Here is a 72,089-nt window from a genome sequence, read left to right as displayed (position 1 = left end):
GAGAGGGACAGAGAAAGACAGAGACTTAGGGACAAAGATAGAGACAGAGAGCTAGAAAGAGAGATAGAGAGTGACAGAGACAGCTAGATAGAGACAGTGAGATGGGGAGAGAGAGAGGATAGGAAGTGAGAGACAGAGAAAGAAAAGACCAGAGAGAGAGAGAGAAGAAAAAGACAAAGGTGAACAGAAACAGAAAAAGATGGAGAAAGAGGGGGAGAGACAGACAGAGCAGGGGAGGTGTGGGTTCTTCCCAACCATCTTTGCCCCTGCACAGCCCTTTTTTTCTCTAAAATGATGATCTCTCCTCATATCCCACAGGCCCGTCAACCTCCTCTTCATTGATGGGACATCCGTTTCTCCCCGGAAAAGAAAGACGGTGCGGCTTTTGCTGGTGGTGAAAAGAAAGACAGTGCGGCTTTTGCTGGTGGTGAAGTTGCACTCAGGACAGGACCAGAAAACAGAACGGCAGTCCTGGCGGGGGATGGTGCCTCTGGCGCGGCAGGGCCCAGGTACTCTAGCCCATGGCCCTGCTGCTGGGCCTTGCAGGGGCTGCACATTTGCCTATGAGGAGGACCCCTGGGGCCACTCACAGAGCAGGCCTCCCCCATCCCCGCCACGGCTCCACACTTCCTCACAGCTCCTACAACCCCACACAGCACGTCGGAGACTGAGACATGGTGACGAGAATTCTCCCGACATGGGGTGATTTAAATGGTCTCATCCTCTTGTCCTTCCTCAGGAGCCTCTGCCACACTGAAAGCCTTGGTGACAAAGGAGCAAGTCAGTCACCCCAGCCACTCCAGCAGTGGCATGACCCCTCTGGAGTCCCTCCCCTGCCGTGGCCCTGCAGGGCCCTTTCAGGCCAGGGTGCCTCTGTGCTGACAGGCAGGAAAGGTGTTAAGACACCTGGGCTAACCCTGTCACTACCCGCATTTTCATTAGCAAAGAATAACTCCAGCGGAGGCTGTCAGGGTTGGCTGAGCAGCTAGGTGAGACCAAGGGGTGCAATTTCATGATGAAGAAAAACTCCCCAAATGTACCAACAGATGAAGGTCACCAGCAGTGCCCTGGCCACCAGCAAAGCTCCTCTGGGTGGGGCCAGGGCCTACTCACCACAGTGTACCCCACTGGGACCCGGGACAGCAGCGAGGTGCAGTTAACACTTTTTGCCTTAATGAGCTGAAGAGGCCTCTGCAGGCACATGGAGCTTTATCCCAGGAGCCATCTCCATCCTCATTCAAACTTTTATGAGAGCACTTAGAGTGTCCAAGGGGCTGGATGCCATGCCAACCTCCATAGGGCACCACCTGCCCCAGGCGATGCAGCACAACCTCAGCATGGCGGGCCCGTCAGCTGGTGTGCTTTATTTAAGAGGTTCATATTCGGGAGGTAATTAATACCGCAGAAAAAAATGCCAGCAAACTCTCAAAGTGACCCCAGGGGTGGGGGATGAGTGTGACCAGTTCAGTATCCCATCTGTTTCTGCATTTGGGGGAGATGGTAATTGGCAGCATCTCTAAAAGTTCAAGTCCATACAAGTGTCTGTCCCTGCTGATTCCAGGAGGCTCGCATTCGCAGGGAATGTTAGTAAGACACTGAATCAGCCTCCGTCAAAGCCCGAAAAACTAGTGTGTTCATTGATTCTCGCATTGCTACAAAGAAATTCCTGAGACTGTGTAACTTGTAAAGAAAAGAGGTATAATTGGCTCATGGACCTGCAGGCTGTACAGGAAGCGTGGAAGCTGCTGCTTCGGGGGAGCCTCAGGGAGCTTCCACCCATGGCAGAAGGCAAAGCAGGAGCAGATGTCTCTCGTGAAGGAACAGGACCAGGAGGGAGTGGGGAGATGCCACACACTTTAAAACAACCCGATCTCACGAGATCTCAGGATTGCAACAACCGCACCATGAAAAACCGCACCCATGATCCGGTCACCTCCCATCAGACCTCACCTCCAGCACTGGGGATTGCATTTCAACATGAGATTTGGGTGGGGACTGTCAACCGGAAGAAGAGTGACAGCAGATACAAACAGCGGAGTGACCCTCTGCAGCTCCCAAGCTTCCTGGGCGCAGGCAGAGAGATGACAGTCAGCCGCACCGCACACGGCGACATTTTAAAACTCTCAATAAAAAGTTTGTTTAAATTTTTAGAAGCCTACTTTTTTACCATAAAATGTGTACATAGGATCTGTGACTAAGTTCTCATCCCTCCATTGGCCGTTCTTTTCTTCAGTTTCTCCTGGTCTCAGTTCTGAGCATGGAGGAGGCTCCTGGCAGAGGCAAAGCCGCTGTTCCCTGGCAGTGACAGCGCGGCCCAGGAAGGTGGCTTCAGGGAGTTCAGGGCAGGAAGCGAGAATTATTTTTGGTGGAACAACAATTAGTAGCTTTCCATTCACATGTTGATCAGGTTTGTCTGCAAATGATGAACGCTCCTGAGACAGAGATTTATTGAGAATCTATGACCTGCAACTGACTCCCTTGCTGTATTCTGGCTTTTAGTTAAGATGCTGGTTAATCATATATGTGTCCGGGGTTGACAGAAGCTTTCTGTAAATAGCCAAATGGGAAATATTGTAGACTTTTGGGGCCATGAGGTCTCCATATCAACTGCCAACCTCTTTCCATGTAGCCCAAAGGCAGCCATGAAAATTATTGAAAAAAAAAAAAAACCAGGCAGTAGGTTAGATTTTCACTCACCCCAATCTATAGAAACATGAGATTGCTCCTTCAGCAGCCCGAGCTATTGAACTACAAAGCTAAAAAGAAGAGGAGGAAGACAATAAGAATCTCTGAGCAACCACAGCAGATACCAACAGGATTGTAAAGCCGAACTTCCACACTTGACACGTAGACTAGCGTAGTCTAAAGGCCGTAGTCCCAACCAACTGACACTTTTTAAATGTTGTTATAGGCTGCATGTTGTAGTTCTACCTCATTTTACAAACAAAGTTTTACTGGCACAGTCATACACCTTGTTTACCTATTGTATTGTCTGTGGCCACTTTCCCGCTGCAGGAAAAGCTGGTAGAGTTGGTTGACTGTAACGAAGACCCCATGGCTTGCAGAGCCTTAAATATTTTCCACTTGGCCTTTTAGAGAAAATGTTTGCCACCTCTGTCTTAGACTGTCATTCTGATGAGCAGATTTAGTAAAACCTGTCCTGGGACACGGTTGTGGGCCCTATCTCTCTGGCAATATATTTAATAAAGGACCCACAGTCTATGTATGTTTATAAACATAAAGTCCCAGAAGAAAAACAAACATGGATCTAATAATTGAAAATGAAGTCAATTAAGACAGCTCAAGCAGGTGCTCATCAAGAGTTCCATCTTAGACAAATAGGTACTTTAGGTAGTTGGCATATTGACACGAACTCTCTCAAAGTACTTACTCCAGCTTTGTCAACTAATTAGGGCAATTATTATATTTGCTTTGGTAATAGCAATTCTTTATCTCTCTCCAAGTAAATTAAAAGCATATGCAAATATTCGTTAAATGCCACAATATATTTTATCTTCTAACCTTTTAAAATGTATCAGATCACTTTTTTAAGGGTGGGGCTCTTTGGAAGAAGCCAATAAAGGTGAGATCATTGTAAGCCCGCACCAAAAAGAGATCTTGATTAGAGATGTTAGTGGTGGTCTAAAACATGAAAATATTAGTTGATGGTGAAATAAAATGCATAGGATATTATTTGGAGTTTGGTGCAATAACAGAATGTAAGGATGAATAGAAACCAGAAGCAAATCTCACCCTTTCTGAGGCTGAGCAAATTGATGACCAGCTTCCCTTAGCAGCTAGCACACAACCCGAACTTGTCAATGTGTTTCTTTCCTGCTTGGGCAGTTCCCATGTCTGTCAATCTCCAAAGAAGTAGACAACAGTAAATTCTCAAAAGGGAGGAATAAATAATTGCTCAAAAAATTTCAAGCAACTTGAATTTGGAAAGCCATGGCACTAATGTGACCCCTGTTTTGACTGCACCCCTCCAGTCCTCGCTGCCTCCAGACACCTCCACTCAGTCTCCCTCTGCCCTCCCCAAGCACTCTCTTCTCCTTCTTTTTTTTTTTCTGATTCCTCTCTTACCTGCCACATCTGTGCTTGCTGTAGACTGTGGATCCCCATCATCTTGGCAGAGCAGGAGCTCAACGGGGTGTCGTGGAGGTGTGAGTGGGATGGGGGAGGATCTCTGCTCTGCCTCCGTGGAGAACACAGGGTGTGACACCACCGTGGCTCTCCAGCTTCCTCAGGGAACACATGCTCAACACGTGCTCTACGGCCCCTAAAACTTGTCCCTGTAGGCAACATAATATGTCCTGCTTTTTCAAAACGTGTATGGATTTATTGTATACATTTAGGGGCGGATGAGTAAAATTGTGTTACATGGACATGTTGTGCAGTGGTGAAGTCTGGGCTTTTAGTGTATCCATCACCAGAATACTGAACACTGCACCCATTAGGTAATCTCTTATCCTTCACTCCCATCCCATCTCCCTCCTTTCCGAGTCTCCAGTGCCTGTTATCCCACTCTCTATATCCATGTGTACACATTGTTTAGCTCGCACTTGGAAGGGAGAACATGTGGTATTTGACTTTGTTTCTGAGTTAATTTACTGAAGATAATGGCTTCCAGTATCATCCATACTGCTGCAGAAGACATGACTGCATTCTTTTCTATGGCTGAGTAGTAATCACGGTGTGTGTGAACCACATTTTCTTTATTGAATCATCCACTGACAGACACTTAGGTTGATTCCATGTCTTTGCTATTGAGAATGATGCTGCCATAACCACACAAGTGCAGGTATATTTTTGATATAATGATTTCATTCCTTTGGGTAGATACCCAGTAGTGGGACTGCTTGATGGAACCGTAGTTCTATTTTTAACATGTCCTGCTGTTTCATCTTAATATGCTCTGACTGATGAATGTTCAGCTACATTGACTGTATCCTGTTTAATCAAAGGAATTTGTATTATCATCTAAGGTCATTGGTCTCTTCTTTTAAGGAACTTAAAATCTAATTGAAGAGGCAAAACTAAGGTGAAACATTTGAGAAAGCAGTGAGTATTTGAAAAGCACCAGGGGATAGGGTAAAATGAAAGATGTGTGCAGCAGTCTACCTCCCTCCAAGGACTGGTGTGATGTTGGTTTATTTTAGCAAGCTCTTAGCCTTTCTGAAGTGCAAACTCCCTCACAGGGGTGGATAATCTGCAGGCCACAGACACTCGGCACCTCTACAAGCCCTCTGAACGTGCATGCATCTGTGTTTCTGTGAGCAATGCTCAGAGAGGAGGGTTGATAGTTTCCATCATTCCCTGGGGCCATGCCCACCCCTACAGGTGCACACAAACACACAAATTACAAATCTGCTCTGAAGTCTAAGTGCGTTTGAGTAAGGAAGACAGGGTGGCCATTTACAGAAGCAAGATTGGTGCCTCAGTCCCTGGCAAAGAAGGAAAGTTGTGTGTGTGAGAATCAGAGGGAGCTCGCTGGCCTGGGTAGAGGTTTTCCAGGGAGTGGTGCTGAGTAAGATCGCTGAGGACCAGCCTGCAGGAGCCGTGGGAGCTCAAGAGGGTCCCATGCAGTGTGAGAGGACAGAGACTCAGTAAAGATTTGGAGCAGAAGAAACATCTGCTGAGGACAGGGCTCACTAGGGAGAAGAACGCTGGCTTGGTGAGAGCCTCTGGGAGACCCTGCTGTCCGATCAGGCTGGGGAACGTTTCTTGCCAATAGCCAAACAAGAAAATAGGAGCGGAACTTTACAGTGTGTCAGAAAACACATAAAAATTTTTAACAAAAAAGCCAAAATGTTTGTTTGATAAATGTGTCCAAAGACAGTTTTTGCTAAGGATATGTTAAAGCTGACATTCATCATGGTGCCACAGGAACTTTTATTTGTAATAGAACATGATACATTTATGTGGACATTCAAAGCAAAATTGACAACAGTACGGGCCTGTGGTGTCTTGTTTCCAGAGCATCCCTTTAACATCTTCCAAATATTTAATTCTAGTGTCAGTGTCCTTAACTGTAATGAAGGAAAAACAATTATACTGGATGATGTCGATGGTTCACATGGTGTCCAAGTGTAAGAACGTTTAGCACCAAAGGAAAATTATTTCAAACAGAGTTGGGTGTTTGAGCTAAAAAAAAAAAAAAAAAAAAAAAAGTCCCAAGTAACCCACTGAAAGATGTTTAAGCACCTATAACCATCAACACTTTATTGAAGTGATGATAATTTTAACCTCGGAAACTTCTTCTACAGCTGTAGAAACATATTCTTCTTTTAAATTAATTATTTAGGTAAAATCGCAAAAAATATTTAGTGGTTTGAAAGACAAGCAAATTTGTCTTTCTTTGCTTTCCTCTTGTCTTTGTCCAAAGACAAAACAGGAGATGAGGAGAAAGGAAAAGGCTGAATTAACTACATAATTCATCATCATATATTTATTTGTTGACCTGGAAGAAAGCCCATTTGAATTTTATTTTAAAGGATTATATTTAACATTTAGAAATGTGAAACAGATTAAAAGTCCATATGCTGTTTTTATAAAAATAAACATGAGGAAACTGTACAGAATATACAAGCTTACTATTTTTTCCTTAAGTAAAATAATTTATATGTGTATTGTTTAAATGTGAGAGTGGCTGTCCTTCTTGTATACTGATAGCACAGTGTGAAAAAATATCCTCTCTAAATTTATGATTAATATGTTTAATTAGAGACATTTCTCCTTGTAATGACTTGACAAGTATGCACTTCAATTAGTAACCATGCACTCATAAACCAAATTAATATTCTGCTTCCTCATTTAAGTGCAAAATTAATCGAAAAATGTAATCAAATAAGCACTATATTTAAATGTATGGTATGCTTTCCTTCTTCATCTTCCTCTTCCTCTTCCTTCTATTCCTCCTTCTTCTTAAATGAAACTTGATTTAACTCAATCAAAAGGCTTTAAATCAAATCTGCCTAAGATCAGTCCTAAGTAAAACTTAAACAAGTTTGTAAACCTTGGCAACAAACCACTTAACACATTTCTGCATCGGTTCCTAGGAAAGTCTGATGGATAAGATAACCATTTGTCTCAGAAGCTTTTTGTGCTTGGAGGCAAAGTTCTGACCTAGATAAAACCTAGGAGTGTCTGGAGCTTTATGGCTCTGTGACTCTACAAGCCAAGAAGAATGTCTTCAGACTCTTGAGCCAACCACATCAAAGTATGAATTCCAGAAAACTTCATTTTGCCATTAAAAAACAAAGTGAAGCCCTGTTAATTGTAATACTCTGTGCAAAGTTCAGAGACTTGAATATTTTCAAAAGACCAATTCTTCTAACTCAAGAAGCAAAATGGGAAGAAAATATCTAGGCTAATTTCAAGCCAAGATTTGTAATGCTGCAACTGTAAGGATATTACAATTGCCTCCAAAAGAAAGTTGTGGGAGCTTCCCTGCTTGAGATATTTCTGAAAGTGAATAAAGACTGAGGAAAAATTGGCATTGTCCTGTGGAGGATGGGTTTGATGAATTCCTAGGTCCTTTTCATGGCCTTACCATGATTATAATAACCAGGTGGCAAAGCCAAAATAGTCCTTGGGCTCCCACAGGCTGGGGGCCCTGTCTTGAGTAGAAACAGGAACACTTTGTCCAGAAGAAAAGCTAGTTGAGTCTAGATGTACCAGTACCATTTGGATGTGACTCCTCTCATTCCGGAAGTCCAGGACTGTGAAGAAAGCTGATACAAAGATGCCTCACCATTGTGTTTCAATTATTGAGGAATTACATGCTCTTGACAAAAACTAACAGATCCTTTCGTACCAAAATAATGATCCTCAAATGTTGGTATACATCAGAATTACCTATGCATCTGCTAAATAGTAACCATAATAACAGTATCTAGCTTTTGCTGAGCACTTAATCTATTGCAAAGTACTGCTTAAAGTTCATTATTTTAATTTCTCTGCAATATAAGACCTAAGCTGTGGTGATGAACTGTTACATACTTAATAATTATTACATACTTAATAATTGGCTCTAAAAACCCCAAGTCCTTTCTTCCTAGCATTTGCCAATTTCTGTGGTGTAAATACTCCTGCTGTAGAATATCTGAAGCTAAGAATGGGACATTACTGAACCAGAGTAGGAAAGAGATGTCCACAACTGGCTCTCTTATCCCCACTTTACTGATGAAGAAAAAGCACTAAGAAGTTCCAGACCTTCTGAGTCAGAATTCTCCAGTGTAAAACCTGGACATGAGCATTTTGACTCCACTGATTCTGCTGGTGGTTCTGATGCTCCCCCACGTAAATAACTCTGGTGGGGTCCACCACATTCGCTCAAGGACAAAGAGAACCAGGGCTCAACGTGTGTGTTTGTGTTCTCGGCTAATTGACGTATCCTGTGGAGACGGTTTGGACCCTATAAACCAAAAATAGAAGTCTAAGCAACTGAATGGTCACCAAGCAACTGAATGGAAACCCCTCTTGGCCAAAGGGACCCCAAAGAAACCTGAAAAACTAGTTCGGGCCATAATGAGAGGTGGGGGAGTCAGACATCCTTTATTGTACATACCCTCCTCCCTCTGGAGTTTAGACAAAACTGATCAGCATTATAATTCAAACAGAGACCTTAAGACACACAGAACAGAGTCTCTGTAGCAATAAGACACCAAATTCCAACCTGACTCTGGTGGAGCATCACATGACAGATAACAGGCACTGAGGAAAATAAAAGTGTTTTACCCCAAAATCTATTTCTTTGGCATTTAGCTCTGCAAACTTGACTCGTGTGAGGGAAATTTACATTCTGTAGGTAATCTCCTTCTCTTACTAAGTCTTTTCTAGAGAGTCTGACCTCTTTTAGCGTTAGAGCAGAGACATTCATAATCTATTCGCTCTTAAGCCTGCTACCTGAAGGCTTCATCTACACGACAAGAATCTTGCCTTAAACGATGTGGCTGTGTCCTCACCCAAATCTCATCTTGAATTCTACTTCCCATAAATCCCCACATGTCATGGGAGGGATCCAGTGGGAGATCATTGAGTCATGGGGGCGGTTACCCCCATGCTGCTGCTCTTCTTGTGATAGTAAGTGAGTTCTCACGAGATCTGATGGTTTTATAAGGGGCTTTTCCTCTCTTTACTTGGCAATTCTCCTTCCTGCCATCATGTGAAAAAGGACACGTTTGGTTCCCCTTTCACTATGATTGTAAGCTTCCTGAGGCCTCCCCAGCCATGTGGAACTGAGTCAATTAAACCTCTTCCATGTATAAATTACCTAGTCTTGAGCAGTTCTTTATAAAAGTGTGAGAACGGACTAATACAGTAAATTGGTACCAGGTAGTGGGGCACTGCTATAAAGATACTCCAAAATGGGGAAGCATCTTTGGAAATGGGTAACAGGCAGAGGTTGGAACAGTCTGAAGGGCTCAGAAGAACACAGAAAGATGTGGGAAAGTTTGTAACTTCCTAGACACTAGTTGAATGGCTTTGACCAAAATGCTAATAGTGATATGGACAATGAAATCCATCTGAGGTGGTCTCAGATGGAGATGAGAAACTTCTTGGGAACTGGAGAAAAGGTTTGGCGAAGAGACTGGTGGCATTTTGCCCCTTGCCTAGGGATCTGTGGAACTTTGAACTTGAGAGAGATGATTTAGGTTATCTGGCAAAATAAATTTCTAAGCAGCAAAGCATGGAACAGAGCATAAAAGTTTGGAAAATTTGCAGCCTGATGATGTGATAGAAAAGAAAAACCCATTTTCTGGGAAGAAATTAAAACCAGCTACAGAAATTTGCATAAGTAATGAGAAGCCAAATGTTAATCACCAAGACAATGGGGGAAATGTCTCCAGGGCATGTCAGAGACCTTCACAGCAGCCCCTCCCATCACAGGCCTGGAGGCGTAGGAGGGAAAAATGGTTTTGTGGGCCAGGACCAGGGCCCTCCTGCTCTATGCAGTCTCAGGACATGGTACCCTGAATCCCAGCTGCTTCAGCTCCAGTCGTGGCTAAAAGGGGCCAAGGTACAGCTCAAGCTGTTGGTTCAGAGGGTTCAAGCCCCAATCCTTGGCAGATTACACGTGGTCTTGGGCCTGTGGGTACACAGAAGTCAAGAATTGAGGTTTAGGAACCTCCACCTAGATTTCAGAGGATGTATGGAAACACCTGGATGTCCAGGCAGAAGTTTGCTGCAGCAGCAGAGCCCTCATGGAGAACCTCTTCTAGGGCAGTATGTAAGGGGTTAGAGCCCCCTGACAGAGTCCCTACTGGAGCACTGCCTAGTGTAGTGGTGAGAAGAGGGCCACTGTCCTCCAGATCCAGAATGGTAGATTCACCAACAGCTTGCACCATGCATCTGGAAAAACTGCAGACACTCAATCCCAGCCTGTGAAATCTGCCAGGAAGGGGACTGTACCCTGCAAAGCCACAGGGGCGGAGCTGCCCAAGGCCATGAAAGCCCACTTCCTGCATCAGTGTGACCTGGACGTGAGATATGGCATCAAAGGAGACCATTTTGGAACTCTAAGGTTTAATGATTTCCCTATTGGATTTTGGACTTTCATAGGGCCTGTAGCCCCTTTGTTTTGACCAATTTCTCCCATTTGGAATGGCAGCATTTATCCAATGCCTGTACCCCCATTATGTCTAAGAAGTAACTAACTTGTTTTTAATTTTACAGGCTAATAGGCAGAAAGAACTTGCTTTGTCTTAGATGAGACTTTGGACTTGAACTTTTGGGTTAATGCTGGAATGAGTTAAGTCTGTGGGGGACTGTTGGGAAGGCATGATTGTGTTTTGAAATGTGAGGACATGAGATTTGGGAGGAACCAGGGGCAGCCCCTGGTTGGAATGACATGGTTTGGCTGTGTCTGCACCCAAATCTCATCTTGAATTGTAGTTCCCATAATCCCCAAGTGCCAAGGGAGGGACCCAGTGGGAAGAATTTAATCATGGGAGTGTTACTTCTATGCTGCTGTTCTCATGCTAGTAAGTGAGTTCTCACAAGATCTAATGGTTTTATAAGGGGCTTTTCCCTCTTTTGCCTGGCTCTTCTCTTTCCTGCCATCATGTGAAGAAGGATGTATTTGCTTCCCATCCTGCCATGATTGGAAGTTTCCTGACATCTCCCTAGCCATGCAAAACTGTGAGTCAATCAAACCTCTTTCCTTTACAAATTAGCCAGTCTTCAGAATGTCCTTATAGCAGCGTGAGAACAGACTAACACTCTTAAGCTCCAGCTTAACTCTTTTAACAAATTATCAATCAGGAATTCTTTGAATCTGCCTATGACCTGGAAGCCTCTGCTTCAAGATGTCCTGCCTCTCTGAACTGAACCAACGTACACCTTACACATACTGATTTATGTCTTTGCCTGTAACTACTATCTCCCTAAAGTGTATAAAACCAAGCTGTTACCCAGCCACCTTGGGTGCATGTTCTCAGGACCTCCTGAGGCTGTGTCACAGGCCATAGTCCTTAACCTTGGCAAAATAAACCTTTAAATTGACTGAGACCTGTCTCAGATATTTTTTGGTTAACAACCCCAAGAGGAAATTTTAGACCCTCTCATACTAGTGCCAAAGGAATCAAAACTCCACATGGGTGACATAGCAAAAATAATATTTTGAAGTCTATCCCTTCCTATCCCTCAGCTACCAGTGGTTTTGGTGAGAAAACAGAAAAGGAACTAAGCACCCTTGTGGGGTCCTCCACCAGTTCTCTCAATCATTTTCAAACTTCTTGGACTCAGGACTTTTCTTACACTCTTACAAATCCTTAAGGGCCCCACAAAGAGCTAGTGTGTGTGTGTGTGTGAGTGTGTATATATACAAAATAAAATAATAAATTCATCACAATTGCCAAAACAAAAATTTAACAAGGCGAGTGGCATTGTTTTACATTTTTATAAATCTCTTTCATATCTGGCTTAGTATGGGATTTTCATATCAGCTTTGCATCTAGCATTTTGCATAGTTCACATTGTTTCGGTTCAAGTATATGAAAAAAGTCTCACCTCACATATATGTAAATATACAGTTGTAAAAGGGGAAGTATTTTCAAGGCCTTTCCAGATAATTGTCGATATTCTTCTTTGATACTATTTTAAAACTTAACAAGTGGTAGTTTCTTAAAGATTAGTTGCAAGGTGGAATCTGAAAGCAACCAAGGAACTTTTCATATTCTGTTACCTTAAAATCCATTGGTCTCTCTTGTATAATTTTGTAATATGGGTCATCTAAAAAATACGGGTCTTCTGCACTATATAGATCTTCCAAATGATGAAAAATGCCATTGTACAATACTGTAAAAATGACTTTCATTAACATTATTACTGATCTCATCAGAAAAATATTTATGTACTGGGAAGCTATAAAGCTAACAGTGATGGATAAAAGCTTTCCAAAATTCTAGTCTTTTTTTCAAAACTCAAAGTTTATCATTGGCAATAAAGATCGTTCTCCTCCTGAAACTAACAGATTCATTTCCTTCATTTTCAACAAAATATCTGTCACGTCCTCAAGTTCAAGTAATCAAAGCTTTTTTGTATGTTCTTCTTTTTTAAAACTTTTATTTTAGGTTCAAGGGTACATGTGTGGGTTTGTTATATAGGTAAATTTCATGAAGCAGAGATTTGGTGTACAGATTATTTTGTCACCAAAATAATAATATAAGCATAAGGTAATAAGCATAGTACCCACAGTTTTCTGATCTTCACTGTCCTCCCAGCCTCTACCCTTAAATACTCCCCAGAGTCTGTTGTTCCCTTCTCTGCATCCATCCATATGTACTCAATGTTTAGCTCCCAGTTGTAAGTGAAAACATATTTGGTTTTCTGTTACTGTGTTAGTTTGCTTGGGATAATGACCTCCAGCTCCATTCACGTTGTTGCAAAGAACATAATCTTGTTGTTTTTCATGACTGCATTGTATTCCATGGTGTATATGTGCCACATTTTCTTTATCCAGTCTACTCATTATTAAAAAGTCAAAAAAGAACAGATGCTGGTGAGGTTGTGGAGGAAAGGGAATGCTTCTCCTCTGCTAGCAGGAATGTAAATTGGTCCAGTCATTGTGGAAAGCAGTTTGCTGATTTCTCAAAGAACTCAAAGCAGAATTACCATCTGACCCAGCAATCCCATTATTAGGTATATACTCAAAGGAAAATAAATCATTCTACCATAAAGACGCTCTACTATAAAGACACATGCACGCATACATCTTTGTTCCTGCTTGTACAAATGTCATGCATTCAAACAGAGTCTAGCTCTCAACTGGGTCCCATGAGAACTTTTCCTGGGGGTGCCTATTGCACCCAGGTGGGCAACAGACATGCTTGGTGCTACCTCTGCTTCCCTCACACAAATTGGAAGAGGACCTGTCCTCCAGAGCTGAGAGGAAATGCCGTCGATTATTTTTTTCTCCTTTATCCGGGACATTCCTAAGTGAAACTCATTTCTATTTGCTCATTTGTTTCCCAAGGAGGTGTATGGAGAGCTACAAAGACCACACAGGCTGTCGCTACTGCCAGTTTGGTTCCTGCCAAGATGCCCACAGTTTTGCACACACTGTGTTGGCACCATCGGTGTGATGGCAAAAAGGACAGAGTGCTGCTGGAGTCTGCAGACCACATTTTGAGAACCACAGCCACACAGGCAAAGCCCAGAGTGGTTTTAGTGAGAAAACAGAAACAGGAGTGAACACTCAGCCCCATGGCAGAACCTGTGCTGCAGGGGAGGCCGGGAGGCCTCAGTGAGGTCTGGCAGTTACACCTGGATAGATCACTTAACTCATGTAGGACACAAGAAAACTGGAACACATTAATCTTGCAGGTCATGAACCCTTGCCTCCAAACTGCCATGGTGAAAATTCAGTGATTTGAGAAACCTGAAGCTCAAGTACACTAACCAGCAGGGCGTATATTTCTGCCCTGCTTGGGTATTTCAGACTCCAAGACCCTCTAAAAACGGAGAAAGTTTAGACTAAGGACTGTAGTCTACCTCTTACTGTACATTTTGCAACACAGATGCTGTTTACAGTACAGACTGGCCCCTAACTCAGTCAATAAGGGACCAATCTAATGCTTCATAGCCTCTTTTCTCCCATCTATCAAGTGAGAAAAATAACGATACGCATGTTCTAGGAATACCATAATGATTAGATGGGATAATGCATGACGAATGCTTAGCACAATACCTGCCACTTAGGGAGTGCCCTCTCATTGTTAGCTACTACTGGGCATGGATTAAAGGAACTTTTACCAACTTCCTACATTTTTTTCTAATGTCATGCAGAAGAGGATTTCACATTTTTCCGCCTCCCCACACTAACAAACAGAAGGAAAATTCCACCTGGAAAAATATGTGCTGATGCCAAGAAATAGAGCTGCATAATAGCGTTTAATGATGCCCAGTATAAACTACCAGACTGTGGGTTATGTAAACTCTGCTAACTTATTAGCAGGAGTGGCAGATAAAGGATCGAGGATGATTGGTTCTTGTCTGGGACAAGGAAAAAGCCAAGATTTTCAAGTCCAACCATGTCAAACTATGACGATTAAATGGGTGAACCTGATAATAACCTCCAAAGTAGTAGGCAGTGAGCAGGAAGGAGAAGAAGGGCTGGTGTGAGTGGAGAGGAAAGTGCTCGCAGCCTTCTCACTGTGGGAACATGCGATTCATCCCTCATGAACATTTTCCCACACAGATAATCGCCCTCTTCTCTAAGCATGTTCTAATCCATGTATATTTGGGTGGACTCTTGACAGACACACGGATCTCCAGAAATGGTGTTCATAAAAAATGAATAGAAGCAGGTTTGTGTCTACAACATGAGAAAGAACAGAGGGTGGGAATCTACTAATTTACAATAAAATATGTGGGAGAGAATCTATCAGTTAGGAAAGCTCTTGGCTGCAAGTGACAAAAAACTCAACTACAGTGGCTTAAAAAGAAAGGCTTATTTTGGCCGGGCACAGTGGCTCATGCCTGTAATCCCAGCACTTTGGGAGGCCAAGGTGGGCGGATCACAAGGTCAGGAGGTTGAGACCCTCCTGGCTAACACAGTGAAACCCGGTCTCTACTAAAAAATACAAAAAATTAGCCAGGCATGGTGGCAGATGCCTGTAGTCCCAGCTACTGGGGAGGCTGAGGCAGGAGAATGGCGTGAACCCGGGAGGCGGAGCTTGCAGTGAGCCGAGATCGCGCCACTGCACTCCAGCCTGGGGACAGAGCAAGACTCCGTCTCAAAAAAAAAAAAAAAAAAAAAAAGGAAAGGCTTATTTTTCAACAATGTAAGTAAGAAGTTTTGATCTAAGCAATTGCTAGTGTTGGTTCAGAAGCTCAAGCTCAGTAATGCCAGGTGGCTGCAGCTCTGATCAATACATTCACATTCAAGGCAGAAAGAAGAAAAGACACACCAGCCATATCTGTCCCTCTGCTGGGAGAGAGGCAACATTCTCAGAGACCCAGTAGATTTATGCTTATGTGTGATTGGCTTGAACCATGACATATCTGTCGCTGCGTCTAATGTGTCATCCCTACTCACAAGGGAGGCTAGAAAAGTAAATCTGGGCTCATCTTCTTCCAGAATGACAGGACTTGTGTTAGCAATAGTGTGGGAATGAGTGCAACGCAGACAACAACCAGCCCCTGCCACAGACTCCAGGAAAACGTCCATTTTCGTTTTTGTCATTGAACACACATTCCTCATCCACCGAACCTGCGGTGACCTGAGCAGTATATAGTCACAAGGTCACTTCGAGCATTTACTACCATTAAGTCCCTCTCATTCTCCAGACAACAGGATTACCATTTTCTTCCCCTTGAGGGCTCCTGTTACCACAGGTCCTTGCTTATCAGCAAGGAAGAGACAAGAACAAAGAAAAAGTGAAACCGGCGTCTCTCACTTTGCCTACTAGCTAGAAATGCTGAGACGTTTGGGGTGGAGGAAATTGAAACAAATGAATAGTTTAAAATGAGGCTGGAGCTGCATCCATTCAACTGCGTTTATTTTCCTCGTTTGGCTGAGAAAGAACAACCTGAAGAAAACTGAGTCCTTGAACTCACCATAAGATGAAGAAAAACCTGTTATGAAACCACACTGAGGCTCGTTATACTGTTTATTTTGCTTAGCCACCCTCCTATTTTGAGAACTCTAACTGTGTCTGGGTAAGCTTGATACATTTTGCTTATGTAAGACCAACCTTTTGTAAATCAAATTTTCGGCAAAACAGGTGGAAGAATATTGCACTTTTCAGAGTTCACTCTTACTAAATTTCTCAACAGTGCCTGGGGCAAAAAAGACAAATACTTTCAGCTTCCTCAGAAGTCTTATTAAGGTTTCCATGCAGATAAGCACATCGTGCACTCTTAAGCATTTAATAAAACCTAAGCTAATTTTCCAAAATAAAGGATGAAGAGCAATCTCTTCAGAGAGCATTAGAGAACATGGTGCAATACCTTGGGATTAGGAAAGGGTCAAAACTTAGTTCTTTCTGCTTGGGGACTAGTTCATGAAGAAGGAAGGAGAAGCTCAAGAAAACACAAGGGAAAACCCTACAAGGGAATAGTCTGACCCACAGGGACAGGGAGGAAAGATGAATGTGGTCTGAAGAAAGAAGCAGAAGGGACAGATGAAAAGGCGAGGGGGATGAAATCCCTCCAAAACTCACCAAGCTGAACAAAAGGAAAGGCGAGTGAGAGGATGGACGAAGCGGGAAATGCTGATGGAAGCATAAAATATCAGAGCATTTTCTCCAGCCACGATCTTACTTCTATGTGGAATCTAAAAATGCTGAACTCGTGGAAGCAGACAGTAGGATGGTTAGCAGGGGCTGGGGGATCAGGTCGAGGGGATGTTGTCAAAGGGACACACTTGCAGTTACACACGGTGAATAAATTCCGGGGATCTATTATACAGCCAGGCAACTATAGTTAACAATACTGTATCATATGCTTGAAAATTGCTGAGAGTAGATCTTTTATTACAAATTTGTTTTTCACAAATAATAAATGTGTATATTTATGGGGTATAACAGTGTGATGTTTGATCTACATATACATTGTAGAAAGATTAAAACAAGATAATTAATCCATCACCTCACCGGTTTACCACTTTTTATGAAATGTTAAGAAGACAGTAGATCCTAAAAATTCCCACCAGCAAAAAAATTGGTAAATATGTGAGGCGATGGACATATTAATTGGCTTGATTTAATACTTTCACAACGTATGCATATCTCAAAACATCACATTGTACACTGTAAATATATAAAATTTGTATGTCAATTATGCCTTAATAAAGGTAAATAAATAAATCTGCAGCTTATATTACCAATTAATTACATTTTGATAGATGTTCTCACAATCTAAAAAACAAAGCAGAACAAAACAAAGAAGGATATGAGGGCTGGAAAAAGCTAGACATTATCTGGTAAACACTTCTAATTTTCCAACTGGTGAAACTGAGATCAGAAAACTTTTGAGATTGTCCTGAGATCTTATAGTCAAAGTAGTGCCCAAGCCAAGAGTAAAACCCAGGCTCCGAGGAGTTCTCTGTCCCTTGACGTCTGTGAATGGGTGAAATCATCCAAGGAGAGCCCAAGGCCGAGGGAGGGCTCGGGCTTCCTGCTGTGTGCGGAGCAGTAAAACCGCAGAGACTGGGCACAGAGAGCAAGCCCTCTTGCCATGGCCCTTTCATCTGGACAGCTTTGCTTTACGAAGACATGATCTCCCACGAGTCTGGCTTGCCATCCTGAATTCCCCGTGCTTTCTCCCAGCTCGAATCACAAATTTAGATTGCCTGCTAATATGGCGCTCAGAACAAGAGTCCATTGTCAGAACTCACTGGACAGTCATAGGGCCTCAGTTCACACCAACAAGGCCCTCACTGTGGAGGGAAGGCAGACGGGCCTCGGTCAGAAGGCCCCACATTCTGGCCCCAGGAAAAAAAGGGGAAACCAGGAGCCACACCCCACATTCTGAAGCGGATGGAGTGAGTAACGGGACCCACCACACGTGACGGGGAACTTCAGACCCTGAGAAAAAGGAGCTGAGAATGTCCCTCTCCTGCGGCTGGGTGGATGTGACTGACAGCTGTCACTCCCTTCCACGGGGCCAGCTCACGGCACATGGGAACATTCCCTTCCTGATGGGCCCTACGTAATTTTACAGACTCTTCTGTTCTTTTTCTGTTCTTTTCCTTGACACGCAGCTGCCATGTATTGAATGATTTACCTTTCAAGATTTACTTCAGTGACTACAGGGTCAATTTCCCTTTTAAGTTATATGCAGCTTTCAATTGTGAGCATTTAAAGAGGTGGGAGCTGAGGTTTTCAACTCAAGCATTAATGGAGTCAACTAATCCACATACGTATTATGTGATTTGTTAAATGCTTAAAGCCAACAGATTAATTTGTTTTCTCCCCTGAAATGCTGCGGATACTGTGTGCAAATATTATGCATGCAGAGGCTATCATTACACTGTTTAAATGTTTGCAATCTCTATTACTTAATTACTGTAAGTGGTATTTATAGAGTATCGACTAATAGGTAAGGCATCTCGGGTAAAGCTGAAAAAAAAATACAGGAAAAAGATTGTATTGTCAGCATATCATTTTCTAAAGCCTCCCAGCCTTCTTGAGCCAGTTCTCTACTTAGTATCTTTGGCCATCAGGTTGCAAATCTCCTTCCCCTGAACCAAGTGCTGCCTGGCAATCCTTCTTCATTACTAGAGCTCAGAAAAGCCTAATGAATCAAAACAGCGGACGGGACTGAGGTAGCTAAGAGGCCAAGTCAGCCCTTCCAAAATTCAGCCTGTGGTTTCAGACACCTGGAGATTTCTCAAGTTGTCTGAGACCACTGAGTCAGGAGACCCACCCCTCTGGACTGTGTCATGTCTGGAAATGGAACCACCAATGCGGTAGAGCTGTGGTCCATTCTGTAAACTTACAGACAAATAGCCAGACAAAGCCCCATCACTGTTCGTTCTGGCCATGTGCTGCTGCATAATAACCCAGGGGGCACCTTGTGTGTCTCTCATGGCTTTGTGGGTGGACTGGGCTCACCCAGGCATTTCTCTGTTGCGATCTCTCATGTGCAAGCAGACACATGTCAGCTGCGGCTTCAGTCATCTCAAGTCTCCACAGAGCTGGACTGGCTCATTCACATGGTTGACTGGGAGCTCAGCTGGAGCTGCTGACCAGATACCCTGCACCAGTAGGGCCTCTGGGTTCTGGGTTCTGAGACAGAGCTCCCAAGAGCAAGCATTCCAATGAATCTAGGCGGTGCTACGCCACAGCCTTGAAGTCCTAGAATGTATTACTGCCACTACTTTCCATCAGCCAAGCAGGTTGCTAAGGCCAGGCTGGAAACAAGGGGAGGGGAGTCAGATTATTCCTCTTGATGTAAGGAGTGGGGTGTATGAGCAGGGAGGGAGGCTTTGGTGGAGGCCAACTGTGCAGACTTCCCCACGGCCTGTCTCCACTGTCGGCTGATGTCTCTGAGAGCAGAGCAAGCTGGTACAGAATCCAAGATCTTAGATCTAGCAGCCTCCAAGGCAATGTGCGCCAGCCATGCCCTCAAGTATTTAAGGGGGTGTGATCTCCATTCCACACTTGCCATAAAATGAACCAATTCTCGGTATCTGTGATACCGAAAGCTGCCCCAGCTCTCCCCTCTGCTGCCCTTGAAAAGGAGAGCCCAGACAGTTATTGTTTCCCGTGATACTCTGTCTGGAATGAATTCATCTTGGGAAACGGTAACTCTGCTTTGAAAGTTAATAAAGGGACTCTCTGACAAGAAACGTGTATCCGAAGAGGAACACTGGTCTCAACAACTGTGTGACTGTAATCCAGCCTCGGGCAAACAAAAGCAGCCCCTGCCTGTGTCTGACCAGCAGATTGAGGGAATGAGAGTTTCTCTGGTGGGGCCTCACTGGGAATGGACCCAACTAGAGGGGAGGGCACACATCGCAAGGGCTAACACCCAGGGCTCTGCGAACAACTGCGCCATGCTTGTGTGCAGAGGAAGAGCGGAAAGAGGTCAAGAGAGCAATTCCAGGCAGGCTGGATCCACCCAGCAGCTGGGGAGAGTAGAGCAGGGACAGCAGAGAATCCCAAGACCGAGCCATTGTTTCCCCTGGTTTTCTCTCAGGTCCAGGAATGCGGACCTGCATCTTGGGTTTCCTGAAACACTACAGGGGAATCTGACTTTAGGGTCTATCTCCAAGGGCCCAGCGAAGAGACCCAGAAGTTAGCTTATTTTTGTGCACCTGAAGTGCAAAACAAAAGTTATCACATCATTCAGTCTCTGAAATTATATGTTCTTTTCCTCAAAAGCATAAGAATAGCACTAGAATAATAAGTTACTGATCCCCTTGACTCCCCGAAATCTCACATCTCAATAACAACCTAGGTTTTGGCACCCACATACATCCACTTTATTAGCTTTTTACTCGTGCTTTTTCCAGTATTCACCAAAGCTCTGCCAAAAACCTATCATTTGCCCCCATTTTAAAGGGAGTTTAGGGACTTGCTCAAGGCAATCTCTTTTCTATGACAGTGCAATAGAAAGGCGGCCGGCGAAAGGGCTCCCAGGTCTCCACTCGGCTGGCTTTGTATGGGCAGCAGGACCTTTTTCTGGGAAGTCCTCCAGCATGGAAGTCGACATGTACCAGCTGCTGTGGGTGAGGCTGAGGGTCCAGGGTCCAGGGCCCAAGGGATGACCCAGTGGAGTGACTTAATAACTTTACAGAGAGAACTTCTGCAGAAGCTTCAGCCATCCGAGAGCTTCTGCGAGGAAACACACTTTTGCCCCCTCCCGCCGTGGGGGCTCCAGGCCCTGCAGAAGGAGGGCCTCTTAGTTTCCCCACTTTGAATATTCATGACTCTCTAGTTATTACCCAGACCTGGAACACTTTTGAAAGGGAAAGGGGGAGGGTGCTTTTGATCATTTTAATTATCATTAATCACAATCATGGTAACTTTTAAAACCATTATACTAGAGTTCAAGAGATCTATTGCACATCGTGGTGACTCCAGTGAATAGTAATACATGGTATTCCTGAAAATTGCGAGAGAATAGATTTTAAGTGTTCTCATCACCACGAAGTGATATGTGAAGTAATGCATACGTTAATTAAGTTGGTTTAGCCATTCTACAATGTATACATATATCAAAATGTCATGTTCTATGCCATAATAATATACAATTTTTATTTTTAATGAATTAAATAAATAAATAAGGCAATTATACCAGGACAACAGCCATGACTTAGAACTCTCCTGAGCAAGCCGGGAGAATGAAAATCTTACACTGACCAAGGAACAAAAGAGTTTTACCCATTGCAGGAACGTTTATGTTTTCGGGACAATCTGGAAGAGACATTGTCAACATGCATCCTCAGTGCCTGTGGCAGCTGAATAATGCCCTCCCCACCCAAGGATGCCCATGTTCGCATCTTCAGCACCCGTTCACATCACCTACTATGACAAAAGGAACTTCACACATGGGATGGAGTGAATGGTCTGGAGATGGGGAGATGGTCCTGGATGATCCAGGGAACCCTACAGGTTACCACAAGGTCCTTATAAGAAGAAGGCAGGAGGGAGAAAATCAGAGAAGGAGCAGCAAGGACGAAGCGGGGTCAGGGTGATGCGAGGAAGGGGCTGCAAACCAAGGGGTGCAGGTGCCTCTAGAAGCTGCACAAGGTAAGGGAATGGGTTCTCTCTGGGAGCCTCCAGAGGGAGCCAGCCCTGCCCACACCTTGATTTCAGACTTTTGTCCTCCAGAACTGTAAGAGAACAAATTTGTCTTGTTTTAAGCCACTAAATGTGTGGTAACTTGATACAATAGCAGTACTGAATACAATACTGAAACCAATACAGTGCTGTAACCAAATAAAAAATGTTGGGGATTTGGGGGTTCTGTTTTTTTATTTTTAGAGACAAGGTCTCGCTCTGTGGATCTGGCATGCCCACAGCTCACTGAAGCTTGGAACTCCCGGGCTCAAGCAATCCTCCCACCTTGGCCTCCCAAAGTGCTGGGATCACAGGCATGACCACCATGCCCAGCCCAGAATAAAAAATGTTTTAAATCCACACTTTTCTGAATGAATTTAGGCAAGAGTCTAGGGCTTGGATTCTGCCCTGGAGTTAAACTTTCACTCCTTCAACAAAATATCCTTTGGTATCTAGGTCTCAGATGCAAAGTTTTAACTATAACTCCACCTTATAAATCTATTTGCATCCATGGATTACATATGAGCAAGAAAGCCTCATGCGTACAAGATCAGGTTTCTAATGATAACTGAGTAATCAATGAATTACAACCAAAACAATGACAGCAAACATTTCTTTAGCCCTACATGCTAAGGGCCGTTCTATAGGCTTCATGTGAAAAAACATGTAATAACACCGTGAGGATGGCAGAATTTTTATTCTCAGTTTACAAATGAGGAAACTGACGCAAACAGAGGTTAGATGTCTTCCTATAACAAACCCACTTACCGACAGTCTCCTCCAAGACACACCCCCACGTACACCATTTGAACACAAAGATCCTAGCGAATATGTAGTGACTGCCACCGCCAGACACTGGTGAGAGTGCTTTAGATCAACTCACCCATTTAATCCTCGGGACAATCCACGAGGTGGTACTGCGATCGCCCCCCTTCACAGAGAGAGGACAGACACACAGAGCCGGGGAAACCGGCCCCAGGTCACACAGCTGGGAAGAGGCCGTGACTTTCCTACTCAGGCCTGCTGCGCACGGAGCCCCAGAGAAAGGCTCAGGAGAAGGGAAATGCGTGGGACTAATGGTCTTGGAAGCACAGCCGGGGTGACGGAAGGTAAGGTTCATTCCGATACAGTTGCTGATGCGGGGTGTGGTGCTCACCCCAACCTATGTGTACCCAGCAGGCTTCAGCCCCTGGCCTGGGAGGGGCCTGGGGGGAGATGGCTGACTATGGGCGGGCTACAGGCTTCAGCCCCTGGCCTGGGAGGGGCCTGGGGGGAGATGGCTGACTATGGGCGGGCTACAGGCTTCAGCCCCTGGCCTGGGAGGGGCCTGGGGGGAGATGGCTGACTATGGGTGGGCTACAGGAAGACCACCGCCTTGGGTCTGGCAGTGACAGTGGCACAGAGAGCTGCCACTCACCTCTGAGGACCATGGAGGCCAGAAAAATAGCTGTGGGGCCTATGAGAAAAGCCACCAGAGTGGCAGCAGGAATAGCATATGCAGAGTGGCTGGATGGGGCCAGAGAGAGGAGCCCTGCAGGAGCCTAGAGGCCCCCAAACTCCGGCAGTCCCTGCAGCTCCAGCGTGGTCCATGGGACAGGCCTCCAGGGTCAGAGCCTCATGCCATTTTGGTCCCTATGGGCTGCTCAGCTGAAAATACAAGGCAGCTTGAGAGCTACTGGTCAAGCAGCCTAAAGCTCTCTCTCCATGGGGTCAGGATGGCCCCTCAGGGGACCTGAGCTCTCGCCCAAGAACCCTGGGGCAGCTGGATACCTCTTGCCGGCCTCGGACACCTCATTTGTCAAATGGGGGAGTCAGACAAAACCATCTCTGAACTCCTTCCAACTATAACATGTGTGGCCTGAGATTTTTAAAAAGGGAAAGACAAAGAAAGTAGAGAAGAGGTGAAGACAGGAGGGGAAAAAAGAACAGAGAAACATCTCTGTGTGCTGGGGGACTGCTTTCCTTCCAGCTCTGATGTACTTACCTCTGTTCACAAAGAGAAATCCCTCCCCAACACACTGGTGGCTTTTGGTTCCCATCTCTATGACCAAACCTTGTTCTTACTGCATCTGTGCTTCTATTATGAATGGCCTCTTTCCATCTCGAAATAGGCAGGGTATAAACAAATGAAACCAGGGATCCCAATTACCTCACTTTTCTGTGTTTGATGGCCGAGGCACAGAGAGCTGAAGATGCAAGAACACGGTAGCTAGGAGGGACCGATTCTCATGCAGCGACAACAGTGCCAGCCCAGGCAGTGTCGCATGTGTTGGGTAGGGGTCTGGGCTGAGAATCTGGGTCTCATCAGCGACATGAACATGGATCATGCCACCAGCAGTGACAGCATCTTCATGCAGCCAGAAGCCTCTAACTCCAGGAAGAATGGAAGACAGCCCCAAGTGCTTTCCATTACGGGCACATTGCCAAGGCCTCTCACACCCCTCTTTCTGCCTGAAAATTTACTGCTCATGTGCTGCTTCTGCCAGAGGTTTAGATAAGAGGAGGCAGTACACAGTTGTCCGAAGGTAAGGGGCACCGTCCCAGGACCTTCCACATCCTCCTCAGTGAGCAATGGTGCACCCAGGTGTGAACTGAGGAGACAGGGAGACTTGAGGCAGGTCAGGGCTTCTGGACCGTGGTTCATTTTGCTCCCCAGGTCCGTCCAGGGGCAGCATCACTGGCACCATTTGCTTTTACCTAATAATCCAACACATGCACTAAAGAAAGGAGGAAAGGCACCCCTGCTGCTATCTCTCGTCTGCTGCATTCATGGCCCATCGCAACTTTACAACTTTTTGTTTTTCATTTATTTTTTAAGATGGAGTTTCACCCTTATTGCCCAGGCTGGAGTGCAATGGTGTGATCTCAGCTCACCGCAACCTCCACCTCCCAGGTTCAAGCGATTCTCCGGCCTCAGCCTCCTGAGTAGCTGGGATTATAGGCATGTGCCACCACGCCTGGCTAATTTTGTATTTTTAGTAGAGATGAGGTTTCTCCATGTTGGTCAGGCTGGTCTCGAACTTCCGATCTCAGGTGATCGGCCCACCTCGGCCTCCCAAAGTGCTGGGATTACAGGAGTGAACCACTGCACCCAGCCTACAACTTTCTAAGGGAAGTTATGCCACCATGGGGTGAAGTCTGGTCACAATAATCAGATAACAGAAATCATTCAAAAGCAAAGAGATCCTACCTGCCATGTAATTGATCACACTTTGACATTTCTTTCCGCCTCTACCCATACAGGTTTGAACTTCACTAAGGAAAAAGAATAGCCTGTACAAATGTCAAAGCCCAAAGTGAAAAGTGAAGTCCTCAGCATAAGCAGGAACCATTCTGAGATGGGAGGGAAAGTGCCTAGAAAGTTGACGAGTCCACACTCAGGTTGTTGTTTGATAAGTTTTACAAATCGGCAAAGATTGGGTCACAGACAGACATATTTGATGTACATTCTGGTATTTGCAGATTTGATCAGGTACAAAATTTTTAAGCCATATTGATTATGAGACATGTTTTGGTATTTGCATATATATATATATATATACACACACACACACTTTTGGTTTTTTTTTTGAGACAGAATCTTGCTCTGTTGCCAGGCTGTAGTGCAGTAGCTCAGTCTCGGCTCACTGCAACTTCCACCTCCTGGGTTCAATCGATTCTCCTGTGTCAGCCTCCCAAGTAGCTGGGACTACAGGTGCATGCCACCACACCCAGCTAATTTTTTGTGTTTTAGTAGAGACACGTTTTCACCATGTTGGCCCGGATGGTCTCGATCTCCTGACCTTTTGATCCACCCACCTCAGCCTCCCAAAGTGCTGGGATTACAAGCATGAGCCACTGCTCCTGGCCTGGTATTAGCATATTTGATCAGGTAAATAATTTTTAAGCCATATTGATTATAAGAGTATAGGAAAAACATAAATTATACTTTGGAAATGTACCTGTGTATATTCCATATATACACCCATATGTATCCCACATGTAGATTCCATATATATTCCATGTACATATGACAAAAGAGCTGAAGTATCAGAACTTCTTTCGAGATGGCTAATTAGATTTATTTTCCTATTTCTTAAGTTTACAAAATGCCTTTGTTTGTTGGATTTTCATAAACTGGCTGCTTGCCTGAGTCATGTGTGGAAGAATTCTTTTAATTTCATAGCTTCTAAATGCTAGCTTCTAAATAAACATTGTCATCTAAATGAAAGAGGGGTCCTTTATAAATCCATGAGCAAATATCAAAGTGTAGGAAACAAAACACAGCTTTGAATCTTATTTCATCTCTCTCTTGCAAGTTTCGATCCAGGAAAGGAATCCTGTGCAGTCAGATTCTTTCTTTTTATACTTTAAATTCTGGGATACATGTGCAGAACGTGCAGGTTTGCTACATAGGTATACGTGTGCCATGGTGGTTTGCTGCACCCATCAACCCGTCATCTAGGTTAGGTATTTCTCCTAATGCTATCCCTCCCTTAGCCTCCCACCCCCTAAAAGGCCCCAGTGTGTGATGTTCCCCTCCCTGTGTCCATGTGTTCTCATTGTTCAACTCCCACTTATGAGTGAGAACATGTAGTGTTTGGTTTTCTGTTCCTGTGATAGTTTGCTGAGAATGATGGTTTCCAGCTTCATCCATATCCCTGCAAAGGACACGAACTCATCCTTTTTTAAGGCTGCATAGTATTTCATGGTGTATATGTGCAACATTTTCTTTATCCAGTCTATCATTGATGGGCATTTGGGTTGGTTCCAAGTCTTTGCTATTGTGAACAGTGCTGCAATAAACATACATGTGCATGTGTCTTTACAGTAGAATGATTTATAGTTCTTTGATTATATACCCAGTAATGGGATTGCTGGGTCAAATGGTATTTCTGGTTCTAAATCCTTGAGGAATCGCCACACTGTCTTCCACAATGGTTGAACTACTTTACACTCCCACCAACAGTGTAAAATGTTCCTATTTCTCCACATCCTCTCCAGCATCTGTTGTTTCCTGACTTTTTAATGATTGCTCTTCTAACTGGCATGAGATGGTATCTCATTGTGGTTTTATTTGCATCTCATTGTGGTTTTATTTGCATTTCTCTAATGAGCAGTGATGATGAGCTTTCTTTTCATACGTTTATTGGCCGCATAAATGTCTTCTTTTGAGAAGTGTCTGTTCATATCCTTTGCCCACTTTTTGATGGGGTTGTTTTTTTCTTGTAAATTTGTTTAAGTTCCTGTAGATTCTGGATATTAGCTCTTTGTCAGATGGATAGATTGCAAAAAATTCTCCCATTCTTTGATGCCTCTTCACTCTGATGATAGTTTCTTTTGCTCTGCAGAAGCTCTTTAGTTTAATTAGACAAAAACAAGCAATGGGGAAAGGATTACCTGTTTAATACATGATGTTGGGAAAACTGGCTAGCCATATGCAGAAAGCTGAAACTGGATCCCTTCCTTACATCTTATAGAAAAATGAACTCAAGATGGATTTAAGGCTTACACATATAACCTAAAACCATAAAAACCCTAGAAGAAAACCTAGGCAATACCATTCAGGACATATGCATGGGCAAAGACTTTATGAATAAAACACCAAAGCAATGGCAACAGAAGCCAAAATTGACAAATGGGATCTAATTAAACTGAAAAGCAGTTTGATTTTTAGTAAGGCTTTCCATGAAAACAATGGAGAAACGAGAAACTGCTCTACCTGAAGCGAACTGCACTATTGCGTTAGGTCAAGAGGACTTGCTTTAACATCATGAGAGGCTCCTGGGGAGTCAGAAACTATTAAAAACAGTGTGATAAGTTCTGTAATACATGTATTTTTTGAGAACTTTACCCACATCTTTCATCAGATTTTCAAAAGGGTTCATGTCCTTAGAAAGTTTCGGAATGATCCTGTTACATCAGCCAACTCAAGACCTTCATTTGAACCATTTCGTTGACATTAACATCTCAACAAAAAGTTAAGAGGGCCTTAATTTACACTATTATATATGATTTGGCAACTCATCTTAATTACAGAATTGTTTTAAGATATTCAACTTCACTACATTCAAGAAATTCCTTTAATAGAACTAGATTTAATACAGTCACGCACAGCATAACAATGTTTCGGTAAACCACAGACCACATTTAGGATGGTGGCCCCGTAAGATGAAAATACCTTTTCTGTGTTTAGATACACAGATGCTTACCACTGTGTTACAATTGCCTACAGTATTCAGTATAGCAACATACTGTACAGCTTTGTAGCCTGGGAACAACAGGCTCTACCATTGAACCTAGGCATGTAACAGATTCTACTTCCTAGGTTTGCATAAGTTCACTCTATGATATTTCCACAATGATGAAATCACCTAATGACACATCTCAGATGTATCCCTATCATTAAGTGATGCATGACCATATGTATGTCTAATATTAATATCTCTTTAGGAAAATATCTCTTTAATTTTATTTAATTCTTTTGAAAGTAAGTGGATACTTGTCAAGTTTAAAAATACTTTAAACAATGGATTCTGTTTAAAAGTTTTAAACTTTTAAAATTCTAGTAATTTTATTTAGCTATTAAATGACTTACAAAATCCTTTCTTCTACTGATAGCTCAGAGTGAATCAGTTCAACTTCTATCTAAATTACCTCATACGCCAACTACAAGATGCAAAGTCAATTGATTTATATTGCATAAATGCAGATAGTTAACAAAATGCTCATGTAACCAAACCAGAAAATGGCTTATGTTGAAACTAGTTAACATCAGTATTGGATAATCTCACCATCCACAAAATGATAAGGGAAAAAGATGCATTATAAAGATTAGACAGATAACATTGTTAGCTGAGCACAGGAACTGGATTAGAGGTAGACTTACTGCCGCCTGAACACAACCAGGTTCTTAGCAAATGAATATGGCCGACACTAATATCAACCTACTAGTTTTGATCTGAGCCATGACCCATATTTCATGACATATATATTGGAATATTTTTCAACGCAAGCATACCTCTTCCTTAATTCTTACTTCTCATCCTCACCCCTTTGAGTTAAGTGCCTCACAAAGTGGTACTAACAGTGCCACCTGTCAAAGCACTTGTAAAACTGTTTTGTGATCATCTGCTATTTGTTTCTAATCCTGAACTGCATTCTCCTTTTCTGCAGGATTCACATCTTTTTATCTGCAGTCTCTGGCACATGTTAGCTTCTAAACAAATGTTAGCTAAATGAAAGAGGGGCCCTTTATAAATCCACGAACAAATAAATACCCAAGTGTAGGAAACAAAACACATGTTTGAACCTGATTTCATCTTTCTCTTGCGAGTTTTAATTCAAGAAAGGAACTCTGTGCCGTCTGATTTTTAGTAGGGCTTTCCATGAAAACAGCGGAGAGACAGGGCTACACGGCTAAGCTTTTAGAGCTCTCCCGGTGGAGCTTGCTCGAGATCAGACGCATCACTTACCCACTTTCAACGGGGCAGCGTGCTTGGAGAGAAGTGGATCTGCAGCTACAAGCCTGCATTGCACAAGCCTGTGGGTTCCTGCTGCCTATATCAACAGGAGGCCTTTGCCCAGCAAGTGGTTTGGTATACTTTTCATCTTCCTTGACAATTAAAGCTCCAATGTGGCATGTTTGTGTTTCAGGTGAAAGGTTTAAGGCACTAAGGAAGAGTCACCTTCGTTGCATCATCAACGTTAATTAGCTGGCATGATTTCCAAATAGCCTTTGATTAAAACCTTTGAGACAGTGACAGTCAAGAACAACAAGGTCCAAGTCTTTGTTCATCGAATAAAACAAATGCAGTCCAGAACGATCATGTTTTGGCGTTCATGTCCCGAAAAACAGACCCACAAAAGACAGGCCATCACTCAAGTTCATCTGAGAGCAACCTGCAAGCGGATCCAGGCTTAGAGTATAGCAAGACGGCCCACAAACCTCGACTAGAGAGGTTCAGAAGCACTTCTCAAGGCGCCTGCAGGAAGCTCTGTTATCCCCAGCAGATAATACAGACAATACTAAAACCTGGCCCACCATGGCAAGACCAAGTCTCAGATCTCTCCTCCCGGGTTGTATTTGCTGGCCAAGGGCCTCCAAGTCCCAACTGGAACGTTCTATCGGCACCCACAGCCTCCTGGCCCTTCCCTCCCTTCAGCTGCTGCAGCCCACATACACCTCACTCACCTGGTACATATTGTATGCCTCATCACTTCTCTCCTCTCACAGCTTGGTGAGATCAAAGGCTGTGGCTGATGTCGATAAATTACACTCTAATGTGAAAGACATTCAGTCATGCTATTGCTTTACCTCAGGCATCAGAGTTGGGTAATAAAGAAAAGGCTTGTGCCTGGGTAGAAAAGGACTCCAGGCATCTTTCCAGTGCCCGTTGAATGGAGTCCCTCCAGCTTCTTCCGGGAGCTGTTCTGAAGCCACTGGGTTCAGTCTAGCGCCCCGCTGAGTGTCTCCTCTCTGCCAGGCACCGTGCTAGGCACAGAGGATGAAAAATGGGTAAGACACAGTCCTACTCTCTATGAGCTTGGGTCTAGAGGGGTCTAACTGCAGGGTTACACACATGATCTTGCTCTGCTTCCTGGCGTGGGAGAGGTAGATGAAGGAAAATAGACCCTGGTTTCCCCCGACAAACCCAGCTCTCTTGCAAGGGAAGCTGGTTACAGGAACCTCTGCTCCAGGCTCCACCTGCTCACTCACAGCCACAGCCCACCCAAATTCCACATCCAAGGGTTGTTCTTTCTGCCTCCACCCCTCTCCAGAGCTCCTGGCTCCTATAAGCCCAAGTCTCCCTCCTGCTCAGCCCCACCCACATGAGAAATCCAGAATCTATTTTCCCTGGGTTTGCTTCCAGCTCTTATGTTCCCTGTCCCACATGGTGACAGCATTTCTGCAGTCAGTCACAGGCAGCTTCCTTAATTGCATAGATTTCTGGTAGCAGATTTTCTTCCTCAATTTTGGCCCGCTCTGGTCGGTAAAACAGTATGAATCTATTTATGTTTTCCTGAAATCACATTAACCAGAGATGTGAGGGCTGCCCTGCTTCCAAACATGTTAGATAATGTTGATTCAGGGTCTTAAATAATGCTACAAATAATTCACTCGGTACACAGTTTACTAGCAAATACACAAGATTTGGCTGAATGAGATGAATTAAAACAGTGAATGAGAAAACAAAAGGTAGGAAACTGTCCCCTCAAAGAGTGACTCGGTAGTTATGTTAAAATATATTCAACCTCAACTGACAATCCTTATTCAAGACCCCCATCATTTTCCTGACTTTAAGAATCATAGTAAACTAACACAGGTAGGTAGTAAACCCCTTGCACCTGGTGGAGGCTTTTCGATCATACTTTTTGGTCATCTTTCTTGTTGTTTGTTGACTGTTGGTGAGTGGGGAGTAAATGCACACAGTCTGAGGTTGAACTTCATTGATGTGAAATTGTGAGTCACAGCATGTATGCTTCTCATCCACAAACTGCTTTCCTCTAAGCAGTGATTTTCAGTTGAAAGTGATGGCACTCGGACCCTGGGCAATGTCTGGAGACACTGGGGATGAGTACTGGGTGTTCCTGGCACCTAGTGGGGTGGGGGCCACCCACCACCCTACCACATCCACGTTAGGCCCCACAGTGGAGAACCACCCAGCCCAAACTATCCACAGGACCACAACTGAGCAACCGGCTTTAAAGGAATCCACTGGATACCTGCAATGTTCTCACCACCCCAGGCTTCACTCTGAGTGTCCCACATGTCATCCTTCCATGTCACTCAGGTGAGCTCAGTAGGAAGTCCTTCAGGAATTCTCCATGAGAAAACCATTCTGGCATTCAGTGCTGCTACAGCTGGGGTCTGGATGGCTTTTAATATTCTCTTCTACAGGAGCATGTCTCTGCATGGTGCCAGGGAAGCCAAAGATGGCGGTAGATTCCCCTGAGCCTCATTCACATTAAAAGCCCTTGCTGTTGTCAGAAGGGGACCTAAAAGAGAGTGGGATATTTAACTTTTTAAATGTGTTTGCTCCGTTCAGATACACAGGTGGAATGGTTCCTATTATGACACACGCTTGGCTCCACACTGTCTGGATAACAATCACTACCACGCTGGACAAGCTACGTTCTGGAGAGCACCCGTCACCTCTCAGCCTCGGAGCCTCCTGGCGATGGTCTCCTTAGGCATAAGTCACCATGATCACTTTGGAGACCCTACTATCCTCGCCACAGTGAATAGACCAAAGATTGGTGTCTGGCCCAAGTATGATCCAGAAGGGAGCCTGGAGTAAGAGCTCCAGTCAACATCAGTGCTTAATACAGTTGACAGACTGGCAGGAACCACCACATGCTCTGGGCTGGGGTGTTCGTGCTACGTGTGGAGACAGACGGTTGAGACACACGACGAAGGCAGTGGACAGAACCTATGAACCTCGGAGGATATCAGCCAGCAGAAGCACACTGCAGAAGGAACACCAACTTGGATGTGTGCCTGTGAATCCCAGGTACCCAGAGGCTTATGGGCTCATGGGTAGGTGTTCAGTTAATGTGTTTAGAGAATGATTCAAGAATAGGGAGATATCTGGCAGCAGTAGCAGGAGACTAAGAAGCAGAGACATCGGGGAGCCCTTGACTGTGATGTTGGAGCTCAGTGTAGAAAGTGTTACCCACTGCTGAGTGGATGACAAGATCATCTGATCCCTAAATGTCTCCTGTCCTATACAGCATGCCTGCCTGCCTGAGGCCAAGCCGGGCCACTGCTGGGGCTGCTTCCTGCTCTTTCTTACCTGTGTAATTTCAAAATAAAATGACAGTAACTTAGATACTCTGAAAGGTCTCTTAAAACCCCAAAAAGGGGCCGGGAGCAGTGGCTCATGCCTGTAATCCCAGCACTTTGGGATGCCAAGGTGGGTGGATCACAAGGTCAGACGTTCAAGACCAGCCTGGCCAAGACGGTGAAACCCCGTCTCTAGTGAAAATATAAAAATTAGCTGGGTGCGGTGGCAGGCACCTGTAATCCCAGCTATTCGGGAGATTGAGGCAGGAGAATTGCTCAGACCTGGGCAGCAGAGGTTGCAGTGAGCTGAGATCGTGCCACTGCACTCCAGCCTGGGCAATAGAGTGAAGCTCCATCTCAAAAACAAAAAAAGTCCACAAGACCTTGTCAGGGTGGAAACTAAGTAGAGACCTTAAACCTGGAGAGGTTTTTAAGTGAATGGAGGACCAGTGAACCTAAGATGTCTACCTGCCCCTGGGGTTAATCCTTCTAGCTCATAACTTGGATTAGTAATGGGACAACATCTCTTACTAGGACTAAAAGCAAGGAAGAATATTTTTAGATGCTTTTTTCCCTCCCCTGCTCCAGCCACACTGTGCCGCTTGCCAGATAAAATACAAGCGTTTCTGTACCTTCTCCTGCATGACATAAACAAGACCTAGGATTTGATGAGTTCTGTCTTAGATGAGACTTGGGACAGGCCACAGCTCTGCCCAGCCCCAACCTGAATGAGTCAACATTAACTTGATCCACCCTATAATCAAAGCATGATTTATTCTGGAACCCTGAACCCACAGCAAAACATTAGATAACAACTAGCCTATTAATAAGAGATGAAAGTGTTATTTTTAGATTAGGTTAACCTGGGAAAAGGTTGACTCAATTTTGGCTTACTGAGACGACCAAGCTGTGTACATTAACGGCTCATCTATTTATGTACTTAGCAGTGCTCAAATTAACAGGCACGTACCCACTCTCAAAACGCTGTGGTTTTCTGAAGTGGGCGCAGATGTTCCACACAGGTAAGAGTCACCTCTGTGAACACACGCATTTCTCTTTCCTCTTAGAAAATACCTGAAATCTCTTCCGAATGCTGTGCAGACTCAGGCCTGCATGGGTATAACAAATTGAATGCTCGCCGCGCTCTGACTCTGGCTGTACCCTGAGTTAGCATCTGCTCGCCCGTCTTCCCCGTGATCTTTGAGGGTGGGGAGGTGGTAAACACGGGCATGACACAGTGTAAGGATGATTGCTGCTGCCGGCTCTTATTGTAAGGTTTTTAATTAAGAATTCATTTCTCAATTCCCCATGGAGCTAACTTACAAAAAGAGGAAGAATAATGAGAGCATTTTATCAGGAAAAAAAAAAAACTCTTCTACTTTAAAAAAAAAAAAAATCCATAGCCCTGATAATGATGTAAATGAGATCGTGCCCATTTTACAGACAGAGAAATTGAAACCAGAAGGCTCATCATCACAAAGCCATTTTCTATTGATTCTGGAATGAAAATCTAATTTTTAAAATTTTGATTTCAGTTCTATGGCCTCGGTAATATGTATTTCATTACCTGAGTAGGAAAAACGAGACAAAAGAAAAGAAATAGAACTTCTAACTCAAACTTATTAGCACAGAGCTTCCCTTTCTGGCGCTGATGGAGTAACGCGCATCAATCCCACCAACCTGCAATACATCCTAACTACAAAAGCCGCACAAAAGAAAAAACACGTTGTTGAAAGACAACAGAGAATAACCAACTCAGCCAGTACTGGAGGGGCAACCATGGCAACCATCCCAGAGCAAAGGCCCCCACAGGCGAGTCCAACGTCATTCCTTGCTTCTCTCCTTCAAGCATCTGCTACTTCCCAAGCAACCCTCTAACACAAAGGCAGAAACTCAGTGTTCAGGAGATGTCACTCCAAACCCTGGAGCCTCTGAAGCCTCCGGGACCCCTGAGGCTTCAGAACTGGAGAAGCAAAGAATTTGGAGAAAAGAAACCACAAATAAGTGAATACACAGATTGAAAAACATAAGCCACAGTGATAAGGTCTAATGTACATGTCATTCGAATCCTAGGAAAAGGGACTGGGGAATAAAGGGACACAGACAATACTTACAGAGGCATTGGCCAGAAATGTTCCCAAAATGCTAAAAACATTCATCTGCAGATTCAAGAAGCTCTACAGGATTAAAGCAGAATACATTCAGAAGGCAAAATACATGCATTGAGATACATCACAGTGACATCTTGCTGAAAACCTCATGGGCACACATGCTGAAAATAAAAAACACAGGAGAATCTTCAAAACAGCCGAGGTGAGGGCCGGAGGCAGCCAGGGAGAAGGACACAGCATACTCAAGAAGCAACAACTATGCTGATAACCTTCCAGAAAAAACGGTGGAATCCAGAAGACAATGGGAAGGCATCTCTAAAATGCTGAAAGGGATTGCCAAAATCTTTTTTTATTTTTATTCTAATGAGACAGAGTCTCGCTCTGCCACCCAGGCTGGAGTGCAGTGGCACAATCTTGGCTCACTGCAACCTCGGCCTCCTGGGTGCAAGCGATTCTCCTGCCTCAGTCTCCCGAGTAGCTGGAATTACAGGCGCCCACCACCATGCCCGGTTAATGTTTGTACTTTTAGTAGAGACGGGGTTTCGCCAGGTTGGCCAGGCTGGTGCCAAATTCTAGATCTGGAAAAATATCTTATAAAGCGAAGGCCAAATAATGCATTTTAGTTAAATTTATTGACATAGAGTATAGCAGACAAAATTGTAAATGTACGTTAAAAACATTATTTGTGTCATATGTTTTTCTGCTAATGTATGCCCTTTCCCGCTAGGTTACAGACCTGCAAGGAAATAGACAAGATAAAAAACAATAACTTATTTTTAAGAACAATCAACCAATGCCTATCAGGTTTTTCCTTGTTCCAAGTCACAGCTTTCAGCAACTTTACCTTTGTCATCAAAATATAAAATGCTGTGCCTGAGAAATGTCTCTACATAAGTAAACATCTTGGCTAATTCAAAAACACGAGAAAAACTAATTTAAATATTTTACCTGGCACCACACAGCAGCTGAAGAAGAAAGGGACAGGCCTTGCCCTCCCTCCGCGTTGCGTTCCTAATTACATTCCCGGTTACACTCCTGAATCCTGTGCGGAACAAAGACAGTGCAGGGAGTATGTTAAGACTGTATCTAAAAATGTAATCAGCACCTTTCTTAACAAAGTTTGTAGAGTGTAAAAAACCATCGTGGGTTTGGGCCTCAGAGAGATTTTTCAGATCACTCTTCGAATCCATCAGTTTCCAGCTGTCTGTTGTTTTGTTTTGTTTTGAGATGGAGTCTCGTTCTGTCACCAAGGCTGGAGTGCAGTGGCGCGATCTCGGCTCATTGCAAGCTCCAGCTCGTAGGTTCAAACAATTCTCCCTGCCTTAGTCTCCCGAGTAGCTGGGATTACAGGTGCTTGCCACCACACCCGGCTAATATTTGTATTTTTTCGTAAAGAGGTGTTTTTGCCATGTTAGGCAGGCCCATCACACCCAGCCCAGTGGTATGTTCTTGGGCAAAATATTTAACCTTTTTCAAGCTTCTTTTCCTCATTTTTTACTTTTGTTGTGTGTGAGACAGGGCGTTGCTCTGTTTCCCACGCTGGAGTGCAGTGGTGTGATCACAGCTCATTGCAGCCTCAGCCTCCTGGGATTAAGCGATCCTCCAGCTTCAGCCTCCGAAGTAGCAGGAACTATAAGTGTGTGCCACACACATGGTTAAATTGTTTTAAAATTTTTTTGTGTGGAGATGGAGTCACCGTATTTTTTCCCTTCTTTTAGATGAGAATACTGGTACCTATCTCAAAGACTGGTGAAGATTAACTGAGATAATGAATACATGCCCAGTACGGTGCATGACTCATAGTTGACACTGAAAATAGTAGGTGTTATTTTTATTATATAGTCACTCTAGGTAGTAGGAAAATACTGAATGACAAAGCATTCAGTGGGAAATAATAACAGATAAGTCCATTGTCACTCAGAATGATGAGGAATATGACTGAGTACTAACAAAAGCAATATGTTATTTATACATGCTGATTTCCCTATTTTGCAGGCTGTGAAATTTGGTTGCTGTAGAGATAGGGTGGTTATTAGACATCAGTGAAAATAAGCACACTGTGGGAATTTATAGGGAAATACATTTAATTAAGTGCCATCTGAGCCGCCCACACTGTGAACAAGGATGCTGGCAACAAAGGGTTATTGTTGCCAAGTTCCTGCCAAATGTTATTTTCTTAAGTTAGTGTGTTGGTGGTGATGGTGGTGTTTTTTCTGGCCCAAGCCTGAACAAAGAATTCCAGATGGCACCATGGAGTGAGAAAGCCTCATCACCATAGACCCAAAGTCTCCCAAAGTCCAAAGAAGATTGGGAAATCCTTTTAAAATACTTCCTTTGGATGGAGGAAGGGGGTGGGTACCACAGAAATGTAAAGTAGGAAATAATGGCGGTTTAACTTTAGGGTAAACTCTTTGAGGATATTAATTCATTTCTTAAACTTAGACTGTGCTTCCCCTGACCCTCAAGGAGGAATACCAATGCAAGGCCTGTGCCAAGCACAAGGTTCTCACTAAGTGCTGGTTGAACTGAGCAAACTGACCCCCAGAGCACACAGTAAATGCACAGAAATGACACTGAAATGACCAGCTCATGAAGCACTTCTGCAGGTTTCAGTCTCTGTGCTGAGCACTTCACATGTGTCATCAGATCCTGCAACAACCCTGTGACAACCTCATTTCATCCTTGATTTTTAGAGTTTAAAGAATTTCTGTCATCACAGAGCTCGTCAGTCACAGGGCTGGGATCAACCCCAGATCTGTCTGACTTCCAGGGTCATATTCTACCACTGCACTGAGAAACCGGAGTCAAGTCCTAAAACTTCCGCCTTCACATCAGTAGGTTACTAAGACAATCAAGGTGTAAGATTATGCTTGGCCAACAGAGGAATTCCGACCAATATGAAACTACTGGTCGAGAAACTCAGGAAGATACCTACTGTGTTGGGAAATCACAGGACATTCTGTGTAACAAAGTTCAATGTTATGGGGTAAAAAATAAAACACCCAACAAGCCAGTGAGGGCCACGTGTATAACTGAGCCTCCGTATTTCCGCTAGAGGAGCCGAGTGTGCAGAGATGCGATGCAGTGCCTCAAGCAGCCTTCTGCAGGGATGCAGTTTGCACACCCTTCTTTCTCCTTAGCTAGTAGAAAAAAATGCAGATATGCAGGTTGAAAGTATAAATGTAAAAATTGTTTAATTAATTGTTAAATATTCTTACAGCTATCAGAAGTAATGACAAAGACAGACAATGCCAGAAGTCATGTTTTCATAACTCTTTAGAAAAATAAAATAATACAGTAAAGATCTGGAAAGCACGTAATTATAGGCTGCAAGTGCATGAGAGTGACCTGCCTCCATGCCAAGTGTCCACCATCCTTTAGACTTATCCTTTATAAGCTGAAGACTGCGATATCATTCCCAACATCTCTACTGAACTGCAAAACCATATATCCAATTAGCTTTCAGATGGCTCCAGTTACATGTCACAAAGAGTTCAAATTCAATACATCAAAAATATCCAAAACTCAGCTCATAATCGTGTAGTCCAAATACATTCTTTCTTTAATAGCCACTATTCCAGTGATTAGCCCAGGTATTCTTACAGTCATTCATGCTGGAGACCCAAGGGTCACCTCACACTTGGACTCCTCTCTATCTTCTTCCCTCTACAACTGAGTTCTCTCAGGTTTGCCTTTGCATATTTCCTGATTTCCTCTTTCTCCCCTTCTCCCTTTCTCTCTCTCTCTCCCTCCCCCCCAGCAGTGGTGCCTTTAGTTCATCATTGTTTCTCATCTGAATGAAACCAAGTAAACCAAGTCCCCAGTTATTCTTTCTCTAGTCTTGTTCCAACATAATCCATTTTCCACTCTGATCTGGTCCTTTCACCTCATTGACTCTAGACACTTCTGTATAAAATCCAAAAGTCTTCACATGCCACATAAGATCCTTCATGACCTGTTACCTGCCCACTTCTCCACTTTTGACCCTTGTCCTTCCTACCCTGTGCCTCCACAATCTAGTCAAAGCAAACTCCATATCTCAAATGGCCTTCACTCTCATCTCTGTGCTTATCCTCCCATGCCTGTCACACTCCTTCCCTGCTAACCCCTCCACACTCCTATACTCCTTCCCTGCTAACCCCTCCACACTCCTATACAAGGTAAGGTCGCTTCTAGGAAATGTGGGCTCGGCCCCCATCTCCTTCCTCTCGTGGCACCCTGTGCTCACCTCTGCCCCTCTGTCGTGGTACTTACCATATTGTGTTGTGATCATCTTCAAAGCTAGCAACCCAAAAGACAGACATGGATTCCTCATCTTTGTATCTATCACCTGGCAGAGTCCATGCAATAATAGGTGGTCAGTAAAAGTTTGTGGAATGAATTGATCTAGAAAAGAAGAAAGGAAAGCAAAAAGGAACACCGTATGTTGGGGAGAGTTTATTTACAGGCACATTTAACAATTGTGAGACACAGATGATCTATTATGTCTTCAGAGTTTGGGACTTCAACAGGGAACTAAGAGGAATAAAGGGAAGCCTGATCTCAAAGATTTAAACAACATAAAGACCATAACTGAAATATGTAATTGCCTAAAGGGACAAATGGATTCATCAACTGAAGGGTAAACTAATCCATAAATATCCCAGGTCTAACAGCGTCTGGCGTAAAGCATTGGGGAAAATGCGCATACCCTGCACTGCACTCTAGTGATAACCCTTGGCAAAAAGTGACACCAGCTGGAGCTTTCCTCCATGCACAACAATTTCCGCCAGGGAAGAAGTGGTGGTAGAAATAATAATCATGAAAGATAAATACATAATGGATAAATGGGTGGATGAAAAGATATGCGATGGATGGATAGGTAGATTGATAGATAAAATAAATAGATGATTGATAATTAGATGATGGATAGATAGATGATAGATGAAATCAAATAGACACATGATTGATAAATAGATGATGGATAGATAAATGATGGATGATAGATAATAGATGATAGGTAGGTAGATAGATAAAATAGAATAAATAGATGATGGATAGATAAATGATGGATAAATGATAGATAATAGATGATAGATAGGTAGGTAGATAGATAAAATAGAATAAATAGATGATGGATAGATAAATGATAGATGGGTGATAGAGAGATAATAGATAGATTAAATAGACAGATAGGTAATACATAGATGATAGAAAGATAGATGGATAGACAGACAGACAGACAGGCTGGCCATATCTCTTTTGCTGGTGAAGCTGCAGTAGCAGAACACTGTTGCAAGAACAAATGCAGGCAGAAAATAGGGACATTTGGAAGGTGGAAGTCAATGGACTGTCAGTGGGATCTGCTAAAAAGAAATTTATGGTCTGATCCCACAGATGGTGATATATGTGAAGAACCAGCCACCTTGTGTAAAAACTGGGAAGAATGAGGGGAAAAACTAGACAAGAACTAAACAAGTGAAGAGAACAACAGAAGATGGTAAAGAAGAGGATCTAAGGCAATAATAGCTGAGGTATTGACCATTAGCAAAATCAGAACAGAGAGAAAAGATACATTCACACTGCAATTAGAGAAGAGAATGCATTAGTCCTAAAGATACAGAAGCTGAAACAGCCCAATACTCAGGACTTGCACTTCTGGCCATGATGGAGTAACATGGATCAGATTCACCCTCTTACCTTAAAGAACAGCAACAAATGGAAATAATTTTAAATAATTTCAGACACTGGACAAAAGGTAGCAGAGGACAGTGACTCCTGAGAAAAGGGGGAACAAGCAAGGTGACCCCTGAGATGCTCCGGCTTACCAGGTGGACAGCGTTTTCAGTTAAATGATGGTGCAAAAAAGATGGAACCTAAACAAAGCCTACCGGTTTGTGGACACAGGTGAGAATTCAGGGATGTCACTCTAGCTAACCCTGCAGAGGAGAGTAATGGAGAAAGGAGAGCTTCACAGGGAAGAGAGCTGCACAGAGAGACCTGCACAGAAGGAGAGCCTGGAGATGGAAAGGGGGTTCCCCTACTCTTCACCTGAGTACTGGTCAGGGCGTGGATGTGAAGAAGCTGTACCAGGAGTGAGCGGGTGGAATCATCTCTGAGCTAGGGGGCAAGGGACTCTGATGTCCCCATAGCCAGAGTGGAGAAATCTTGTAATACATGGGGCACTATCTGCCCTCAAAAGGAAAAATAGTACCCTAGACCAGGTTCTTTTGTGCTTCATAAGTGTGATGATTGGGTTTTTTGCTCATGTGTGAGATGTGCCTCCCTCAAACCTTATTATGATGTTGGCACATCACCCATCTGATGTGGAAAAAAAAAAAAAAGAAAAACTTCCCTGCACCAAAGGCTGATCTGGTTCCATTTAACCATGCTTGAAAGCAAACTTCAAAAAGATTAACTGTTTCCAAGCAACTTAACTGTGTCCCAGAACAAAGACCAAGAATATTTAAAAGAATACCAAAATATCTGACATCCAACAAGATAAAAATTACGTCTGGCCATCCACTCAAAAATTACCGGACATACAAAGTAGCAGGGAAGCATAATGGATAATGAGCGGGAGGGAAACTGATCAACATAAATAGACCCAGAAATAACATAGATGCAGGGGTTAGTAGACAAGGACATCAAAAACAGTTATAACTACATTCCATATGTTCAAGAAGGTGGAGAAAAATGTGAGCATATTAAGGATATAAAAAGATATTTTAAAAGAGCCTTAAAGTTGGGAGAGGAGCACCTCAAAACTTGAGGTATCTCTGACATGTTAAAAGAAAGTAGCAACATCCACTTTCCTTATCTAGTGTGGTCATATCAGGCACTTTCCAAACAAGTAGACTTTTGAGAATGAAAGGGGTGCTGTTAATAGTGAACTTGGGACCATCAGCATAAACAGAGACTGCCCCGGGTTGACCGTGACATATGATGGGGCCAGCATTTCCTCCCAAAGCTTAGCAATATTTAACAGTGTGTAGGACATGACCATCAACAACAGCTGACATTACGAAGTTTCAGTCCTTAAAGGGATGGCCTCAGCCTCTCAGAACTCTCAGCCATGCCTACTAATGCACACCACATATCTCTCCAAAATACGTTTGTCCTTTGCAGTCCTCTCCACTTGTTACATGGCTGGCTTTGACCTCTCTCTACTGTCTTGTGCCTGACACTCCCACTGAGAGTCTCAGGCTCAGACTTCACAATCCTTGTACGAATCAAACTTAGCTGACTCTAGTCTCGACCCCACAGGACCATGCTGCCTACCCCTCAATAGTGGCTAAGATGAAAGAGTTGTGAAAGAGTTAATGAGCTACTACTCCTTAGTAAGGAACTTACAGTAAAGCTACCGCTACCCTCCTGGCTTTGCACAACAGCCCACCAGTTATACCAAACCAAAGTTTGCCTAAGTATTGGCAAATGCCCTTTCAAGTGGGATCTGTATAGACTCTGAATTATTTGTCCAAGTGAGTAAAAATATTCAGGGTGCCAAAGAGAAAGACGATCTCTTGCAAGTAAGCAACAAATCTCATGAAATCTTCAAGTCCCGATCCAGTGGGGAGAAATTTCAGTCCCATGAGAGTGAAAAGACAGTGGGTATGTTGGGGACTGGAGTGCCTCCTTTTATTTCCACAAATCTCTGCTCCTGTGAATAATGCAATGATCACAGATCCTGACTTCATGTTATGACCTGATTGAAACCCAGACCCAAACCTGTCCTGGAGCATGTGATAAACCAGATGCCTGGAGCTCAGTTGTCACCACCTTCTCAAACACAGGCATCTTAATTAAAAAATTATAAGCTATACTTTTTGCCAAGGTGAAATTCAGATAAAACATCAAAAGCGGGGAAAAGGATGTCTTCCTTTCAGTTAAAGGGCAGGTCCAAGATTGGGGGATAAGAGTGGAAAATCAGGTAGAGGAGAATCCAGAGACAGACCAAAGCTGAAGCTCATCCCCAGTGAGGGGACCTTTCCCATTTTGGAGAGAGACTGTGCTGTACTGATGACCATGTGCATAAACAAGCCTCTTCTCTCCACTCCTCAACCTTGTCTTTGAAAACAGGCCTGTCCCAGCATGCGGGGAAAACATACAAAGCATGTTGAGCTCAGATACGAATCTGAATGCTGTGGAAAACAGCCAAAAAAGTGGCATCTTCTCCACCACTGACAATCCTTTGCAGCCCTCTCCTCCTTGCGGGTAAATGAGAGCTGGAACTCAGCCTTGGCTCACAGCAGAAAACAACTCTAACCCAGGGCGCATCCAAATTCGTGGGGAAATGTTCAAGTGCTTGATCATAGATGCAGGAAGAAAAGTCTGATTTGTTGGCATCAGACCTAGTCTTTGGATGGGAAAACTAATAAACATCAACCTTGAAGACAAGAGACAAACATTTCTTCTCCAGAAATACACTGACAGTGACTTTATAGTCTTCAAACATTCGGGCCTTTAAAATAAACAGACTTTGTAAAATATCTAATTAACAGCTAAAGGTTGTAAGTGAAGGCTGGAATATTGAGAAGACAAATAATTGGATTTCATTTATCTTCAATGCTCTAAATTTTTGCTTCTTTCACCTTTGCCTATAGGATGAACACATCCTGGGAACTTAGGCTAACCTAAGCAGAGCCAGGGGCAACACAACTGGCAGACGAAGTTGAATAATGACAATAATGACTCTCACCCAAACCTCCCTTCACTTTGGTGCCCAGAATTTGGTCTTGTAAAAGATTCAGACATCCACGCTTCTCCAGTTAGAATAGGCTTTACTTCTATAGATATGCACAGGTAAACCAGGAGATTCGAATCTATACAATATACCTAGAACATCTTTTTAGAGCAAGTTTCACTTGAAGATTTAGGGGAAGGGGTATTAAGAAATGTTCTTTCACTTTAAGAGCAAGTCCAATGTTTTTAATATTAAAGTATGGATGACTTACAGGACTATGCCTAATGTGCAGGAAATTTGAATATAAAACAGAAGACTTCTTGGTATTTCACTTTAGGATGAGCTTTTGGGGTCCTCATCTGTAATCCTTCTGCAATACCAGCACAGCCTTTCCACTTCAGTCTAGAAGTCCAGTCCACGACGTCCTAGGCAGACGGTGAAGCTCTGAAGGACACATGCGCCTTGTGCTTGCTCCCGGTTCACTTGTCCATTGCTCGTCACACTTCTCAGAGACACCGGAGAGAGCCAAGCGTCACCGACAGTGACCGATGCGGTTTGGTTGTGTCCCCACCCAAATCTCATCTTGAATTGTAATCCCCATGATCCCCACAAGTCGTAGGAGAGACCTGGTGGGAGGTAACTGAATCACGGGGGGCGGGTGGTTCCCCCATGCTGTTCTCGTGGTAGTGACTGCGAGTTCTCACGAGATCTGATGGTTTTATAAGCGTCTGGCATTTCCCCTGCTGGCACTCTTTCTCTCTCCTGCTGCCCTAGGAAGAGGTGCCTTCTATCATGATTGTAAGTTTCCTGAGGCTTCCCCACCCAGGCAGAACTGTGAGTTAATTAACCTCTTTTCTTTTTAAATTACCAGACTCGGGTATTTCTTCATAGCAACATGAGAACATACGAATACAATGATCAGTTATGGATGAGAAGTGCCCAACTTCACAATCTTATCGATTTCATACCACCAGGTCTCACAGAAATGGTATGGAGATTTCTCAAGATCCAATCAGAAAAATCATGACCCCATGAGGAGCCAGGCACAGTGACTCCCACCTGCAATCCCAGCTACTCAGGAGGCTGAGGCAGGGGAAGCACTTGATCCCTAGGATTTGAGGCTGCAGTGAGCTATGACCACACTACCGCACTCCAACCTGGAAGATAGAGGGAGACTCCTACAACCACACCACTGCACTGTCCAACCTGGGTGATACAGGGAGACTCCGTCTCTTAAAAAATATATATCCATGAGGGCAGAGGTCTTTATTTTGTTCATGAACTTATCCACCAAGCACGTAGAACAGTCAGGCTCATAGTACGTGCTCTGTAAACATATGTCGAAAATTAATTCTATATGCTACTTCCCCAAACATTATTTTCTAATTATCTTCCCGAGTGGCTAGTTAGATGAAAATCAGTTGTCTCTTGTACCATTCTACATTCAGAAGGAATGAAAGGTATGCTATAAGGAATGGGGAGTGTGAGTATCTAATTTGAAGGATAAAAGTAACCAAGGTTTTCAGTGTTTGTGGATGGATAGATAGACATCCTGTCCCTCTTTGAGTCACTGGGAATTTGACATCGTTTCCCAGAGCCAATAACTTGTTGTCCTGTTGGGAAGCCTCTGCCTTGCTTCGTCAGCCACGTAGCAACCTCCTCTGCTCAGCAGCCGAGCTCCCTTTCATCCACTCCTGATGAGGTCGTTTCGTGCCTGGCTGAACCAGGGGCTTAGTTGAAAGTGAGCTGGCCAAGATTCAATCAGGATAAGACCAAAGCTGCATGCTTGAACTGGGGAAATGCTTCAGGAGTCACAGGAACGAGCTCTTCCGTGTGTGGATGGGATGCATTTAACCCTTTTGCCATTGACAGTGACAGCTTTAGGTCAGGATGGAAGCAAAGTTCGAGGACACAGCTGTGGGCTGGAAACCAGAACACTGGGGTGCCGGTGCTGACTTCCACGATAAACACCTGGGGCTGTTAGGAGGTTCAAAGCTTTGGGCAGGAGACAGGTGAGGGGATTCTGAGGGAAGTTTTATTTTCCTCCTGTGGAAAATGATGGGGTTGGAATTGATCATCTCCAAAGTCCTCTCAGCTTGAATTCAGTGTTGCTCCAGGCATCTCTGAGGATTTCTGAGATAGCCTGAGGACCATCTGTGCTGGTGTAGAGGTCGCCACTTTGTCTTCCAAATGCTGGCTGAGATGACTCTCAGGTGGATTAACCAAAACCACAACTGGGGAAGAAGCTGAGGCTGAGTGCCGATGGCAGGTGCCAAGAAAGTGCGACACAACCTGTCCGCAACACTGTTGAAGATGCTGAGCCCGGCCATGCCTGCCAGGGTCCGGAGACGTTGAGAGGGCCTGGGGGCCAGGCTGCCATCTAGGGCTGGGGAGGACCCTACACAGGACGGTGCATCTGCAAGGAATGAGAAGTCAGAAGACTCTCCAAAGACACCTCGAAGGATTCTGGTCGGCTCACCAACCACCAGGTGGTTTGTTTATGGGGCAGGAGAGTGTAAGTGGATGAGGCAAGGCCTTGGGAGAAATCCACCCTGAAGTGAGCCTGGATTTTAGACCATCTGGAAGAGCAGCTAAGAGCACTCTGATGAAAGAAGAAAGAGAAGGCATACCCCTCAGACACCAGCATATGTTAGAAAGGTGCAGAGGTCAGGATGGTGTAATCCTGGAGTAAGAATAAATAATAAATCAGACACCAGCACATGTTAGAAAGGTGCAGAGGTCAGGATGGTGTGATCCTGCAGTAAGAATAAATAATAAATCAATTGAACAGAATAAAGTAGAAGATCAGACCCAAATACATAGAAATATGTATTTCTATACATATTTCTATACACATTTCTATACAAACGTATACATTTCTAAACAAATGTATTTCTATACAAACGATAGCTACACATATAATAAAAGTTTGATTTGAACATTAGAAAGGAAAATAGATTCTTTAGTATAGGGCTCTATTCCTGACTCACATCATATACCAAAATAAATTTCAAATAGATCACAGAGTGGCATACTGAAAATTACCAATAAAAGAATTTGAAAGCAGTATAACTAAATACTCACCCCATCCCTGTCCAGGGAAAGTGTCTCTAAGCATGTGCACAAAAGAAGATATAATAAAGGAAAGGACACTATGTACAACTGTAAGAAAATTAGAAATTCTCTCTATAAAAAGGAGCACTAACTAAATTAAAAGATGAGCAATAAACAAGGAGGAAGGAAGTTAAAGCAATTTGACAAGCAAGTGATTAAAATTCTACATAAGGGGTTCCGAACAAGTCGGCCTGCCCCTCACTAGCTATGTGACTTTGGGAGGGTCATTTAATTTCACAAACTTCTATTATTTTAATGGGGATAATAATCAAATATATTTCAGAGGATTGCGAGGATTATAAAAAAAAACATGAAAACTAGTACAGTAAAGGCTTACTAAATGTTGGCTACCATTATTATCGAAAGTATTATTATATCATTATTCATTAGTATAATAAAATCATGCATAATATTTATATTTCTATATAATAAATAAATAATTATTATTAAATACCACAAGGGAATTAGAAACAAAAACTTGGAGACAATTCAAACCAGAAGAATACAAATGGCAAATAAATGAAATGGGATCTGCTCATCACCTATCAAAACAGGTGTATTTTTAAAACAATAATATTTTTAAATGATAACATATGGAGTATAGGGAAAATTCTCATACCTTATTGGTGTAAGTACACTTCAGTATAATCTTCCTGGAGGGCAGTTGGTATAAAACAATGTTTATATCATTTGACCTAATGGTTCTACTTCTTTACGTAAGGAAACAATCAGATATACACCAAATAAAAAGGTCTATCAAGATTATTCATTATAATAGCAAATACCAGAAGCAAGGCTCAACAAACGAATGTTTATTCCATCTATGCAATGGGATTTTATCTAGCCGTTGAAAATCAAGTTGCGAAAAGTATTTAGAAGCATGGGAACATGTTTACCATATTTGTTCAATGAAAAAAGTAAGCTAAATATCTCTTCTATATTTTATCTCAGTTTTACTTTAAAAATGAATTTTACAATACAGAAAAGGAGCTATATAAATAAATATACATACTACATATGTACTCATGTATGTATGTATATGAAACAAATAAATACACTTTTATATCCAGGTGGTAGAAATGCTAGTGATTTAATATTTTCTTGTGATTCTCTTTATTTTCTTACATTCTTACTATCTATGTGTATCACTTTTAATTAGAAAAAAATACAACAAATGCTGTTTTAATAGCCCCTGATGTCACTTTTCTCCTTATCTCATATTACTTTCCAAGCTGTTTCTTTTATCTCAAGTTGGAAATCAAGAAAGCCAGCAAATCACCCAGTTGAGGGTTTTAAATGCACCAGACCTAAGGCCCAAGTGCCTCTCCAGAGAGTCTCTCTCTGGTGTAAGCTGTTGTTTAACCCACACAATCATGCTGACTACCTCCTCTACTTTTTCTACTTCCCCTCCTTTTCAGGGAGTAGATGCCCATGCATAGAGTTTGGGATTTGGAGACTCACAATCCTGAGCTAGAACCCCCAGCTCTGTGTCTTCCTTGACCTTGGGCTCAGTGCTGTAAATGAAGCATGGGCTTGAGAAGAACTCTGAGAGTTTACATGCAAGAAAAGGGCTTGTGATGTAGACGATCTAAGGTATTTGGATTTTCTTCTTTCACTAGTGGGAAGAAAAGGAAACTTTTAAATCAGAAGAGCAATACGACCTTAGCAAAGTGTCGCTTAGCGAAGTATCTCTAGCAGTACTGAAGAAAGACAAATGAGAGGAGGACACTGGTAACTACTGAAAAGTGCAGCAAAGAGGATGACGAATGGATCCAAGATGCCATGACCGAAATGGAGATACTGGTTTCATGCATGAGCGCGTGAGTGTGAGTATGTGCTCAAATGTGAAAGGAGAGAGAGAGGAACTAGTGACGAGTCTTGGATTTTTTGCTAAGGGAATTATTGGGATTCAAGCACTGCCAACCCAGTATCCACTCACCTATCTTCTTTCTTTTTTAATTTACTTACTTCTTCAATTTATTTTTAATTGACAAATAAAAGTTGTACATACCTGTCATGTAAAAGATTACGTTTTGATATATGTATAGATTGTGAAATGACTAAATCAAGCTAATTAATATATACATTATCTCACATACTTATTTTTGTGGTGAGAACACTTAAAATTAACTCAGCAATTTTTAAGAATACAATACATTGTTAGTAACCATGGCACTGTCAGTTAGTTATACTCACCATGTTTACCTATCTTTTTTAGTTACAGGACCCCAGTTTCTTTCAGGGCAGCAACACATTTCCCAGCCTTTCCTGCAACTCAGGGGTGTCAATCAGATATGAATAGAGGTTGCTAGATGGGATTTCCAGGAGAGTTCCTTTAAAAGAAAGTAGTGTGCATATTTGCTGCCCTTCTACACCTTTCTTCTACATCCTAACTAGAAACTGGATGCAATGGCCAGAGCTCCAAAAAACCATCTTTGATCAATAGATAATATTGTGGATAGAATCCATATTTTAGGGGTGATGAAATAGAAAAAATAGAAGTATCCTGGGTTCCCAAAGACCACTAAGCCTTTGTACTAGCCCTGGACTTCCTTCATCCAAATGTCTTTCATATTAAAAATAAATCTCTACCTGATTGAACCAACTTTATTTGGGTTCTGTTAAGTGCTAATTTAGTCATCATTAACTAATATGAAGAACACAGGAAGTAGGGAAAATTTAGGTGTGGGTAAATTTACTGGGATATTGTATTGTTTGTATTATTTTGTATTTGAGACACCCATACAATATCCCACTCAATTTACTCATAAAGCAATTGGAAATATAAAATACTGATTATAATTGAAGGCCTGAATATAATCATATCAGAAGGAGATTGTATATGCAGTAGAAGAAATAGTGTACCCCCTTAAGATCACCAGCACTGCATAACAATCCTAAACATAAATGTCCCTAATGATAGAGCTTCAAAATACATGAAGTAAAAACTGCTGGTATTGCAAGGAGAAGCAGACAAACCCATAATTATATTTGGAGACTTCAACAGTGCTCTCAATAATTAATAAAACAGTCAGACAAAAAAATAAGTAAGGGCATAGAAGACTTGAATAACTCAATCAACTTGACCTAATAGTTATAGAACACTCAACCCAATTTCAGCAGAATATACTTTTTTCAAGTGGATGCAGAACATTTACCATGATAAACTATATACTGAGCCATAAAATAAGTCTTGAAGTATATTCTCAGAACATACTGAAATTAAATTAAAAATGAATAGTGGAAAGATATCTGGAAAGTCTCTAAATATTTATAAATTAAATAACATACTTTTAAATAACCCATGGATCAAAGAAGAAAAGAAAAAAGAAAGGATTTTGAACTGAGTGAAAATAAAAAACATTTTAGAAATTGTGAGATGCAGCTAAAGCAGTATTTAAAGGAACATTTATAGCACTAAAGTATCTATATTAGAAAGAGGAAAGGTCTGAAATCAAAGATCTGCTTCCTACATAAGAAAAAAAGAGTAAATGAAACTCAAAATAAGTATAAGAAATGAAATAATAAAGATTAAAGAGGGAATCAATAAAATAGAAAACAGAAAACAATAGGGAAAATCAATGAAATAAAAGCTTGTATTTTAAGATATTCATCAGTAAGGTCACAGAGGACATGGTGTGTAAGTCAATGAAATAAGGAAAGTGTCTCTTCCTCAGCAAATGTTTCCCCTAACATTTAAAGTAGGCTTCCTCCTACTCTTAATCTCTATTTCCCCATTCTTTCATTTTATGTTATATTTTAATTCATCATTTTGTAGTTGTTGGTTTGTTTAGGATTTGTCTCTCTTATATGAGTCCAGTAGGGCAGGAACAATATCTGGTTTTCTCAGCACTGTACACCCAGTATGTATGAGAGATTTCATCATATAGTAGGTACCAAATAAATACTTGGTAAATCAATTACAGGAGATTAATTGCTCAATGGTGAGAGCTGAGATGATGATGATAATGATGAGTGAGTATGTATAAGAGAAAATAAGACAAAATGGAGAGGTAGCCTTTTTCAGCTGTTTGAAATGGGTAGTCAAAAAGATTTTATTCAAGAAGTGATATTTAATTGCCCTTAAAATATAAATAGATATATGCAAGTAAGTGGCATGGAGAACAGAGAAGAATCTCATTAGAGGAAACAACATAAGGGAAGGTAAAGAAGGATAAGAAAGAATGGCCCACTTGGGAATCTGTCAGTGCTTGGGCATGGCTAGAGCACAGGATGCATGAAGGGGAGAATAAGAGAAGACGCAGACCAGGTACAGAAGCTGGATCGTAGAGGGTCTTTTTTGCTTCTAACTCTGTGACCTTGGCCCTTTGTTTTATTGTGCCTCAGTTTCCTCATCTGCAAAATCATGATAATAATTTCTACCACTTAAGACTCACTGAGAAGATTAAATCAGAGGCGATAGGTAAAGTATCTGACTTACGGTCTCAATAAATGTTAACTACTTCTAGTAGTCAGGAGAATGTTTCCGGGGAACATTTGCGTGTTTACGTGATTTACTGTATCTGCAGGGTTAACTTCCCCATGCCATCCTAGGCTGAGAACGAGGACCATTACTTGTTCCATCCTCAAAGGGCCTGGAGACAGGGCAGGGTCCTGAGCAAACTATGCAATCCCTAAAGAGCAGGAAGTAAGCAATGAGAAAATAAATAGGATCAAACACCATGTAAACAGCTGCACAAAGCCCACAATGCCTTTCCTATAAAGGAAAAACAAGAATGACAGTGAAGCAACAATTATGACAATTAAGTTTAATGGAGGTAATTAAGCTAACTTAAATAAATGAGCATTCTTTAGATATCTTGCTGACTTCTTCCACTTACTATTCTTAGGATTCAAAAGAACAAAACAAACATTCAACCTCAAAGGCTTCCTACAGATTTAGGGAGAAGCCACCAGAGCTGAAGATGTAGCTTTAGTGCGCTTAGACTCCTTTCTGAGGGGTATAGAGCTCAGGATGTGGGGGGTAAGGAGATGGGTCAAGAAACGGGTCCTGGGTGTTCACGTGGGGCCTCCAGGCAGTGGTCAGGCGTCTATTAATGGCTGCATTGTTTTCATACCTGGGAGAGCTGAATAAGGAATTGCAATACCGAGGCCTCTAACAATTACAGTGGGATTCCCACTAGGGTAACAACAGCTCCTGAATCTCGCTCTTTCTCAGCAAGTTCTCTCCTGAAGCACTGCTTCCCTTGAGAACACCAGATGTAGCACAAGATTTGATGTTTACACTTAGAGAGAAAGATCACTAAGACTGACCTATTCCAGATAATAACCAAGCTGTTGTCGGATAGGGCTTAAGGAATTATAGGGAAGTATATGGAATTTAATACATATAAAAGAAAAAAATAGTATCTATGATCTTCAGCACTTCCACATCCCACCTCTATAGAGTCCTGCTGGTGTCTGAAAATAGTCAAATAGGATGCCTAGCTATTTAGGAGAGCAACAGTTGGTGGTTAGAAGCAAGGATTCTGACTGCCTGGGTCCAAATCACAGCTCCACCACTTACCTAGGTGTGTGATCTTTGTCAAATTACTTAACTTTTCTGTGCTTTTATTTCCTAACCTACAAAATGGGAATAATTATAGAATCTATCTTATAAGGGTGGTTAGATAATTAAATTATGTTAACCAAGGTAACTTACACTTAGAACAATTCTTACCACATACAAAGCACTCAGTGTTAATATGCAACTGTACCTGCATTTGTAACTTTATAGTCAAAAAGGAACTGGTTCCATCCTCTTACTACCAAATGGTATCATTCCATGGAGTTCCTGAAAACATATACTTTTCTCCATTTTTATTATTGTTTTCTTGGTGGGGGACGGGGGGGTCTTCTAAACCCAACTCATCAAACAGATTATATATTTGATCTAGAAAGTTTGGAATTTCAGCGTGTTTACTTCTAATTATTTGAATGCGGATGATCTCCTAGCCAACCCAAATACTTTTTAAAAACTCTTCAGCCAAGTTGACCTTCTCCTAACTGTGACTCCTAGCCTGGGTTCCAAGCTTTCACCCACGCCATGTCCAACTATTGGGACAACTCTCCTATTTCATGCAGCACTAACAGGCAACGCCACTTGGATGTTTTCTTGTTTCTGCATGGTCAGAGCCATTTAAAGAAAAATTATTGGCAACCTGGGTGAAAGGATGGTTGATTAGCAAACAAGCCTCGGAAGTGAAAGCCAGAGACTTCTGGAGAGAGTTAGAGATCATCTCCAAAGACACTGGATTACATTCCAGGGTTGTAAACCTGGAGACCCTTCTCTCCCAGAGAGGACTGTCACCTTCTCAAGCAAAAACCTATCCCCTTCACAACCCCCTGTCTCTATCCAGAGAAGAAGAGAGGAGAATGGGCAAGCGACTCCTAGAAAAGCTCCAAGTTTCATCATTTCAAACCCCGCAGGACAGGTGCTCTGGGTGGCTCTCAGCACATCACCCTGTGGTGATGAGGCATGGAGAAGCCACACAAGTTGCTCTGTGCATAAAGGGCCTGTTCCTTGATACAGAGATGTCTGCCTATATGTACTACACATCCCTATGGTTCGGATAACCTGCCTGACATATATGTGCTTGTGTGTATGTGCCTATCACTCAATCAAGTGCTATAGGCTGACTTGTTAGCTTGCAGCGGGGTAACATGTCAGACACACGTGGTTTCAGACTAACTTCCTTTTCACCAACACCTACCCTTCTCCAAATTCACCTTCTATATGAAGCCATCAATGGATAAAATTATGAATTCCTCCAGGACTAGCTTTATTATTTTATTTGTTCCCAGAATGTAGGACCCCTGCTGCTTTTAAAAACTAAAGCATAAACCCATAAAGAATTTTTTAAAGTACTCAGAGAATTAAAATGATAACACCAAAATCAAATCCAAATATTAGAAGATTCAGCAGGTCACACTGGTGTTGGGCTAGGGCTGGGTCCCTGCTTTGGGGTGATGCGGGGCATGGGCCAGGAGCCTCTTCCAGGGAGCGCAGACATCACTCAGGTCCCTGGAGCTCCCCACACAGTCAGCCTCCCTCCCTCCGTTGTTCCCGTGCTCCTTTTGTACAAGGTGGGGAGCAGGTGGAACTTGCACTCAAAATGCTCTGATATTTGTCAAATTGTAAAGTGGCGTTGTAAGAGAGCATTGGCTTCATTATTTCATTTTTATTTTCCTCCTTAAAGCCAGGGTCATGGTGGCTGTCCCATCAGGGCAAGAAGATCTCATAAGAAGAGATGGCAGAGGGGAGGAGGGAAAGCCCAGAGGGCAGAGACATATTTCTCTCCACTAAAAGGGCCTGTCTTCTGCTCTGTTCCCCAGGTGTGAACGCAAAGATAGGCAGGTGAATGAGTGGATAAGAAAACAAGTGATGGATGTCCAGCTGGTCTTTGTCCCCCTAACCCCAGTGGAGAGAGACCCAGGGAAGGGAGATGAGTGGGACCCTCCCTTAAAGGAAAGGCAGAGGGGCAAGTGCCTGGGGAGAAGAGACCAGACTGGAGAAGAAGACAGTGACTTGTGTTCCTTGGGGAGTAAGGACTTGGAGCGTATCCTCTGCAGAGCCCCACAGAGGGGTAAGAACCTGCAAGGACCACCCAGGAGGCTGTGTCCCGGGTCCAGGGCCCCCAGCCCAGCCAGGGAGCACAACTGGGCCAGTAAGCATCAGAATTCTGGCCTTCAGATGACCGACCACAGGATGTGACCAATGTGCACTAAAGTCCAGGGCTCTCCCAGTAGCAGTTAGCAAGTGGCAGGGGAGGAGTTGCGAGCACAGATACGGCTGATGCCAACAAAACCTCTGAAGGTGGATGCTGGGCCTCGCCCAACTGTGCGGAGCAGGATGCTGGGCCTCGCCCAACTGTGCGGAGCAGGGGAGCGAACCTGCCGGGAAAGATGCAGAGTGAACTTCTCATCACCCTGGCTCGGTGCGAGTCACTGTCAGGTAGATTTTGATCTGGAAAACATTCTGAATTTTGTTGTAGACTGTGATGGTGTGAAATGCATCCCTGCTTCATGAATATACCTCCCAGGCATAGACCTGTAAATATATGTTAATAGTTACACTGCTTGTGAGCAGAGCTGCAGTTATTTCAACAATGAACAGACTTAAATCTCCTTTTTCTTTCATGCTGCATCAAAGGAGGGTTCCTGCCCAGCCTTTTTCTCCCATCTACCCTCTTTGAAGGCCTCTGCTCGTCCTGGGGTAAGTGATGCAGTGGTGTCCCCATCCCAGGGTTGGTGGGACCTGTGTCACCGTTTATAGCCCTGCTGCTGAGCTGCAAGGGGCAGTTGGGGGTTATGAAGACATGGAGGGGCATGACCAGCCCCAAGGAAAGGAGGGGAGCTGAGTTCCCCAGCTGTCCCCTGTTGGGTGGGGAAACATCCTCTGTCCTCCCTCTGGAGGGTTAGCAAAGTCAGGCTCAGCCTTGCGGACCAAGTCATGGTGCTGTTTTCTCCAGAGCCCTCTTTGCCTTAAAACTCACCAAGTCCTTACTCCTGTCCTCGGAGGCTCGCCACCAAACATTTGGAATTGCCCCACATACAAATTTGGAGCAGCTTCAGCTCTTTAACTAGTTTGGGTTGTTTTACGATCAATACCTCTTGCCTCAGGCCCCACAGGAAAGTCACAATCCCATCAGCTCTGTGTTTCTGTAAACCATGTTAGCTTCCCTGTGACTTTGATCTGTCCCCATATGGCACAATGTCTGGGTGTGGTGACCGCTAAGGAAGCCCATGGAATACCACAATGATGACGGCTCACACTCCACGCCAGTGACCACACGGAAGGCCTGTTCCCGATGGGCTCACCTTCGCTGTTCTACAGCCATCAGGATCCGTATGGCTGCAACCTCAGTTTTTTCACTAAGGGGCTCCCTAATCCCTATGTCCCTGGTGCTACTTCACTTTGATCTGCCACTTTGTGGAATTTGAAAGAGGAGAGGAGAGGAAGTGGCTGGGCCCAGGGATGTGGCGACTTAACTACTCCGATGACTCAGAGATTTTGAGCATGTGTTTTCCACTTGAAACATCAAGTTCCAGAAAAAGAACATGCCACTAATAACAAAAGCCACAATCCATCAAGTGTCTGCAAAGTGACAGGCAACTCATATGTATTTCTCTTGTAATCTTCACAAAGGGAGACAGAGAAGCTGAGGCTGTCTCGGGAAGCTGTGTAACTTGCTCAGGGTTGTACCAGATAGTGGGCGGCCGAGGAGAGGGGCAGGCCCCGATATGATTGGTGCCAATGTGCAGAACTGCTGTGCTGTGCTGCGTGGTGTTGGCCAGAATGACCATGAGAGGCCAAAATGGTGCCACTGAGGGGAGGAGCAGCACCCAGAGCAGAGCAGACCCCCCACCGCTCCGGCCAGCCCCTCCTCAAGCCCATGCTACCAGCTAAAATAAGGGGAGTGGTGAAAGCAGAGACAGCAGTGGACCAGGCAGAGGCTAGGGCCTGTGCCCCCATGCCAGGGCCTGCACGTCCTCTCTGCCTCTGTAAGCATCTCCAAACCCCAGACCAGCATGACGCCCCGGCCAGAAGCCTGGTTTTCCAGGCATTTCTTATCTCTTGCAGACCAATTTCCATACTCTGGAGAAATTGTCCATGAGCCAAGAAAGCCCAAATCGCACTGGACTGTAGGGCAGTGGGTGAGGCTCCGGGAAGGCTTTTGTTATTAGTGGGACTTTCTTTTTCTGGAACTTGATGTTTCAAGTGGAAAAAACACATGCTCAAAATCTGAGTCACCAGAGTAGTTAATCCCCATCTTGACCTCAGAGACCCAGACAGGTGACGAGCAGAACTGGCCCCCATGCATCAGAAGGTAGAGCCCCCGCTCCCAGCCCCAACCTGCAACTCAAATCCCACATGAAAGAGTGGCGGCGTGCAGAGCTTTCCCACCGATTCAAATTTGGGGGCCTAATCTCAACTACAGGATGCAACGGGCTTTGGCGAAACAGAGTTGTCCGTATATGAGATTTTTAAGGATAAAAGGAAAAAAATATTTTTCAAATCACACGTGTAAGGAGGAGTGATCGTTTCTTAGTAATAATGATAGTCTGAATAACAGCGTGCTGAAGGTCATAGCTGCATTTCCCGCCCCTGAAGCCCTGTGGTCAGGGCGGCTTTTACCTTCCTGAGGCTCATTTGATCTCATGCTGCCTTCACATCTCCCGCGTGATTAGCTACTCATTCTCAACACATCTTCTGTGTTATCTCCTAATTGTGGGCTTAATTTGCAGCCAGAGTTAAGATTTGAAGCCTGCTGGTGTCAGGGTATCCCCCCCCAGCTTCCCATGCTGGCATTCTCCCAGGTGAGGCTCTCTCACCTTGCTCACCTGGACTTCAGTGCTGTGGCCGCTCTCTCTCCTCACCCCAGCCGTGGCAATCACCAGGCCAGGGGCTGCCTCTCCAGTAGAGCTCTGATCCCTGAACACCAATCCGTCTCTACCCAACTACAGAAGTGCAGGTTCCTCATCTGCTCCCCAGAACTGTGGAGCACACGGCTCCTTGCTGCCTTCCAGCACTACTCTGCCCCAGTTTCCCCCAGCCAGATGGGCTGCTCAGCCTTCCACCCACCTAGATGCTGAACCTTTGCTCCCTCCGTGCCTCTGCATTTAGTGCTCTTTCCTCAGCTCCCCTTGTTAAGATCCTGTGGTTCCTCAGCCCTGCATAAGCACTTGAGGCATTTTTTAAACAGGTGCGTGCCCCACATCAAGTCTGTCCAGCTGAAGCAATGCATCTGGTCGGGGTGGGGGACAGAACTGAGATTCAAAAAATCTTTCCCTGGTGATCTTAGGCTCAGCCAGCAGAGACCCACTGCTAGAAGCCCTTCAGAGGCACGTCCAGGCACTCTTTCTCTACTGAGTCTTCCCAGAGCTTCACCCACTGCCCTACAGTCCCGTGTAATTTGGGCCTTCTTGGCCCATGGACTCAGCTGTGCTATCTCCTTCTCACCTTCCCATGGTCAGTCTCAGATTCTGTCTGAGTTTTGTCAGATTCCTGCAGCTGGACTGCAACCCGCTTTCAGGCAGCGGCTTGCTCTCACCTCCGTACCTGTGATTCGAGCACAGGTTGCAGCCAGGGGCAGGTCCCCGAAACTCCTGTGCAGTCAAGCATGGAGACTGGATCCATCTGCACACCGCAGGGCGGCTCCCTGTCATCATCTGCAGGGCTTGTTTCCCAGCCACTGCCTCCTCTCCGGTGTCAATGAAAAGTGTGGCCAAGCTTCATTTCCATCAAGGCGATCACTGAATGTGTTTCATCTGCATAAGCATACAGCGCAATGCACAGCAATAGTGATCTCCCAAATCAGAACACTTGGTGAGGTGTGTCTGAGGGCAAAGGTGGAAAGCCTGACACAGACCTAGAAGAGCTCAGTGGTCTGGAGGAGTGTGTGTGAGTGGAAGAGAGAGTTTGCTGTAAGCAGAGATGAGACCATGGAGGGCTTGGCACCACTTTAGGGATTCCAGCCTTTATTCTCAAGTCCCTCTGGAGCTGTGGAAGGAGGCTGAGTTATGAATCTCAGGAAAGTCCTCGAGGAACACCCAGAGAATGATATTGACAGCTGGGGGACAGCGAGGAAGCTGTTGCGGGCATCCACGTGGAAGTCAATTGGCCTGAAGTGGGAGAGTGGCCCGGAGACAGAAGCAAGCTGATTCTCAGGACATGCTTGCGTTGGTCAAGAGCAGGGAGACTGTGTTGGCTTCCAGTCTTTTGGCCTGGTCAGCTGTCTGGACAATGAAGGCATTCACTGAGGGCGACGGGCTGGAGGACAAGCAGGAACTGGGGAGGGGTTCACCTTTCATGCCCATGGGACATCCGGCCGCAGACACCAGAGGCAGTCAGAGCCAGAGGTCTAGAGCTCAGGGCTAGGCTGTGGGTTTGGGTTTAGATCTGGGAGCCATGACCTATGGGGTGTCCTGGAGACACATGAGAGGATGTGGCCACCCCAGGGAGAGGGCAGGAGAGAAGGAAGGAAGCCAAGGGTAAAGCTGAGGGACGTCAATGTCACAGGAACCCGTGTTCAGAAAGAAATTGCTCCATGACGCTTCTTGCAGCTCAGTGAGGAAGACTACTCAGGGCCTTCTCGATAGGGTCAGGGACTGCTGCAACAGGGTCTTGCAGGGCGGGAGAGAGATTGGGCTCAACTCTTAATACAGCTTGGGCAAGTGGGGATTTATAGCAAAGGAAAGGGTGGGGACAGTGGATGGAACATGGCTGAGGGGACATCGGGGTCGGGGGATTCTGGCTAAACCGACCTCACAGGATTCTTGCTAAAGGCAGGTCAGGTTGATCAGACAGTCCCTGGGGACGGTGAAAAATGAGGAGCCCCATCAGGTATGGAGGGCGATCATGTATCAAAGGCGGAAGGTTCTGGCTAAGCTAGCCTAGCAGTGTTCTTTGCTAAAGCTGGATTTTATGAGGAAGCACACAGATGGGCTTAGGGGAAGGCCTGGGAGCCTGGCTAAAGCTTGGCCAAGCCAAGAATCTCTGTCCCAGGAGTCTGAGGAGGAGCAAACAGAAAGGCACGGAGCAGAACAGGGGTGAAGGGAAGAGGCACAGCCCCTGTGCTGGGCACTTCTCCGACCTAGGAAGGCCCTGCCCAGGGTCTCCAAGGGGAGTGGGAGTCAGCCAGGCTGGGCTGCCAGAAAGGCAAGAGTGATGTAAAGTCCCAGCTAGTCTGCACTTGGCTTGGTTTCACAGCTGCTGCACAGTTTCCGCAGATGTCGGGAAATGGAAAACTAAGCCTTCCCCGGATGGCTCCTCTCCCTTCGACTCCAATCAGGTTACAGCCACCTCCACCAGGTTAGGGCTCTGTCAGACACACTATCCCACAGCCCACTGAAATTTTTCAAGAGAAGATCGAGCCATTTGGTAATGAATTAGCCATGTGCTTATTCTCCGCCCCCTTTCCCCTCGCCAGGCTATGGGAGCTGGAAAACAACAGCCCTGTCCGTTGGCATCCACTCTATTTCAGCCCCTGACGCATAGACGTCAGGAAGGAAGAAGGGAGAGAGGAAAGAGATCAAGAAACAAAGGCAAGAGAAGGAAGACAGCGCTCTGCGTCTGTTCCATTCTCTGGAGTAACAAACAGCAGCAGGGAGCCCAGCCCAGGCTGCCGTGTGGACGCACACCAGTGAGCAGAGCTAGGATCTTTCCAGGCCTCTCATCTCATTCGTACCCTGATGTGCCCATCTGCTAGAGATGGCCCTACTAAGCATTGGCTGTGTACCAGCCCCCACAATCACGCTTTGACCTGTCATTGAGTCTTCACCGCAGCCCTGCCACTTAGGTCACATTCAGATCATTCCACAGAAAATCGAGCCTCTGAGACCTTAACTTGCCCAGAATATTCCTGGCCTCATTCAAACGTCAGTGTTTTCTCCTGTACACACTTGGGTTGCCAGATAAAACACAGAACCTCCAGTTACATATGAATTTCAGATCAACAATAAATACTTTTAAGTATGTTCTAAATATCACATGGAACTTACACTAAAAATAAAAACATCTCTATTTCATCAGAAATTCAAGTTTAGCCGGGCTTCTTAATTTTTTTTTTTTTTTTTGAGACAGAGTCTCGCTGTTGCCCAGGCTGGAGTGCAGTGGCCGGATCTCAGCTCACTGCAAGCTCCGCCTCCCGGGTTCCCGCCATTCTCCTGCCTCAGCCTCCCGAGTAGCTGGGACCACAGGCGCCTGCCACCTCGCCCGGCTAGTTTTTTGTGTTTTTGGTAGAGACGGGGTTTCACTGTGTTAGGCAGGATGGTCTCAATCTCCTGACCTTGTGATCTGCCCGTCTCGGCCTCCCAAAGTGCTGGGATTACAGGCTTGAGCCACTGCGCCCCGCCTAGCCCGGCTTCTTTATTTGCTAAATCTACTACTATTTGTTCAGTCACAGTACCACACTAAAGTACAAAGGCCAAAGAGGTACGCATGTTCAGTTCCTCAGACAGCTACTAACATGCAAATGGCACCTTCCTCCCGACCTGAGCCTCCAGAGAATCCAAAACCCTGCGGTTGGCCAGCTGCAGGACCAAGTACAGTTCTAAGGGAATTTCATTTCCCCTAGAAACTAAGGCACTTTCTTCCTCCCTTAGCTCTTAGAAGTGCCACCCCACAGCCTCGTCCCTGTGCCTGTGACTGACTGCTAATCACCTTTACCAACTCACCAGCCCTATAATTCTGACATTTGTATCACGTTCCCTTGGAGCCACCTGGAAATGTCTGGTGTCTGGAAATGTCTCCTTTGCCCTGGAGAGTAGTGGTATCACCTAATAGGAGTTATTTGCTTGCTGCCTTATTTATTTCTTCCTGCTTTCCATTTTAATCACCTTTTTATGTCCGTCCCAAAGCTTTTGCCTGTTCTTATCATCATGAAATCCTCTTTCTTACCTTTTCTCTATTGGAAGTCCTGTGGGCTTTTGTTTTATTATGATCCTTTATTCTGTATGTATATATTATATGTGCTCTTTTATTAGTGAAAGAAAATTAATTAAAACAAATACACAAGCCAGAGACACACTCGTGAGTCCAAGACTTTTGTGATTTTTCTTTCCATCCCATCCGAAGGCATCTTTGCCTCTGTTATCAAATGGTTGCTGAGCTTCCCGTGTCTGAGAAGAAACTGGCCTGAGAAAACCAGTGCTTCATTTCTGGGATTCTATTTGATACAAGAACAGGAGAAACACTGTCAGCCACAAGACAGACAACCTAACCTTTCACTCAACTTGTTGTTCATTAAGACTGTCTTTTACATGTTTAAGCACTGGCCAGGCGCAGTGGCTCACCCCTGTAATCCCAGCACTTTGGGAGACTGAGGCAGGCGGAACACAATGTCAGGAGATAGAGACCATCCTGGCTAACATGGTGAAACCCCGTCTCTACTGACAAAATACAAAAAAATTAGCCCAATGTGGTGGCACACGCCTGTAGTCCCAGCTACTTGGGAGGCTGAGGCAGGAGAATCATTTGAACCTGGGAGGCAGAGGTTGCTGTGAGCCAAGATCTCACCACTGCACTCCAGCCTGGGTGACAGCGAGACTCTATCTCAAAAAAAAATAAAAAAAATTAAGTACCTTTTATTAAAAAACAGGGTGACAATGAATAAAGCAAATCTCACACAAGATTGTACGTCTCGCATCCTCAAACCTCTATGTAACTCTGGAGTTTCAGTCACTGTTTGGTGGAAACAGGGGGCTGGGTTGTTCTGGGACAGGCACTGCCTTCTGCAGCCTGTTCAAAAGTCACTTGTGTAGAGAACGTGACTCCTGCCCCGAAGCATCCTATGTCCAGGGCTTTTTTCCTTTATCCGAATATGTTACTGAGGCTCTAATTACCAAGGCCGACACCTTCAATGAAACCTTTTCACATTGGACAGTGTGGTGGTTTAAGAGGATGTGTGGGGTCAAACGACAGCTCAGCCACTTCCCGGCCGTGTGAAAAACCGACAGGGTTTGGTCCTGTGTCCCCACTCCTGTGTCCCCACTCAAATCTCATCTTGAATTGGAATTCCCACATGTGGAGGGAGGGGCCTGTAATCCCCAGGTGTCCAGGGAGGGAGGTGATTGGATCATGGGGGCAGGTCCCCCCAACCCATGCCATTCTCATAACAGTGAGTGAGTTCTCACGAGATCTAATGGTTTCATAAGTGTTTGGAAGCTCCTCTGTTTTTCTCTCTCCTGTCACCTTGTGAAGAAGGTGCCCGCTTCCCCTTCCATCATGACTGTAAGTTTCCTGAGGCCTCCCCAGACACGTGGAACTATGAGTCAATCAAACCTGTCTCCTTTATAAATCACCCAGTCTTAGGGACGTTCTTTACAGCAGTATGAAGACGAACTCATACACCAACCTTGGGCAAATTATGTAATTGTGCCTGGTCTCTTCATTGGATGAAATGAAGTGAGAATTCAAAGAAAGAAGATAACAGAGCACTTGGAGTGATGCCTGGCAGACAAGGTGCTTAATGAATGTTCATCTTCCTTTTTCTCAGAATAATCTCATTCCAAACCTGCTTTATTCATTATGCAACTCAAACTTCATGAAAAGACATTTAAAGTTAATTTTTCTAGGCTGATATTTTCCTATTGAGGTGATAGGTATTTTTCCTAGTATAAATTAGTAGCCTAATTGCCCCTATAGCCATAGAAACTAAATCATATTAAAATTGGGTGAATATAGTGAAAGAGAACAAACTGAGATTCAAATATATATGTTCTAGGTCTCAACTCTGATAATAACCAGCTTCAGGTTCTCAAGCAACCTACTTCATTTCCTTAGCACTCCCCTTAAATATATGTAATAAGAAATCACCTTTGCAACTCTTTCCAGCATTAAAATTAAATTCTCTGAAGTGTCAGGATATGCAGACTATAACTACTCTGTATTTGTTAAGAAAAGATTGTGAGTAGTGCAGAGAATGTACACTAAAGAGATTACCTCCATCAAGACCACATTGTTTTTAAAAATAAAAACAAAACTCTGTAATTAGAAACTTAAAGTGGTGACTAAATTGCTAAAAACAACTAGCGAACCACAGGAATGTGTCTGGGAAACTTGTCCATCAGGTAGTTCATGTTATTTTCATGCCCACATCTAGCAATGCCCAGTAGTCTAGTAAGGTCTGGCTGCTGGTGGAAACAGGAGTCAGGGATTCCCCCTGAAACTTATCCTGGGGAATAAAACATCTAAACTTCCACTGGATTTAATGCTGTGTCCCCAACTCCATGTCCAGTGCCATCACATGGATAGCTTGAAGTTGACCAGCATTTACACCATAGAAATCCACAAACACCACAACTCAGGGTGTTTCACCTCCACCCATGCCCCAGAGCTGGTTGTTAAACATTTCCCAGCACACCTTACCGGATGTTCAGTTTGGTCCAACTAAGCTGTAAAAATTCAAACCACAAACTGGAACCTGTCTTGAACTGGTCTTCCTCTTCATGGGATCCTTTACAGGGACTGACTACTAAACTGAGATAGTGTTTATTCTACTTCGTTCAAAATATGTATGAATTCTATACAATACATATGGATGATAGATGTATTGTGTATATGTGTGTATGAACATAGATTGGAAATTAATAACTATTTTACAGAAGAACAAAGGCCTGGTTTGAAGTGAGAACCGGGACAAATAAGTAAAGATGCTTACTTCGGAGCATAGTCAGTTATCTTCTCTATTATATGCCTTCCCTGGTCTTCTCTATTACATGCCTTGCCTGGCCTTGTGCTTAAATCTCTACCTTTCCCTCCGTTATTGGCAGATTGGTTTGTTCATTCTTCCTCTCTTCTTTCCTTTCACTTTCACTCTCCTCCTTGTTCTGGGAAGAATTTATGGTGCATATCTGCATGCTACCTGGTGATAATGTTGATGCACAGGCTAGACAGAACACATAAGCAGAGAGGTAGCAGGGGCAGGAAGAGATTTTAGACAAAGGCAATACGATGAAAGCAGGAATCACAACATTAATTTCAAGAAAAAAATAGTTTAAAGGTATTTAAAGGGCTTTTTAAAGCATTAAGTAAGATTAAGACTATATAACAGTCACAAACATGTGTTCCCCCCAAAAAAAAATTATAGAAGAATTGAACACACTCCTCTCAGAATTAGACATCAATTTTAAAAGGACGACATATTATCCCATCATAATGCAATAAAATTAGAAAAATACAATAAAAAGAACAACAAAAATAGGTCAACTACTCAGGAAACAAAATGTATCTTTCTACATAATCATGTTAATAATATTAAAACTCGAACTTAAAATTAAATATATCTAGAAAGCAATCCAATAATTGCTCTCTAGATATATTTATAGGTACAGATATAACTAAAGCAGTACTAACTACTTGATCTCAAGAGATTAGGAAAAAAGCCTATGAAAATAAAGCCAAATCTTTAAAAAGTAGAGAGAATCAATAAAGACATTTGCTGAAATTAATAAAAACAAGAAAAAAGTAGTAGAACATATAAATTTTAAAGGTGATTATTTGGAAAGATGATTAAAATAGGTCTCCATGGACATGATTTAAAAAAAACAGGGGGAGCATAAACAGAGGGAGAATACAGGGAAGAAAAAATACAAATATGGAAGAGATTATAAGAATAGTAAGTAAGTAGTATGTGTAACTCTGAAGCAATGAAGTTTAAATCTACAAAAAAATTGTAATTTTCTAGCAAATATAAAACACCAACATTTCCCCATGAATGAAGAAAAAAATTTTAATATGTTACTACCATAGGAGGCATTTAAAGAATGATTAAAGACCTACCATTGAAAAAGATCCCAGCGTCAGTTGGCTTCAAAGCTAAGTCCTACTAACATTTCTTTACGGTTAATTTTAACATAATACATATTTGTGTACAAGAATTTCCCCAACTGATTCTCTAAAATTAATGTGTTCTTAATAACAAAACTTGATAAAAAATAGTGTAGTACCTAAGATAACCCTATAAATAAAAACCTTTTATGAGTAAAAACTGTGTTAAAATTCTGAATAAAAAATTAACAAATGAAATTCAGTGTCTAAAAGGAACAGAGTTTCATCAAGTCAGCTTTACACCAAGAATGACCCAGTGCTCACCATGAGAAAACATATCAACATTATTTATTATATCCACAAGAAGAAGAATCATATAAGCATACCAACTGAGACCAAAATAACGTGTTTTTTTTTTTTTTTTTTTTTGAGGAGTCTCACTCTCGTGCCCAAACTGGAGTGCAGTGGTGTGATCTCGGTTCACTGCAATCTTGGCTCACTGCAACTCTCCTGCCTCAGCCTCCCGAGTAGCTGGGACTACAGGCGTCCGCCACCTCGCCCGGCTAGTTTTTTGTATTTTTAGTAGAGACGGGGTTTCACGGTGTTCGCCAGGATGGTCTCGATCTCCTGACATCCTGATCCACCCGCCTCGGCCTCCCAAAGTGCTGGGATTACAGGCGTGAGCCACCGCGCCCGGCCCAAAAGAACTTTTATAAAACTGGAACAGCTGCTTCTACCAAAGCCTCAGTTAAATGGAAGTAGAAATGGAATATTTTACATATAAGAGAGGATCCTTACCCAAATCCAACCACTACCATAATTGTAAGTGGAAAAATGCTAAAAGCTAAAGTCATTTCCACCAAAATCAGGAACAGGCAGGGGTTCCCCCATCACCAGTGGTGTTCAGTGTAGTTTTAGCAGTCTGGAAAATGGCATAAGAAAAGAAAACAGTCCATTTAAGTATTGGAAGAGTAAAGATACCTCTTTTTTCTTTTTTCTAGTAATATGATTTTATACACATAAAATTCAGCACTTAAAGGTGGGGTGGGGAATGCCATTAGAATTCACTGAAGAATTTGGTAAGGATCTCTGTACACGATAAACATACAAAAATCATTAACATTTTTTCTATACTGATATTAAAGATCTAAAAATTGATATTAGGGAAATGCTAATTCATAACAGGGAATAAATCTATAAAAGAAGACAAAATCCGATAGGAAATGTTGTTCAGGGTATGTAGAGAAAACTGTAAAATCTTATTGAAGGAAGAAGGTTTAATATTACAAAATGTCAATATTTCTAAAAATTAATGTGTAATATAATTGCAATTTAATCCTAGTGGATTCAGGGGAAATGTGAGTTGAATACAGTTATCTTAAAGTTTATATGGAAAAGGAAGTGTCCAAAGATAACAAAGATAAAAGGTTTTAGGATTTGAAGGGTGAAGGGGTTGCCTTGCCAACTACTAAGACATACAAGAAAATCACTATAACCCCATAATCAAAATAAATGATATTGACATAGAGAAAGGCAAATAAGCTAACGAAACAAAAGAGAAAATCCAGAAACAGATCTAGATTTACATGAGACTGTAATAAATGGTACAGCTGGCATTTTAGTTTGGTGGGTAGAGTTTGATTATTAAATGAATGATGTTGGCACAAATGACTCTCCATCTGGAAGAAAAGAGAATTAAAGCACCACCCACACTACACAGAAAACTAACACTAAAGGAAGTAAAGGTTTAAGTGTAAAATAATTAATTAACAATAGCAGTAATTTAGAGTAAATTTTAGGAGAATATACATATGACCTAGAGAATAGGTAGATCTTTTAACAAACAAGCAAGCAAAACAGAAAAAAAGAAAAAAAGGTGGCAGGAGCTCAGGAGGTATACAGAAATATATATGTATATATTTACAGAGTATATATTTATATATATAATTATATATATTCTTGATTGCCTACAGAAAAAAATTAAATATCAAAGATAAAAATATGGTGCTAATAAAATCAAAAGAAAAATGATACACTGGGTGAAAATATCTGTACTGCACATTATAAGGGTAATTATCTGTAGATAAAGGCAATTGTCCATAATATACACAGAGCTTTCACAGATTGTTAAAGACATACAACCTGAAAGTAAAATGGGCAAAAGAAATGAAGTGATTCGCAGAACATACCCACATGGTCAGTAGACATATAAAAAAAAAATGCTCAGCTCCATTGGTAGTTAGGAAAACGAAAATGAGTAACAGGGTACCTCTCTCAACAAGAAAAACCATCTGAGTCTGATGACGTTGCACCAGCAGGGAAGCTGGTCAGGAGCACTCACAGACTTCTACTGGAAACTCAGCAGCGGCTGCCTTGCTGCAAAAGCACGACAACATCTATTCAAACAAGCCTAAAGAAATACATGTTGTTCAACCTAGCAAGCCCACTGCCAAAAATCTAGTCTACGAAAATAAAAGCATCAATGGGTCAAATATTTTCACATCATAGCAATTTCATAGTAGCCAAAAAGTTTTAAAAGAAAAGAAAAAGAAAAAGAGAGGACTAAATAAATATCAAAAGAGATACTTGAATAAATATTATAAATGCGTACACTGAAATATTAGACAGTCATTAAAGAGAGTGAGTTGTATAGCAGCTTTCTCTATAATAGCACCAATCTGAAAACAGCCCAGCTGTCTATCCATGAGAGAATGAACACACTAAGTGTGGTATATTCATAAAATGGAATACTGCTCAAGGAAAAACAAAAGCTGGGAAGAACAAACCCCTGATCTTGTAAGGACTTCATATACATCATGACTTCATATATGATATAAATGATAGGGGGAATCGGGAATTCACTGGGTGAGGGGGCACGAGGGTACCTTTTGGGGTAACAGTGCTGCTCTGTATCTCAATAGGGATTTCGGTTACACAGATGCATGCCATCATCCGAACGCATCAGATAGTTCGCTCAATATTAGTGCTTTAGATTGTACATACGATTTACCTTGAAGGAAAAAAATATGGAACACTAGGTAATGGCATGCGTGCAAAGTGTTTAGGGGGAAGTACGCTGAGAAAGTCTGCAGCTTTGCTTGAAATACATTCCCCCAAAATAAGATGGATTGGATGGTTACAGAGATGGATGGATGGAAAGTAAGTATAAGTAATAGGTTAATGGTAGAATCGAGGTAGTGGGCATAAGGGTGTTTTCTGTAAAATATCTTCTTTTCCGTATGTTTAACATGCTTCATCTATGCTTCATTTGGCATAGATCTAACAGAAAAAGATCTAACAGATTCTTAGATTCTGTTAGATCTATGCCAAAAGGCTCAAGGGGTATCTATAATGAGACGCGCAAGATGTAGCAAAAGTGTATGGAATAAGGATTCTATTTTTTTAGAATAAACAATGACAAAAATACAATCATGTATGTGTGTGGCTAGCTACCCAAATAACCCCATACAGTTCTATGGTCATGAAGATATTTATATGAAGACCCTGCGGGACGGAGGTGGAGAGTGCGAGGTGGAGAGCGCGAGGTGAAAGGTGAGGGCTGAATATACTTATGTACACAAGAGATGCAGGAAGCATGGACCTCAACACAGCGTCAATAGCCAGGGCCAGCACAGTCCAGATCATTGTAACGTCCTTACAATTTTCTATACTGTTTAAAAGGTCTTTCTATGATAATCATTTACCATTTATGTAATCAAAAAGTTATTTTTATTATTTTAGTTTATATGCCTTTGTGGAATATGAGTGTGTGTGTGTGTGTGTGTGTGTGTGTGTGTGTGTGTGTGTTTGGGAAAAGGGTTTAATATCTCTGTTATTGATCTTACTGTCAACTGATGTGTTTATTCAATTGAATGGTGGCAGGCTTATTATCTATTGCTACGTGTGCTATGAGAACAGAAAGAGTGTTGTTTATCAAAGCCTGGGATTGCCATAAAATTAACTTTTTGTTTCTCTTCAAATATGATGAAACACGGCAACAATAAAACACTCTCATAAAAAGAAAAAAAAAAGCTATTCTTATTTTGGATCAACATAAACACAAACAAAAGATAATTTTATCTTCCTGTTTTTAAAGGGACCTGGGAAATCATCAGGACTCCAGACGACTGGGAACCACTCCTGCCCACAGACCCAGAGAATAAAAGAGCATGAAAGAGAGTGCACGGGCCAGGCGTGGTGGTGGCTCAGACCTGAAATCCCAAAACTTTGGGAGGCAGGGGCAGAAGCAGAGGACGGCCTGAGCCAGCAGTTCAAGACCAGCCTGGGAACATGGTGAGACCCTGTCTCTACAAAAAGAAAAAATTTAAAAAACAATTAACTTGGCATGATGGCTCGCACCTGTATTCCCAGCTACTTGGGAGGCTGGGGTGGGTGGATGACTAGAGCCCAGGAAGCTGAGGCTGCAATGAGCTGTGAGGGCACCACTGTACTCCACCGTAGGCAACAGAGCAAGACCTTGTCTCGATTAAAAATAAAAATAAAAATAAAAAAGAGGGTGCAAGGAGGCCTTTTGAGAAGGGACTGATCCTGAAAGAAGCCTGTAAGGGTTATGGGGCAGGGAACAATGGTGCTGAACATGTGGGCACAGAGCACAGCTCTTCTACCACTCCTGGGCCAAAGGGCAAGGGCAGGTGGCCGTTCCCATGCCTGGGGATGGAGGGCTCCAGGAGGGACCTTCCTCAAGCAGAGCTGAGACCAGGCTCTGAGGGAAGTCGCCCACTCAGACCCCTCTGGGAGACAGCAGGGTCCTTTTAACCCCAGCCTGACTTCTTCATTCAGCACCATCACCTGCCCCAGCTCCTACCTGGCCAAACTCACATTGGCACCGAGCACGATGGGGAAGGCTGGAGCGAAAACTAGAGAGGCCAAGGAAGGCTTCCAGTGCTGCAGGCTTCTAGGATCTACACCAGCGGCAGCGGCAGCAGGCTACCCAGGTCCTGCTTGCATCCTCCCGCAACGTGGAGTGAGATTCTAGCCAGCTGAGCAACTGCTCTCTCTTCCCTCCCAAACCCAAGGGACACACAAGGAAGTCAAACTAAGCCACACAAACACGCATGGATCTTGAGTCAGAAGAATGCACCTTGCTCTCCTGCTCTCCTGCCTCTTTGTGAATGCCTAGCTCTTCTGAAGTGGCCCAGTGGGTTAGGGTTAGGAGAATGAGGCCACCAGCAAAGTCCGAGGATGACGAATTCTCAGGGCAGCACGAGCGGGGAGTGACTTCTCCTCTGTACCTTGCCTGCCTCACTCTGGCCCTGGCCCTGTCTGAGAGCAGAACATAAATACACCAACAGGTTATCTGGGTATACAGTAAGCTAAGTCTGTAAACAACAACTCTTATGCCAGGTGACATCCTGACTGTATGTCATTGTGACAGCTGACAGTGAAATGGCGTTTTTTTTCAGCATCTCTCTATAAAAAGCTGCCTCAACTGGGCAACCTGAGTGCCAATTGTCCTGGGCTGAACAAGCTCAGTAATTCAAAACACATATGTCAAACGCCATTCATATCTTTCCCTTGAAATGGAAGTGCAGCCAGAAATCTTCCTACTTAGAGTCTCTAAGAAACAGCCTAGAGAATGGCAGCTGCAGCTGTTCTTCCTGCTATTGTATGTAGTACAGGAGTGAAGAACCTGTTCAGAAGGCAATTGCTAGATGCCACTGGCTGTGTGACCTTGGACCAGTGACTTAACTGATCTGAACCTCAGCCTCATCTTTAAAATGGAGATAACAACGTAGTTGGCCTCAGGAGGGCAGTTGAGAGGTTTAAATGAGATAATATAAACAATGCCTAGCACATGAGAATCAACCAAGGTTAGCGATTTCATTATTGCTATTTATTATTGCATGATTTTTTAAAAGACATTTTTGTAATTTTTTTAAAATGTAAACTGGCTGTCTAGATAATATGTTTCCATTCCGATTAATTACTGCCAGGAGAATGAAAGTCCTGTTTAAAGTAACTTTGGCTTATTGGATGGGATGTTTTCAGCCATGATTAACAGACAAGAAAAAAAATACATAAATATAACAACATACTCATCCATGGTGTTTCTAAAGAAAATATCATTTCTTAACAAGAAAAATGATATTTATAGCAACTTAGTTTTTTGTTTTACTGTACCAGTTGTGTGGGGATTTTCTCAAAAACTTCCTAAACCCGAGTCTCATATCCTTGTCACTAATTAACTGTTCCACTCATCTAAACATTTGCTTGTCTTTGAACCTGGACCCTGTGGACCCCTGGTTGCTGAAGGCTGGGCTGTCTGTTCGGCGTGTCCAGCCTGCTTCTCTTTGCAGAGTTATCTTGAATACTCTGTCCCAGTGGGAGCTGAACCGGACTTCGTTCTGTATCTCCAAAGCCCATAGGGTTTCTGATCCAGTCAATGTTTGTAAATTTTAAATTACAACCTCCTTGTTATTTTCTGATCTGAGCAGTAACTGCTCTTGATTTACTCCTTTGCAGCCATCTGGAATGCTCAGCCTCTGAGACCATACTCTATCCCCATGCAAAACATCCCCAACAGCTCCTCACACTTCAGGGACTGACTTTACCATCTGCCTTCCACAGAAACTAGCCTAAGGGGCTAAAACATTTTTATGGACCACATAGTGTTCTCTGATAGAATGTTCTAAACAAGGGGATTGTCATACTCTTGGAAAGCAGGGCGGGGAAGCCCTCCAAGGGCCAGGACTTGGAGCACACCCGTGTTAGTGGTTTGGGGAGAGGTGTCCAGGGAGAGGTACATCCTGCCTCAAGTGGAGGTGTACACCTGTCCCACTGGCAGACCTTGGGGATGGGCTTCAGGGCCTGGAATCTCACATCTGAAAGGGAGATGAGTAAGAGAAAAGCCTCAATCCTAAAAACAGCTGGGTCTTTGGGCGTTTCTAAAGGTGGATTCAGTCACAGGGCCCAAGCCCCAGTCCTGTCACTAGAACTGGGACTCGGTGGAACCAAGGTGAAGGTCTGCACACCAGAACTGGAAGATAAAGTCACATGTGCCACCTCCGGGGTCACGTGACCTCCAGTCACAGAGTGTCGACTTCACCCATCTTTTGAGTCGGAAACTCCAAACACTCCCAATACGTTTGATGAAAATATACCCGACCATTTTTGCCTAATGAATTACCAGAGAAAAACAATGATTTTCATTGACATGATTTACGATGTTCAAGGATACCTTGTGCTGCACAGTTTATAGCGTTGCTTTATTCAATCCCTGCAGACGCTCAGAGAACCAGTAGTGTACAAATAAAGAACTGGAAACAAACTCACCTCGTAAATGACTCCAACGTTCTTTTTGTGACAGACACACTCTCGATTCAATGATTTCTGAACATGACACATGTCTCTTTCCACTTACATTTTAATCTCCCAGAGTGTGGGATTGTGTCTAAAACAGAAGAGCAGT

The sequence above is a fragment of the Colobus angolensis genome, unplaced genomic scaffold (genome assembly GCF_000951035.1).
Source record: "Colobus angolensis palliatus isolate OR3802 unplaced genomic scaffold, Cang.pa_1.0 Scaffold396, whole genome shotgun sequence".
In the NCBI taxonomy this organism is placed as follows: domain Eukaryota; kingdom Metazoa; phylum Chordata; class Mammalia; order Primates; family Cercopithecidae; genus Colobus; species Colobus angolensis.
The sequence above is the reverse complement of the archived record's forward strand: the minus strand, read 5'-3'. Positions refer to the sequence as shown.